Raw genomic sequence first — 72,089 nt, forward strand, 5'->3', positions numbered from 1 at the left:
ACTCGGGTTGACTGAAAATAAAGCTCTATTTTTTTTCCCAGTTTTGTTTTTGTTTTTGTTTTGACAAGGTTTCTCTGTGGAGACCTGGCTGTTCGGGAACTCACTCTGTAGACAGGTTGGCCTTGAACTCAGAGATGTGTCTGTCTTTGTCTTCTGGGTGCTGGTATTAAAGGTGTGTGCCCCCACACCCAGTGGCAAATTTCTAAACTGAAAGGAGGCTGTGACTTACATTCTGGGCAGACAAGTCCACTGAATGTACTTATGTTTTTATTCCAAGGCAGAAGAAATGTATCTTGCACTAAATGGAACTTCAGGAGTTCCAAGGAGAGAGAAGCAAAACTCATTTTAATAACCTCTTGAATCATTTGTTCAATCAGTGTTATGAAGCCCTGAGAATTTAACAGTATTTTAAGGCTGACATCTTGACATGCATGCATAATAGGACCAGAGGATGAGATTTTTTTGCTAACAAGATCATTTTCTTTTTCAGTTGAATTTAGACAAAATGTTCACCTTCCCCTTCAGTCTCAAGTGGCTCACTGTTCCTCCCACCTCCCACCTGGGTCACTTATCTCGTCCTTGCCTAGTAGGTGGCGGCATTTGAATTTAAAGGGGAAAGAAGGCTTTTATACTACAGCCATCGAGGTGTATTCAATTTGGATTCAAACAACTATGTCAAAATCCAGACACCAGTACTTTCTGGTCTTGTTGAAATTGGGAGAAGCAGGAGACTTGGAGGTTAATGAAAGCCTTCTCTCTCACCTCAGGTAGGCTTAACCTCCGCAGTTTGGGAAGCAGAAGCTCACAACCACAAAGCATTTCCACCGAGTTGAGTGACTCTGGCTTCTTGTCTGACTGATTCAAAGAAGGAATGGCACAAGCCACTCAGTGTGAGTTTTGGAAGACAGTTTCTAAAGCAGAAGTAAGCTACACACCTGAACAATAAGGATGGGCCCAAAGGAACGAGGTTCTGTGGACTCACCAATTTTAGGACCTTCTTAAGACTGATGGTGAAAATCTCCTAACATATAGTTTCCAGGCAGGACTGCGTATGTAGGAGTAGAAAGAAAAGAAGCAAATCTCCCTTCTGGCCCCTTGGCCTATGGACAGGGCAGAAACAGTGACCTCTGGGCGTAAACATTCAAGCATCCTTGGCGTTCAGCAAAGACATACATGTTAGCAGGACTCATTACATGTCAAGTTTTTAGAGAGGAAAAACTGCTTTGGGCAGGGGGCTCTCTATAGTAACACTGCCTGGACTGCTTCTGTCTCATGTCATCTTAATAATAGCAGCATCAATCATATAATATTTCTGGAACTCAGAAAGGTTCAGAGGGTGTGGTGTATTAAAGGTCTGCTTTACCAGGTAACTTAAAAATTAAATAAGATAATTTCTGCAAGACACCTCATACAGAGTCGTGCCCTGGTGAATGCTAGTGCCCTTCCTCCCTTTGATTTTCTTATTGCAAAGTTCACTAGATGAGGAAATTGAGTTGTATAAATAACCATTCAATTGTCTATACTGATGGCTTTTCGTTTAGATGTTTTTGAAGCCTTCGACAAAATTACATTAAGGGAAAATTCTACCTAATTACAAATAATAACCAAAAATTGAGTTGGCCTCAATTAAAACAATTTCATCCAAGACTCTTCAACACGTTAAAGTTAAAATATGTGGCAACAGTATAATTAAAAAGTCAAAAGTCTGATAATTGCCTTGTTTTGCAGTGAGTAAAGATAAGCCTCTGAAATTTTTTAATTCTCTCCAAAGGTCTGTGTTTACCTTTCACTTGGCCTCATCAATTTTTATTTGCTTTTTACTGTCATATTATGGTCCTTTTCAATGACTACTTCAATAACCAGAGTTTCGGGGTGATTAAGCTTTTGTCTTTGAATGAGTGGTTTTAATGGCTGACTTTTCAAGTTCTGATTGCAAGTTCTGATTGCATTGACAACTCAGCAAGTGAAGAGTTGGAATACCTTACCGGTAGAACAACTTCAGATGATGTCATGGGTACAGAGGCAAGACTAGGAATTAAAGACACAGCTGGAACATCTCAGAAAGAGGTGGAATCTAAACATTACCTAGCCTAGCCCGTCAGCCTACGTATGAACCCCTCAGCCGCATCCTACTTAACAACTACCTACATCTAACCACCAACAAACAGAACCACCACCAATAAACAGACCACCAATAAAACAGAACTTACCTTGGCTGTGAGCATCTAATTAGAGTTTCATATGAATAATTTATTTCTTTGTTTTTAAATCCTCAGTTTCCCTCTGTCCTCCTCCCAGTCCCTCTCCCACACCTGCTCCCACCATCTCCTCCTCCTCCCTCATCTTCAGAAAGGGACAGGCCTCCCACAGATATCAGCCAGCCATAACATATCAAGTGGCAATGAGACTAGGTGTCTCCTCTCCTATTAAGGCTGGACGAGGCAACCCGGTAGGAGGAAAGGGTCCCAAAAGCAGGTTACAGAGTTGGAGACAGCCCCTGTTCCTAAAACTCAAGCGGCACAATAATAACATGTATTCAGAGAATCTAGGTTTGTTACATGCAGGCTCCCTGGTTGTTGGTTTTGTCTCTGTGCACCCGTATGAGTCCAGGTTAGTTGATTCTGTGTATTTCCTTGTGGTGTCCTTGACCCTCTGGCTCTTACAATCCTTGCTCCCCCAGGGGAAAAAAAAGAGGGAATTTTAATGCAATGATTCTTCATATTGGAATGAAACCAACTGGTTCATTAGCAGAGTCACTTCCAATCTGGGCCCTCTCAGAGGTAATAGTTCAAAAGGTGTGTGTGTGTGTGTGTGTGTGTGTGTGAGAGAGAGAGAGAGAGAGAGAGAGAGAGAGAGAGGAGGTGGAGAAAAAAGGTGAGAACCTTGCACCCACGCCCACGTGGAGGTCAGAGGACAGCTTTTGAGTTGGTTCACTCCTCTCACAGTGGTTTCAGGGATCAAACTCAGACCTCTGGGCTTGTGCGGCAATGACTTTTACCCACCAAGCCTCCTGCATCAGTTACTTAGATGTCGTTGTGATAAAACACCATGACCGCATCAAGGTACAGAAGAGAGTTTGTTGTCTTCCTGTTCCAGAGGGCCAGGAGCACCCTATGGAAGGGAAGTACAGCCAGGAGTAGTAAGCTCGGCTGCAGGAACAGGAAGCTGAGAAATTTCATCTTGAACTGCAAGTAGGAAGCAAAAGCCTCCACCCCTAGTGATATACTTCCTTTACCAAGGCCACATGCCCCCCCCCAAAAAAAACCTGCCTCTAATAGTGCTGCCAACCAGAAACCAGGTACTCAAACACCTGAGATTACAGGAGACATTTCTCATACAAACCTCCACACTGCTTCTCCAGCCCCAGTAAAGAGGATTTTATTTCTCTCATGATGTAAATCGAATTTCTCTTTTAGTTTTGACTCTAACAAGAGAAACATTGACAGGTAGCTTCCTTCAGAAATATTCCTCAGCATCTAGGTAAGCAACCAGCTAATCTGAGGCATATAATAGTCGGGACTTACAGGTCTGGCTAGGCGCATGCTAATTCACAGGTCTCTCTAAGCATGGGCCACAGGGATACTCCTAATTAGAGAGGATCATTGTTGCCTGTGAGTCTATTGAAGCTACTCAGAGCCTCCATTTTAAGGAGTGCTCCCTGGAACTGCAGAAAGTGAATAACACCCAGAAATAATCATCATTACACGCCAAGAACAATACCTAATATCAACACGAAGTGTGAAGTTACAAGAAAAACAGAAAATGATTGGCTTACACCATTCTGTATAGTTGCACACTGTCTAAACACTCCGTCAAAAATACTGCGTTTAAGCTTTTCTAAGTTTAAGCCAGAATTCCATAACTAAGTTGAACTTACAAGTTGGTGCTTCAGACAGAACTATATTTACATTCCCATTGCAAAAGCTGATTTATGCTTTTCCCACATGCAGGGAAAATGACTACTTCTGTCACCTGGAGTGGAAATCCTAGCCATACACCACCTGAACGTGCAGGGTAAAAACGGGAGTAAGGAACGCACGCTGTTCAACCAAACAAAACATGAAGTGTGTCAGCAACATAGCAATTATACACATCCATACTGCAAAACACTCATCAGCCCCCTGCCAATTGCGTCCCTCTATTTAGTGCACAATGGGTCTCTCAGATCCTGACTGAGCAGCTACATGGGTACCTCTAAATTATTATCGTTTGAATTTGAATTTCTCCCACAACAATTTCACTCCATCAGGCACTTCAGGTCATTGCTATGTATCTACTCTGAATGCTAACTCCGCTCGTGGAGCCTGAAAGGAAATCATAGAAATAACATTTCTCTTGAAACACAGCATTCCTTAATAGCCTCCGATCACAATACTGAGAAGTATTTAGTTGATCTGCTAAAGCTATTTTATACACAGGAATACATTTGTACTTCATGGTGTACTATATTAGTTGATCAACACATGCTACTTTCCCATAATCACAGCTCAAGAGGCGGAAGCAAGAGAATCGAAACTTCAAGATCTATCTAGGCTACAGAGCGAGTTTAAAGCCACACTTGTGACTTTATGTGACCTTGTACCCCAAAAGACATTTCAAGGAGAAAGAGAGCTGCGAATGTAGCTCAATGATAGAGTGCTGGCAATCACAAAGCCATAGGTTCAATCTCCAGTACTGGAAAAAGAAATCTGTTCGATAGTTAACAGAATATAAATTCTATACAATTAGAATCCTACACTACTTAAGGACTAATGATAAGAAAGACAAATATGCCTGACTGACACCATGAATGGGCAATACAGAGGGCTGGGGGTGTGTCCCTGCTCCATCAAGACTTATCTATATGACTCATTTAGGGAATGGTACTTGAGCAACTACAATTCTGTGCTTTCAGAGGCTTTGCAAGTTTCTGTCATCCACTTGAGATAGTCGATTTGACAGCTTTTTCTTCTACTTGAATCCAAGAATAAAAGAACATGTGGAACAGACTAGAACCCACTCCATTTCCTGGAGCCAAATCCAAAACAAGCAAGAGAAAACAAGTAAAACCACAACCAACCTGTGAACACGTGAGCAAAAGGCAAACACGTGTCCGCTTGTCAACCATCAAATATTTAGGGTTGCCTGTCATGCAGAAGAGGTTGATGAGTATTTACCTAAATGCTTCTGACAGGCATATAAGGGGATGCAATAAATCTCACCTCAACCGGGATTCTGACAGCCAAAGTTATTTGACTAAAAGATAGTTCACTGGAAGCTCAAAAAGCCATTTTGACTCTTTAATAAGACTTTTTTTTTGTCTATCTGATTCTTCTTGGTAAAGCTGAAGGTCCTGAAACTGTTGTGTCTTTGAACACTTGCGTAGGAATGGGAAAACAATATTTAAAAGTTTAGAAACCTATCTTCACCAAGAGTGACAAGTTGTGCCCTGAATAAAAGTGTGCACCCCTTATTATTTATTTTTTTGATTTTGGGGTGAGCTCCTTCCATTTTAGATCACCTCTTAGCTTCTCTCGCCTTAATGCAATTCGAGTGTGATGCTCCTACATTCTGTTACAGGCATCTTTGAGGATAGAGACTCCTGTCATATTCACCTCGGTTTGAATACCCCGAGAGCTCATTAAATACAGAATGGTGAAGACAGAGAAAGGGAGGAAAAGTGGGAAAGAGGGACAGAGAAAAGGAGGAGGAGAGACTAGGGACGGCAGCCAGCAGTAGAGGACTTTAGCTACGACTTTTTCTGAAGGATCTACTTTACTGGATCCTCAACAAATGCCCTCCAGTGTAGTATGAGGGGGCCGGCTTGTTGGGGTTTCCATTCCTGCCCAGTACCACACAGCCGGCAACTCCCAAGGAAAATCACACACAGGACTCCATAAGGTTATAAACTGATTGGCCCATTAGGTCAGGCTACTTATTAGTTCTTATAACTTATCTTCACCCATTATTCTGATCTATGTTAGCCACATGGGCTCAGTACCTTTCTCAGTGTGACATCTTACATGTTGCCTCTTCGGTGGTCTGCGCAGGAGTGGCTGAGAGAGCTTCTGCTTCCAGAATACTCCCAGTCTCTTTGCTCCACCCCTACTTCCTGTCTGGCTTTCCCGCCTATACTGCCTGCCTGGCCAATCAGCGTTTTATTAAAATATGATTGACAGAATACAGATAATTCTCCCGCACCACTTCAGATACATCAGTCACTTTCCACTCTAGTCTCTAAATTTGCCAACCTCTTTCCAAAGTCTCAAACGCTCTCTGTAGGATCCCCTTCTGGAAATGGCTTTCCTTATATTCTCACATGGCAAGTGTTTGGTGGGTCTTTCCAAGACACAGCTTAATGTCAGCTCCTTTCTTTCCCACAAAGCTGCCAGTCCCATGCACATAAAAAGACATTCATTTTTCTTGTTCAAGGTTGTATCCAAAGCATCTAGCATGGCGTCTGGTATAAGGCAGTTCCTCAATAAGTACTTCATAAGTGGGTAACTAAATGAATGTAAAAGTTTCTTTAATTCAAACAAGTTGCTCTCAGTCCCTCTTCTGCTCTATTCTAATTAATAAGTAATTTGATTCATTTAAAAAGTTCCATGAGTCCCGGAAGAGAGCACAGCCCCCCACCTCAGCTTCTGCGGCAGGGTCTTCGGTGTTCCATGGGACTCCTCCCTGCCCCCACTGCTGCCCTTAAGTCTCCTGACTCCTTAGAATACCAGCTGTCCCTGTTTCAGTGCCGAGGAGTTCTATCCAGAGAGGTGAGTGGATGCTCGCCAGGGCAGTCTGTCCAGGAAGAAAGCACAGCCCCCCACCTCAGCTTCTGCAGCAAGGTCTTTGGTGTTCCACTGGTCGCTTCCCTGCCCCCACTGTCGTCCTTTGGTCTCCTGTGTCCTAGAGTACCGATGTCCCTGCTTCAGTGCTGAGGAGTTCCATCCAGAGAGGAGGAGATGGGCAGGCGCCAATGCAAGAATTTCTCCAACAACCTGAAAGGCAACATGATATCACCACAATCCAGGGATCACGAAACTAGAAGAATTGAACATCCTACTCCTGAAGAAATAGAAGAAATCGACTCTAAGCGGATCTTTATGAAAATAATAGAGGAACTTAAACAGGAGATGAAAATCTGCTGTAAAGAAATGGAAGATAAGTATAACAAAAAGATTGAAGAAATGAGTAAAGAAATGGAAGAGAATTATAACAAAAAGTTTGAAGAAATGAGTAAATCCATAAATGAAATTCTGGGAAACCAAGAAAAAACAATCAAACTGGTAATGGAAACAGTTCAAGATTTGAAAACTGAAATGGAGGCAAAGAAGAAAACACAAACCGAGGGCTGCCTGGCCATAGAAAATCTAGGTAAACAAACAGAGACTTCAGAAACAAGCATAACTAACAGAATACAAGAGATAGAAGAACGACTCTCAGACTCTGAAGACACCATAGAGAAAATAAACGCTCTGATCAAAGAAAACAGCAAATCCAACAAATTCTCATCACAAAACATTCAGGAAATGTGCACACAATAAAAAAAACCCAAATCTAAGAATAATAGGGGTAGAAGAAGGAGAAGAATTGCAGATCAAAGGCCCAGAAAATATATTCAACAAAAAATTATAGAAGAAAACTTCCCCAACCTAAAGAACGATATCCCTATGAAGGTTCAAGAAGCATACAAAACGCCGAATAGACTGGATCAAAAAAAAAATCCCCTCGCCATATAATAATCAAAACACAAAACATTCAGATTAAAGAAAGAATATTAAGAGCTGCAAAGGAAAAAGGTCAAGTAACTTATAAAGGTAAACCAATCAGACTTACAGCAGACTTCTCTATGGAAACCATGAAAGCCAGAAGGTCGTGGATAGAGGTACTGCAGAAACTAAGAGACCATGGATGCAAGCCCAGACTACTATACCCAGCCAAGCTATCATTCACTATCAACGGAGAAAGCAAAATATTCCAGGATAAAAACAAATTTAAACAATATGTAGCCACAAATCCAGCCTTACAGAAAGTATTAGAAGGAAAATCACAACCCAAGGAATCCAACATTGCCAATACTTCCTACAATAACTCAGACAACTAGCGACCCTTCACAAGCACAACTCAAAGAAGGGAAACACACACTCTACTACACCCTCCCAAAAAACGAAAATATCCGGAGTCAACAACCACTGGTCATTAATATCACTTAATATCAAAGGACTCAATTCACCTATAAAAAGACACAGACTTAGAGATTGGATACGAAAACAGGATCCAACATTCTGCTGTTTACAAGAAACACACCTCAACCACAAAGACAGACACCTACTCAGAGTAAAGGGTTGGGAAGAGGTTTTCCAAGCAAACAGACCTAAGAAACAAGCAAGTGTGGCCATTTTAATATCTAACAAAATCAACTTCAAACTAAAATCAATCAGAAGAGATGGAGATGGACATTTCATACTCATAACAGAAACAATTCATCAGGAGGAAGTCTCAATCCTGAATATCTATTCCCCTAATATAAAGGCACCCACTTATGTAAAAGAAACTCTTCTAGAACTCAAGGCAGTCATCAAACCACACACACTAATAGTAGGAGACTTCAACACACCTCTCTCACCAATGGACAGGTCAATCAGACAGAAACCTAACAGAGAAAGAAGAGAATGATTGGAGGTATTGAATCAAATGGACTTAACAGACATCTATAGAACATCCACCCAAATAGGAAAGAATATACCTTCTTCTCTGCAGCTCATGGAACCTTCTCGAAAATTGACCACATACTCAGTAACAAAGCAAACTTCCAGAGATACAAAAAAATATTAGTAACCACCTGTGTCTTTTCAGATCACCATGGATTAAAGTTAGAATTCAATAACAATGCTACCCCCAGGAAACCAAGAAACTCATGGAAGTTGAACAGTCAACTACTGAATCACCTCTGGGTCAAGGAAGAAATAAAGAAAGAAATTAAAGTCTTCCTTGAATTTAATGAAAATAAAGACACAACATACTCAAACCTATGGGACACTATGAAAGCAGTGCTAAGAGGAAAGTTCATAGCACTAAGTGCCCAGTTAAAGAAAACAGAGAAAGCACACACTGAAGACTTAACCGCATACCTGAAAACTCTAGAAAAAAAAAAAGAAGCAGATTCACCCAGGAGGAGTAGAAGACTGGAAATAATCAAACTGAGGGCTGATATGATAGTGTACATAAGAGACCCCAAAAACTCTACCAAAGACAACTACAGCTGATAAATACCTTTAGTAATGTGGCAGGATACAAGATCAACTCCAAAAAATCGGTAGCCCTACTATACACAAAGGATAAAGAAGCAGAGAGGGAAATCAGAGAAACATCACCTTTCACAATAGCCACGAATAGCATAAAATATCTTGGGGTAACTCTAACCAAGGAAGTGAAGGACCTATTTCACAAGAACTTTAAGTCTTTGAAGAAAGAAATTGAGGAGGATACCAGAAAATGGAAAGATCTCCCTTGCTCTTGGATTGGGAGGATTAACATAGTAAAAATGGCAATTCTACCAAAAGCAATTTATAGATTCAATGAAATCCTCATCAAAATCCCATCAAACTTCTTCACAGAACTTGAGAGAACAATAATCAAGTTTATATGGCAAAAAAAAAACCCAGGATAGCCAAAACAATCTTATATAATAAAGGAACCTCTGGAGGCATTACCATCCCTGACTTCAAACTCTATTACAGAGCTACAGTATTGAAAACAGCTTGGTATTGGCATAAGAACAGAGAAGTCGACCTACGGAATCGAATAGAAGACCCGGATATTAACCCACAAACCTATGAACACCTGATTTTCGACAAAGGAGCTAAAGGTATACAATGGAAGAAGGAAAGCATCTTTAACAATGGTGCTGGCATAACTGGATGTCAACCTGTAGAAGAATGAAAGTAGATCCATATCTATCACCATGCACAAAACTCAAGTCCAAATGGATTAAAGACATCAACATTAATCTGTCCACTTTGAACCTGATAGAAGAGAAAGTGGGAAGTAGTCTACAAGATATAGGCACAGGAGACCACTTCCTAAGTAGAACCCCCAGTAGCATAGACAATAAGAGAATCAATGAATAAATGGGACCTCCTGAAACTGAGAAGCTTCTGTAAAGCAAAGGACACTGTCAGTAAGACAAAAAGGCTACCTTCTGACTGGGAGAAGATCTTCACCAACCCCTCATCAGACAAAGGTCTGATCTCCAAAATATACAAAGAACTCAAGAAACTAGACACTAAAACTCAAATTAACCCAATTAAAAAATGGGGTACAGAACTGAACAGAGAATTCACAACAGATGAACTTCGAATGGCCAAAAGACACTTAAGGTCATGCTCAACCTCCTTAGTGATCAGGGAAATGCAAATCAAAACAACTTTGAGATACCATCTTACACCTGTCAGAATAGCTAAACTCAAAAACACCAATGATAGCCTATGCTGGAGAGGATGTGGAGTGAGCGGAACACTCATCCATTGTTGGTGGGAATGCAAACTTGTGCAGCCACTGTGGAAATCAGTGTGGCGGTTCCTCCGGAAACTGGAAGTCAACCTCCCTCAGGACCCAGCAATTCCACTCTTTGGAATATACCCAAGAGATGTCCTATCATACTACAAAAGCATATGTTCAATTATGTTCATAGTTGCACTATTTGTAATAGCCAGAACCTGGAAACAACCTAGGTGCCCCTCAATAGAAGAATATAAAGAAGGTGTGGAACATATGCACATTAGAGTTTTACTCAGCGGTAAAAAACAATGACATCTTGAATTTTGCATGCAAATGGATGGAAATAGAAAACGCTTTACTGAGTGAGGTAACCCAGACCCAAAAAGAGGAATATGGTATGTACTCACTCATAAGTGGATTCTAGCCTTAATTAAAGGTCTTTGAGCCTATAATTCGTTATCCTAGAGAAGTTAAATAAGAAGGTGAACCTGAAGAAAATCATATAGTTATCCTCCTGGATATTGGAATTAGACAAGATTGCCATGCAAATTTGGGTGCACGGGGCGTGGGGGGGTGGAAGTAAGGGGAGATGGTTGGAGAGAAGGCAGAGGGGGAGGATTGGGGATGACTTGGGGGAATGGGATGGGGGGAGGGAGGAAGGATGGATGTGAGAGCGGGGAGGTGTGTATCTCAACTAAGGGAGCCATTTTGGGGTTTGCAAGAGACTTGATTCCAGAGGGGTTCCCAAGCCCAAGGAGAGGTTCCCAGATTGTTCCCTGGGCAGCGGAGGAGAGGGTGCCTGAACTGGCCTTAGCCCATAACCATACTGATGAATATTTTGCATGTCACCATAGAACCTTCATCTGGCGATGGATGGAGATAGAGACAGAGACACACATTGGAAAACTGGACTTAACTCCCTAGGTCCAAATGAGAAGCAGATGGAGGGAGAGCGTGAGCAAGGAAGGCAGGATCGGAGGGAACCTTCATCCGACGGTGGATGGAGACAGAGACGGAGACCCACACTGGAGCATGGGACTGAGCCCCCAAGGTCCAAATGAGGAGCGGAAGGAGGGAGAACAAGAAAAAGGAAGTCAGAACCTCGAGGGGTGCGTTCACCCACTGATACAAGGGCACTGGTCTGGTGGGAGCTCACCAGGGCCAGCTGGACTGGGACTGTGATCGGGCCGGATTATCTGAATGTCACTGACATGGGGGCTGACTGAGAAGCCATTAACAATGGCGCTGGGTCTTGTTTCGTCTGCATGTGCTGGCTTTCTGGGATCCTGGTCTGTTTGGATGCTCACCTTCCTGGACCTGAAGGGAGTGGGGAGGAACTTGGACTTCCCACAGGGCAGGAAACCCTGACTGCTCTTAGGACTGGAGAGAGAGAAGGGGAGAGAGTGGGGGAAGTGGGAGGGTATTGGGGAGAGGGGAGAAAGTGGAAATTTTTTATAAATAAATGAAAAATTAAATAAATAAAACAAAAAAAATGTTCCATGATGGTTGTCTGTCCCAGAACGTGATCAATGAAAGCGAACAATAATGGAGTCGATGTAAAGAGCTTTAATAGCAGAAAAATGAATGAAGACTGAGAAATCTGTGGACTGACTGTTTAGGGAGCTCAGATAATCCACTCCTCCGCTTAGGCTGGGCATCTCAAAATTGTGTTTTATTTCTCGGGTTCAGCATCAGCTTATAGAGATGTACCGGACACTTTCTAATCAGGATGGGGATATGTTCTTCTCGCCTTTTCAATAATGAGGCCTTCGTTTTCCTCACCACACACATGGGCTGCTTTGTTTTCTCTCAGTGCCTTGGTCTTGACAGTATTTTCAAGGGTACCCTAAGTCATTCCACCTGTAGGTGTAAGGCTTTGCTTCCCCGTTTCAGATTGTCCACTGACTTCTGGAACATGCCCTGTCTCCCACATAATGATTTTTGCAGTGTCAGTAGCAGTTCCTAGGGTGAAACCCCCACTAGAACATCGTAGGCTAGAACTCTCAGGCTGGCGGTGAGCCCCCGCTGTCAGTCATCTGAAATGTTCTGAAGTAAGATGTCCACATGTAGGTAGAAGTAGCCTCCGTCCCATCGGTCGCCGAACCTGTTCTCTGCTCACACGTTCCCAAAGCCGCTTATGAAATAACCACTCTGAGGCTTAATATTAACTACATACTCTTTGGCCTATTTCCTTGGGTTTCTTATTAACTAACTCTTACATCTTAAATTAACCCATTTCTGTTATTTTATATTTTGCCACGAGGCTCATAGTTTGGTACCACACATTTTGTTTCCATGGTGGCTGCTGGTGTCTTCCTGACTCTGCCTTCTTTCTCCCTGCATTTAGTTTAGTTTTCCTGCCTAGCTATATCCTGCCCTGCCATAGGCCAAAGCAGCTTCTATATTAACCAATGGTAGTAAAGCATATTCACAGCATACAGAGGGAAATCCCACATCATCTACCTGTTGCCTTACACTCCCCAATCTTTACTTTTTGTAAATGAGGCAATCACTTATTGATGAATACATTTCTTTCCTAGTCCAATATCTACCAAAGTTTTGTTCCAAATTCAAGGGGGAAAATAAGAAATAATGATACAGTTGAGTTTCACAAAAGTAAAAAAAAAAAGTACTTTTTATTGGCCATTCTTTTTGTTCTTTATTGTTTGGGTATAAGTTTATGTATATGCCAATTTGATTGGGGAATGTGTGCATATGTGTGTGAGTGCATGTGTACATGTGTATGTATGAGTTGAGGTGTACACCTATACTCACATGTAGAGGCCAGAGGAAAACACTGGGTGTCCTGCTCTATCACACATGCCTAATTCCCTTGAAACAGTCTCTCATTGTACTGGAGCTAAACAGCCAGCCAGCAAGCCCTAGTGTTTCTCCCATCTCCACACTGAAGCTCCCACAGCTTTGCTGTGGCAGACACGAATGACCATGCCTAGATATGGGTCCTGTGGATTAGAAGTCTGTGGATTTGAACTCAGATCCTCGCATTTGCACAGCAGATGCTCTTATGCACTGAGCCATCTCCCTAGACCACTAATTGGCCCTTCTTGACAGGTTATTTCACAATAAAACTCTTCTCCTTCACTTTTTAATTCCCCAAATTCCACCATTAGATGCCCCATTGCTCTTTTTAAAAGACAAGACAGAGAAGAGTCAGTCTAACGAAGGGATCTCAGTTGGGTAGCATTCACTTCTGTGAAGACAAATTTTAGTCCAACAAAGCCAAGAAGCCAACAGGAAAGATGAAGATGGAGGGTTTGGGACATCTAAGATCTAAGAGAAGGGAATGAAAGAGAAGGCTCAGAAAGCAAGAGAACTATCTGGAGAGAAAAATAGGAACACAGGAGATTAAAGCTTCAGAGTCTTGTATGCAGACAGTCTAAAGAAGTCTTATAAGCTAATAAAAAAAAGCAGCAGATGGCCAGGCGTGAGGCTCATGCCTTTAATTCAGCATCTGGGAGACAGTGGCAGGTGGATCTCTATGAGTTCCAGGCCAGCCAAGGGCTACATAGTGAGATATTGTCTCAAAAATACAAGGAAAAAGAAAAGAAAGAAAAGGAAAAAAACAGTAGATCATACAAAAAAAATTGAGAAAAACAAACAAGCAAAAAGCACCCACAGCCACTTCACAGAAGAGGGTATGCAAAGAGGGAATCCCCAAAGCCAGTCAGATGTTCAGATTTGAAGGACAAGCAATGCTGAACAGAAGGACTGGTTTCCTAGGCAGAATATCAAGGAAAGAAAACAGACATGAAAGGCTACAGCTTCGTGATCCCATTTGTGCAAAGCTTGGGTTCATAGGAAATTAATCTGTTGCAACAAATAAGAGCAGTGGCTGAACTGATTTGAACTGACCATGTCCTAAGGAAGTTTCTGAGCAGTAAAATATCCCACATCACAGTAAGCTTACAAGCAGGAGGACCTGTCTTATAACCCCAGCACCCACATAAAAAAGCCAGGAGTGTGTGTGTAATTCTAGCACTGGGGAGACAGAGGCAGACTGATCACCTCTTAGAGCTCAATAGTCTGACAGCTTTGCCTACTTGCTGAGCTACAGGCTAATGAGATACCTCATCTCAGAAAATCAAAGTAGGCGTCACATGCAGAATAGAAGCTGAGACTGACAACTGGCCTCCACATGTGCACACACATCATAACATACACACACAGAATACACACACACACATACACCAAAAGAGAAATCTGAAAATCTGCATATGCAGTATTTGTATGCTTTTCCTATCAGAGCACCATATTCTGATAAGTTTTATAAATCGATAACCTTTATTGGAATGTAAGTATAGTAGTGTGGCTGTGGGGGCCACTCCACACTGCTGAGCACAAGGGGTCTGAATTCATTCTCTCTTTAGGATCTGGTGAGATGACTCTCAGCATCTTTCTGGGCTCAGGTGAGAGCAGCTCTAACGGCTCCTCTCTTTGCTCTTGATTCACTCAATGCTCAACTTCTGATTTCCCTCTAGAGCTCCATAGTCTCCTCTCTCCTTATCAATCCCTGGTCTCAGAAACAAGATTTAAGGTCCCACAAGGTAATAGCCAATTGTAAAAATGTTGTTCTTGGATTTTTTTGTTTAAGATTTTCCTCTTGCTGAGACTCAACCTTTTGAAATCAATTGCTCACCTAGTACTCTTTGGGGTAGTTAATAAGAACATCAATCAGCCAGCCTTCTGGATTAAGTCTTTTCTTAGTTTGTCCAATAATAACCGTGGGGCTTAGGTCTTTGGCAACTGCAGACACACACGCACACACACACACACGCACGCACACACACACACACACACAAAGAGTGGAAGAACCACTGTTTCCATTTAGCTGAGTCTTCCATTTGACTGTGACTTCCTTGAGGACAAGAAATTATCTCATTCATCTTTGTGTCCCTGGCATTGGGCCTCGTGCCTGGTACGTAGTAGGTGCTCATTAATTTCTCTTGAATTAAAATAAATGAGTAAGACCTTCACAAAACCTTTCACCAGAAGCGATTTTCACTTGCATTCTGCATCCAAGGAGAGTGGGCGTGCTGCTTTGGTGACAGCCGTGGCATTGAATAATCTGGATGTTCCAGATTTCTTGGTGCTCATTTATCCTCTGGGGGTGGGGGGAGATGCACGGGAGGGATCGTGTTTGCAGGGGAGGCAGACATAGCTCACCCTCATCACACAGAGAGATGGATCCGATGAGGCAGCAGCAGGACCAAGGCCACCTGCCCTGCTCCTCTCTTCCAACTGCTGATGTTGCCGTAATCACCCAGCCGATGCAATTTCCCACGGCTAACCCTCGCTATGGTCCACTGGGAGGTCCCATTTGTCACTGTCATTACCTTTCAGATCAGCAAAACATCCATCTCGGGGTGGGCCCTCATCCAGTGTTTTGCCCAGGTGTATAAGTAACGCATTGTCAGTGTGGCAATCAAAGACAGGGACCCTGGGGAACTAAAAATGAAGCTGAAGTCATGCACTTTGATACAGTGACTCTAGGCTAAAGATTTTGAAGGGTGAGTGGCGTCTCATTGCAGAAGAGTACCGTTTTCTGTGCCTGCTACAAGCCACACTGTACCAGATTTCGACATTCAGTAGAGAAGTCAAGATCAAAGGCACAGCCCCAACTCCCCCAATGCCACTATCTCTGCCCTACACCGAGCTTAATCCTGCCCTGGTTTTACCTCCTCATCTTCACAGAAAGCCAGCAGCTGCTAGTGAAATGGGGTCTTATCCACACACAAAACACAACCTCCATCCTATGTGAATCATTTACGGCCAGCTTTCTCATTTATCAAACAAACACCTGTTTAGCACTTCTGATGCATCGGATAAAGTTCTAAGAGTTTTGCAAACACAAACTCATTTACAGCACTGAAATTATTTTGCGGAGGAAGATCACGAGGCACAGACAGACAGACGGATCTTGTTTTCACGAGGTAAGATCTAAGTAAGGGAAGCTGGAAGCCAGACTTTGGGCTCCTGACTGTGGTCTTAATGACCACAGCTACACAACACCAGTTCCTCAAGTCCAACACTCAGGCCAGAATCTCCAGTAGGGTCCTTATCTCATCTTTCTCCTATGTCTATCCTTTGGGTGTCATCCCAGAGCAAAGGGAAAGCAGGGGGTGACAGAGTCAGCAAGCAGCCCACAAACCTGCTCCATTTCTTACTTTTCCTCACTTCTGGATCTCCGTGTTACCCGTTGGGTCTCCAGAAGCAGATGTGAAAACAGGGTGTTCAGTCAGGATACATCACTGTGAGAGAGAATGGGAGCGAAGCTAGGCTTAGGCAGAGAGTGGTATGGCTGCAAGAAGGCCCTACAAAGCTGTGGCCCACGGGTGAAGGTGCTGCCTGTCGCCTGAGTGCTGCCCGTATGAGTGACCTCTCAAGACCAGAATGGCCAGACCTGTATACGTAGCTTGCTGAGCTACTACTAGATTTCACCTTCTCCAGGAAGGACATCGCCTCAAGAGCAGCTCTGTAACTGTGGTAAGTGCTGAAAGAATAAATGATGTCAATGTAATGGTCTCCATGATAGGGCATGTGCTTCCCACCAAAGGGGTGAGGGAGCACATTACATAGCTGCAAACTCGGTCTGAAATTTTGCCACAAGAGCCCAAAAGGCCAACAGTCTGCCACTTTGTTGCCTTTTAGACCTCACCCACTTCCGATGACTTTCTCCACATTGCCACCATAGACTAACTGGCCTCGTTGCTAGGCAGGCGCCTCCATCAGGAATACTGTCTTTATATTCATCCTGTGTTCCCAAGTTGATGCTTGACTTGTTCTCCTGCCTTTTTCACAGTTAGCTCAAATACTACCTTCTCGATGAAGCCTTTTCAAAGCCCCCCCCCCTTACTAACACCTCTTCGGAATCCCTCTCACCACTCATTTTCCTTCCCCCAAAATCTGTATCATTCTCCAAGGATGCTAGGCAACCAAACATTTACAGCACTTCTTAATTTACTGGCATTTCTTTCCTTCTGGAGCTCTATGACAATAGAGAGGTTTTCCTTCATCTGTGTTGTTATAGGATCCATCCTCAGTACCAAAAACTAGCTTATGTTGACTACAAATAAATTAATAAATACTCAGAGGGCAAAAAACTCAGAGTCCAAAGTCCTTAACATCTTTCTCAAGCTCAAGATAAGTGAGATGCCGTCAATCACTGCAACTACAGAGATCTGCCCACGTCCTGGAGAAGGAAGGCGTGTGGCGTTCGAAACACAATCAGCTATAAACCAGGTCCTTAATAGTAAGGCCTCAGTCATCATTTTATCTGCTTTACAAGATGTCTGTTTGGAGGTTGAAGGAGTCGGGGGATTTTTTTCTTTATAAAGATTTTTATCTTTATAAAGATTATCTAAGCAAAGATAATCTGCGAGCGCCACCTTGTGGGCAGATCTCCTACTGCCTTGCAGGTTTAAACTTCAGCCTTCATTCACTCTCTGGTCATATTTTAATATGCGGACCCTAAAGATAAAACAGCAAAGAGGGAAAAAAGGAAAAAATGCAACACACACACACACCATAAAAATGCAAAATCAAAAGCCATAATAGATAAGCAAAAGGTAGAAAATGTCCAAACAAAGCATTATGAGACAAAAAAAATCTCAAAAACATACCGTTGAGTTCATTTGTATTGACCCATCTACTGCCCAGCATGGGGCCTGCCCTTAAGTGTGGTTTGTGTACCCACAGAGACTTCACGTGAGAAAACTGGTTTTTCCTTTGCAAGTTGTTGACACTTGGAGATAGCTTATGCTTAGGGATGGGAGCTACTGTCCACTTCTCCTTCTCAGGGCTGGGACCCCGTTTGGTTTGTACCTGGGAAGTCCCTGCAAGCGTATCTGGAAGGTGCTGTTTTCTTGGTGTTATCCAGCCCTACCATCTCTGACAACCTTTCTGTCTTCTCTTCCACAGAGTGTCCTGACGGGAAGGCTCTGAGGAAGACATTCCATTTAGGACTGAGTGTTCCAAGGTCTCTCACTCTCTGCCCACTGCGTAGTTATGGATCTCTGTGTTAATTCCCATCTTCTGCAGGAGGAAGCTTCTCTGATGACGACTGAGCAAGGCGCTGATCTACGCTAGGAGTCATTCTATTGCTTCATGCCTTTAGCAGAATAATAGTATTTGGTTTTTCCTGAAGTCCATGAACTCTCCAATCTAAGGTTCTTGGCTACCCAAGCAGTGTCAGGCATGGACTTCATCTCAGAGAGAGTGCCCAGTCTTAAACCCTATCAGATATTGGTTGTTTACTCCCACAACATCTGTGCCCCTGTGGCACCAGTGTATCGTGGTCAGATCACCAGTATACACCGATGTTTACCTTTCTCCTCTGGCAGCGTGAAGAGTACTTTCCAGTTCCAGGACCACTGGTAATAAAGGGAGAAGGCTCTAGTTAGGCACCAGTATGACTTTCCTGTGTTCATTGACAGATGTAGATATTGTCTTCTGCAGTAGGGCTTTGCCATCCGTTTGCAGAGAGCAACCAAGAGTCTTGACAATAGCCTGAGAGGTTTGGGGGGTTCCGTGCAGCCCCTTTGGCTAACAGCTAATTATATAGAACTCCTTCCTGGCACTGGAGGTTTTACTTGCTGTTAAAGATGTCTAGTTGGGGCCTTTTTTTCTAGCTCAGTGCTGTTTGGGGACTCTACTTAGATTACTTTTATATATATTTTTATTCTATATATTACATTTTATATAATATATTATATATATATATATATTAAAGAAACTTCTACTGTAGTAGGTTTTCATATGACCCTCCCCCAACTGGCTTCTAGTGTTATCTGCCCATCCCCAAATTCCCTCCCTTACACCCCTCTTCCCTACCCCTCTGTATCTAACCCCATTTCCTCCACCATTCTCATCACTATATATTCCATTCCCCTTCCTTGGGAAACATGGTTTTATAGATTGTATAAGGCTTATTGAAGTCTTAAAAGCTAACATCCACGTATTAGAGAATGCAATACCTACCATATTTGGCTTTTTGGATCTGGATTAGTTCATCCCATACATATTGGGGAATTTTTGGTTGATTGGTTTTGGTTTTAGTTTTGGGTTTTTTTTTTTTTTTTTGAGTTCTATCCATTTACCTACGAAGTCCATGATTTCATTTCTCAAAGCTGAATAATATTCCACTGTGTAAATGTACCACATTTTCTTTATCCATTTTTCTGTTGGTGGGAATCTAGGCTATTTCCAATTTCTGAATATTATGAATTAGGGAAGCAGTGAACATGGTTGAATAAGTGTCTCTATAGTAGAATGTAGAATCCTTTGAGTATATGTCTAAGAGTTATGTAGCTGGATCTTGAGATACAGATGTTCCCAGCTTTGGGCAGAACCACCACATTGATTTCCATAATGGCTGTACAAGTCTGTACGTTCACCAGCAATGGGTGGAAGTTCACCTTACCCTACATCCTCACCAGCATGAGCTGTCTGTTTTATTATTTTCTTGGCCATTCTGACTGATGTGAGATGGAATTTTAAAGCAGTTTGCGCTTGCATTGCTGACTGAGGATGCTGAACATTTCCTTAAGTGTCACGCAGCCATTGGAGTTTCATGTCTGGAGAATTCTGTTTAGTCCTGTGTCCCATTGGGTTATTTGTTTTCTTCGTGTCCATTTTTCTTTATTCTTAATATGTTTCAGGCATTAGTCCTCTGTCAAATGTAATTGATAAACATCTTTCCCATTCTGTAGCCTGCTGCTTTGTCCGACTAACAGTTGTTCTTTGCTTGGTACAGAAGCTTCTCACTTTCATGAGGTCCATTTATTAATTGTTGTTCTTCGTGCCTAAGTCCTTTTTTGTGCCAGCAAGTTCAAGGATATCCTACTTTCTCATCTATCAGATTCTGTGCATCTGGCCTTATATTGAGGTCTTGAATCCATTTGAAGCTGAGTTTGTGCAGCATAATAAGTACAAATCTCGTATGTGCAGCCATCCAGTTTGACCAGCATCATTTGTTGAAGATACTATATTATTTTTTCCAGTGAATGTTTCTGGCTTCTTTCTCAAAAATCAGGTGTCCATAGATATGAAGTCATAAGTCTGGGTCTTTGGTTTGATTCTATTGATTGACGTATCTGTTGTTACGCCAATATCATACTGTTTTTACTAATACAGCACTTCAATACAATTTATGATTGAACTGTTGGTATAAATAACATTTATTTTATTATTCAAGATTGTTTTAGCTATCCTGTGTGTGTGTGTGTGTGTGTGTGTGTTTCCACATGAAGCTGAACATTGTTCTTTCAATTTATGTGTAGAATTGTCCTGGAATTTTGATAGGGATTGCACTGAATCTGTTGTTTGCTTTTAGTAATACGACAATCTAATTAACTGTATATAATTATGAATAATTACATAATTATTAATATAGCTATATTAAATATCCATTAAATATGTGTTTTATTAATTATATTAAATATACCTATATTAATCCTATCAATATGTGATCTTGGGAGATCTTTCCACCTTCTGATATCTTCAATTTCTTTCTTCAATGTCTTAAAGATCTTATCATACATTTTTTTTCTTCACTCACTCAACTAGTGTTACCCTAACATACTGTTTCTGAGGCTATTGTGAAATATATTTTTCCGTACGTTTCTTTCCCAGTTGTTTATTGTTATTTGTATATATGAAGGCTACTAAGTTTTCTGGTTAGTTTTCTATCCTGCTACCTGACTGAAACTGTTTATCAGCTGTAGAAGTTCCTTGGTAGATGTTTTAGGGTTATATATAAAGCGATATCATCTACAAAGCACAACACTCTGACTTCTCCCTTTCCCATTTGTATTCCCTTGGTCTACCTTGGTTGTCTTATTGCTCTAGCTAAGACTTGAACCAATAAATTGAATAGGTATGGAAAGAGTGAACATCCTTGCTTTGTTTCTGTTTTGGTGAAAACGCCTTGAGCTTCTCTCTGTTTACGCTGACGTTGGTTGTGGGCTTGCTGTAAATTGTCCTTGTTGTGCTGAGATTCGCCTCTTGTACTCCAGGTCTCTCCATAACTTTTACAATGAAGGGATGTTGATTTTTATCAATGATCTTTTCTTCAGCTGATAATCTTGTGGTTTCTGTCTTTGAGTCTGTTTATATGGTAGATTACATTTATGGACTTTTGTTTATTGAAATTTATTGAACCATCCCAGCATCTCTGGAATGAAGCCTACTTGATCATTCAGTTTGCAAGTATTTTGTTGAGAATTTTTGCATCTACGCTCATAAGAGAAACTGGTCTACAATTTTCGTTTTGTTGTTGTTGTTGTTGGGTTATTCTGTGCTTTAGGTATCAGGGTAATTGAAATTTCCTTCAAAAGTGGCAATGATCCTATTTTTTCTATTTTGCAGAATACTTTGAGGAACATTGGCACTAATTTTCTATGGATGTCTGGTAGAATTCTGCATTGACTCGGTCAGTCAGTCCTTGGCCTTTTTTTGGTTGGGAAACTTTTAATTACTACTTTTATTTAAGTAGGGGTTATATGTCTGTTCAAGTTGTTTACCTGATCTTGTTTTATTTGCCTTTTTACTTTCTAAAGATAGAGAGAAAAATGGTATGAGGTTAGACAGGTGGATATGTGAAAGGGATCTGGGAGGGGAGAAGGGAGGGGAGACCAAAATCACAATATATTGTCTGAAAACAATTTAATAAAAAAGAAGAAACAGTTGGAAATCTTTGGCTTCATAAGCTTACTTTTTGGGATAATATAGAAAATAAGAAAACCCATATACCACACAGAGAATGAAGAGAGGAGTTAGGACCTGAGTTGCAACTAAAGATTGAATGGCTCAAGAAAGATTCACCGAAAAGATGGTATCTGAAAAAGGGTGAAAGGAGAGAAGAAAGCAGGCATGTGGTCAACTGGGACATCTTACAAGATGATCACTGTCACTGACATTAAGGTATGGCTACTGGTAGTCCTGAGGGTATGAGTAGGGTGGACACAGAATCCAAGTTGTTAGGACAGAAGAGAGCCATCCATGAGTCTATTTAATAAGATAGCACATGTGACGTATTGAAAGGCGGGACCACTTGTACCATTTTTCTGCCCTCCCAATGTGAAGGAACACAAGGAATGTAGAACGCACCCTGCAAAGCAATTTCCACAAGCAGCAGCCACTTTGGTTTGGACACCTTGTAGAGTGTTCATAATTATCATCAATTATCATCAAATAGTAACCATGAACGTTTTAGACTTCCTAGAAAATGCCCATCACAAACAGATGGAAGGTACTGTCAGGGACCATAGAACTTAAAGCCGGATGGCTTCCTTGCTGGCTCTCTGCCTGGTTGTCTTCATCTCTAATACCTTGATGTACTTGTGTGTATTTTTGATTTTTTATTACTTTATCTTCCTGCGCTACTTAGTTCACAGCCTCCTCAAACTCAGTGTGAGACACGATATAAAGAACAGGAAAAGGGGCTGGTGAGATGGTTTCCGCTGTTAAGAGCACTCAGTGCTCTTCCAGAGGACCCAAGTTTGAGTCCCAGCACCAACATGACAGCCCCCAACTGTCTGTACCTCCTATCCCAGGGGATCTAATGTTGTCTTCTGGCTTTCTCAGGTACTAAGCACAAATATGGTGCACAAACATATGTGTGGTAAATCACTCATCCACACAAAATAAAATAACATAAATTTAAGGGGAAAAAAACATAGGAATCAAAACACAGGAGATAAAACTCTATGTTCCTGAATCACTTCACTATTTAATAGCCAAATTAGGGAAGACAGGTTTCCAATGAGGTGTGACTTATTTCAATCACTTGCAAGTTATCTCATTCTTTCTCTACAAAAATACAGCCATGGTCATAACAAAAGCCACATTCTGGTCTGCACAGAAGAGAATCATTAGATAAGAAACTAATGCTACATTTCCAAAATTAACATCCTGAAGAACATTGCTCATGAAATGAATTCAAAACCAACAATAATGTCAGGGTCATTGAGCAAAACAATATAACACTAATTTATTTCCTATGCAATTTTCAGAGACTACCTCAATGGCTTTATGACTCCTTACATGCTATATATGTATGTATACATATATAGAGATCATAGCTCATCCAGCATTTGTTTAACATGAAAGCTACTTTTTTTTTTCCCTAGAGATTCGCAATAGCATCTAGAAGTGGTGCTCCTCGAACTGTTTGGGAAACACTCTGGTAGTATACATATGGATGAGGATCTCAAAAGTGAGCGCCTGCCCAAGCTGGCAGAACGGAGCCAGAAAATTCCCAGGCACCCATTTCTTGGCGTGGCGCACAAAGATTAGCAAGTCTGTATAACTTAGACCTCTGCAAAAATCTGTGTAACTACTCAGATTTGCAAATCTGTATAACTATCCATTTGGATTCAATAAATTTCACTTTTTTAAAAGAGCAAAACTGCTGAATTATCCAATATTCACAGTTACTAAATATTCACTTTGCAAATGAATTTCCTACCCCCACCTGTTCCCAAAACGTTATCACTGAATAACTGGAATTAATTATTATTGAGATGATGACAATGATGCCAAGAATGTATCCGAATTAAATGTTCCATCATGAAGAAAAGCCTGAAATTTTGATCAATACTGATTTAACTTTGTTCTTGAGTCCTTTCGGGACATTCAGTTCTATGCACAATAATTTGACGCATAGTTAAGTGAGTGACGTCTTTATCAATTTTCTTCTTTACATTTAACCTTAGTCCACACAATATAGGCTTGTGTACAAACCCTTACATGTGAATAAGTTTTAAAGCCATGTTTCCAATTCTTTGCCACACTGCCTGTGTGTGTTTTTTTTTTCTGAATTAAAACTGAAAGAGAATGCCTCTATTGCATTGAAAGGCAGCCCTGCCAAGAGAATCAGGGACTTTGCGAAAGAGCTGCCATCGTGGTCTGCCAGATGGTGGCCTCACATTCGCACAGAGCAGAGTGATGTGTCGTTATATGAGATAAAAAAAAAGTACTGAGAAGGATATTGTCTTAGTGTTCCATTGATATGAAGAGACGCCACGACCAAGACAGCTCTCATAATAGAAAGTATTTAATTTGGGGCTGATGGTTCCAGGGGGTAGTAGAGTACATGGCCATCACAGTGGGAAGCAGACAGGCGTGATGCTGGAACAATAGCGGAGAGCTTGGGTATCCTGACCTGCTGACAGCAGGCAGAAAGAGACAGACACTGGGCTTTCGACACCTCAAAGCCCACCCCTAGTGACCCACTTCCTCCAACAAGGCCGTACCTCTTAATTCTTTCAAACAGTTTCACTTCCTGCGACCAAGCATTCATTCATATGGGAGACATTCAAACCATCACTTAAATATTTATTAATTATAAATCTCATTCATAGCTTTGAGCGTTGCCATTATTAATTCCTTAAATGGCTTCAGTAATATCATTACCTTATTAAATGAAAAATGTTAGCTACAAACTTAATAAACATATCCTCAAAGACATAAATATTTCAAAGGAGATGCTTTGATATCAGAGTAGTTTTTAAATGTTTCTGTGTTGCATTTATAATCATGAAAAAAAAAACCAAAGTTTTTAAGAGCTGTGCTCAAGATTAATAGACTAAATCAAAAGTGCAGTGTCCAAAACCCGAATTTATGGTGACTTTCCATGAGTTTCTTCCGGGTACAGGAGGAAGCCACTAAAAATACTGTCATCCTCAGGGCCGACGTACAGCCCGTTCCAGTCCTTTGACACTTCCAGCCACACCTGATCTCCTGCACTCAGTTTCAGAATGAGCAGGAGGGAGGCCTGGTCTCCTTGCTGACCATAGAGCGTCTCTCTGGACTTGAACTGCTTCTTGTTGCGGGCCACGAGGCTGATTCGAGCAGGTCGGCCCCTGACCGTGACGTGGTAGGAGAAGACATAAGTCCCTGGAGTACTGCAGTTAAACTTCCCAGTGGTGGGGCTGTAATCGCCCTGGTCATTGGAGAGAACCTTGTCGAATTTGATGGGAATGTTTGGGGCAGGAAAAGGCTTGGACAACAGGGCACTAAAAGCCGACTGTGGAACCTGAGAGGCCTCGCCCTTGGAACCCTTGACCCCCCGGGAGCCCTTCTTCCCAGTAGGCCCTCGAACTCCTTTGCTCCCCAGCTCGCCCTTTGGCCCGGCAGGTCCAGTTAAACCAGGAGGACCTGAATCTCCTTTTTCTCCCTTAGGGCCAGGATCACCTCTGGGTCCAGGTAGACCATCTGAGCCGCCTTTGCCTTCTGCCCCAGCTTCTCCCCTGCTTCCTTTTTCTCCCTTCACGCCTGCCTCACCCTTCTGCCCCTTCTCTCCCCTCTCCCCAGAATTTCCATGATAGCCTTTCTCCCCAGCATCCCCCTTCTCGCCCTTGGCCCCAGGCTCTCCAATGAAGCCATGGGCACCAGAGGCCCCAGGGTCCCCTTTCTCTCCTTTGGTACCATTCCCACACAGGTCTCCCTTGGAGCCTTTTTGTCCTTTTATTCCTGCCGGACCATTGCTTCCTTTGTCTCCCTTGGGACCAAAACCACCTGAAATGAAAAAGTAAAATAATGCTTCAGAATCATATAAGCTACGACAGGATGTTATTACCTAAAATATTAAAATAATTCCCACCAATAGGACCTGTAAACCTGGTTCTTGCCTCGGTAATGTCTATTTCAAAGAGTCATTAAATGTAGTGAGCAATAATTACCGTGTTATGTTCTCAGAATAGCTAAGGCTTCCAAGAAAGAGTAATGTTTCGGGTTTTTTTTTTTCTTTTGCTTTGCTTTTAAAATAATACAGAGCTGTTTTATTCCAGTAGCTTTTGCACTTAACCCAACTTGTGTAACCGCCCCAACCTCTGTTTCACCCATCCACACCCAAAGTCTCACAGGCACAGAAGAGGAAAGGCAGATTCCGTTTCTGATAACAGCTCATGAAAGGGAGCAGAGCACAGACATATTTGCCCAATGTCTCAACTCCTGGATTCAACTCACGCAATGAGCACACCGAGTTATTAAAATAGTGAGAACTGGAGTTCTCACTATGCCAATTCGATATTTCCTAGCAGGAAGAGACAGGGCCATCCTGCACTCGGGTCCTCACGTGGTAGATCGATTGAACTTTACCTTGCTCTCCGGGCTTTCCTGGGTATCCTGGAATGCCACCTGCTCCTTGGTCTCCCCGTTCTCCCTTTAGTCCTAAAATAGTACAGGGATTAATTCCAGCGCAACTATGCCATTTGGGATAAATCTAGCCTGTGGTTCAGAGCTTCGCCACATTCCAACGTTTCTTAACAAAAGTTGTTTAAAGGTAAAGCAGTACGAGAAAAGAAAGTGTTGAAGGGCATCTGGGGTTGTGAGTTCTGGTTGATAGTAAGCCACTTAGAGGGGATTAACAGCTGATCCCTTGAGCAGAACTCCTTCTTGAAGCCTTCACATGATTCTTGAAATTCCTCATGAAATTTCAAACAACCGGCAAGTGGTGTGTACATGTGAGCTGGTGTTTTTCCTATTGTAAATTCTGAACGGTAGTCAAATCTCTTCTTTGCCACCCACCGTAGATGTTTAGGCAGAGAGAGAGCAGCATATTCTTCCACCAGCTAAAACTACCAAAAACCGAACCCAGGAAAGAAAAACCACCCTTAGGAGACACTCAAAATGGGTCATTTTCATTACGTGGTAGAATAATTTCTGTACACTCTTATAGAGCTACAGGAGCCATTATGATAATAAAAGATTTAAACATTCAGATATCTGCCATAATACAACCCAGAGAAATCCAGTGTGGGTCACTCTTGTTTCCTAAGGAGTTGATTTCTCTATTTATTACTCTAGACAAAGTCAAATGTACAAATTTAACCTATGGGGTACCAGGAAAATATCCAAACGTATTCTGACAGGGTTCTGATGCTGAATGAAAGAGAAGGACCAAGCCTAGTCCCTCCTTGTCAGTAATGGAATGTTGGCCAATTTCATTCAGCATTACTGGTATGATATATATATATATATATATATATATATATATATATATATATATATATACAGATTCTCTGTGTGACCCTGGTGTTCTGTAATTCACTACCCAGTTCACTACCCAGGCTGGCCTTGAACTCAGAGAGATCTGCCTGCCTCTGCTTCCCAAGTGCTAGGATTAAAGGTGTGTACTACCATACCCAGCATTAGTGGCATTTAAGTTTATTTAAGAGGATTAATGGCCTTAATTGAAAGTATTCAGTTAGACAATGATGGACTAGCATGCAGCCATTCAAGCAAGGTTTTGGAAACGTTAAAACTTTTATTCTTAACCAGGAGTTCACGCCAACTCTGGAAGTAAAAGAAAGTGGAGTTGCCACTTTATAAAGACTGGCTGAATGAAATTATACTTTGATCATTCATCAAAGCCTTGTCTTAAGAACCGTGTCTTACGGTACCGCCCCGGATTTTCTTCCACTTCCAGAAGTCTAGCTTCCAAAACGTACGAAGCGCCGAGGAGGTTCATTACTCACCCTTATTTCACAGGCTCCCTGCTAATATAATTCAGACACAAAAGGATTTAATGTTTCCAAGAAGGAGAATCGTATAACTGACAAGTGCGAAGTAGCACTCTCTCGCCTAAGCATATTTTTTGAGTAATTGCTTCACTGACTGTTCCAGCAAGAATGAGTTAGGCAGTTCCCGAGCCGTGCGGAGGGTGATGTATATGTGACATTAGGCCTTCTAACATCTGACAACACTGAACTTGATGGACAGACGGTATCTCTATAGGGTACCAGTATTCACTATCCCAGGGAATCTGTAACTACCTTAGTACCAAAAGAACCAGTCATTTCTGGGACAGAAAGGCTTCTGTGCTAATGTTTTCAGAGTTATAGACTTCTTGGGCAGGGAAAGATCAATGGGAGTGTTCATAGCTACAAATCTTCTTTGAGAAACAGGTTGTAAGTCAATAAAAATCCACTTCTGCCAGGGTCCAGCCAGCAGGAAAATCATTGCTGTGTTTTAATTATTTCTTGATTTTTTGAGCTTATAATAGTTCATTTATTCTGTTGCCCCATCATTGATAACACCTCTGATTTCAGAGGGAGCCTCTGATTTCAGAGTACAGGATTACCTACTCTGGTACTTAATTAATTACTCTGGTAATTAATGTTAACTTAATTGCATTAAAGAAAAATATCCCCACTTAGTTGGGTGTGTATAGCTCAGTGGAGGAGCCTTAGCTAGCATGCATGGCCTCACTCCCCAGTACTAGAGCGAGAAAAAGAAAGAATAAAAAAATCTCACACTAGAAGAAAAGACCCTTCCCTAGAGTCCAGACTTGGTAACTTCTAGTCTCTGGGTCACACTGGGAGTCAGTAAGTGGTGGGAAGGCTGTTTAAGAGTTTCTCTTGGCAAAATATTCATCAGTATGGTTGTGGGCCAAGGCCGGTTCAGGCACCCTCTCCTCTGTCCAGAGAACCATCTGGGGATCTCTCCTTGGACCGGGGATCCCCTTTATAATCAAGTCTCTTGTAAACCCTAAAATGATTCCCTTAGTTGAGGTATATACTTGCCTGATCCCATATCCATCCTTCCTCCCTCCCCCCCATCCCAGTCCCCCGATCTTTCCCCAATCCTCCCCTACTCCCTTCTCTCTAACCCTCTCCCTTTCTGACAACCCTCCCAACCCCCCATGCACCCGAGGTTACCTGGGACTCTTGTCTATTTCCTACCTCCTGGCGGATAGCTAAATAATCTTCATCAGGTTCATCTTCTTATTTAGCTTCTCTAGGATCACGAATAATAGGCTCAAAGACCTTTAATTATGGTTAGAATCCACTTATGAGTGAATACATACCATGTTCCTCTTTTTGGGTCTGGCTTACCTCACTCAGTAAAGCGTTTTCTATTTCCATCCATTTGCATGCAAAATTCAAGATGTCATTGTTTTTTACCGCTGAGTAAAACTCTAATGTGTATATGTTCCACACCTTTTTTAACCATTCTTCTATTGAGGGGCACCTAGGCTGTTTCCAGGTTCTGGCTATTACAAATAGTGCTGCTATGAACATAGTAGAACATTTTGCATGTCACCATAGAACCCTCATCTGGAGATGGATGGAGATGGAGGCGGAGAACCACGTTGGAACACTGGACCTAGCTCCCTAGGTCCAAATAAGAGGCAGAAGGAAAGAGAACGTGAGCAAAGAAGGCAAGGGCAGAGGAAACCTTCATCCGACGTTGGATGGCGATACAGATGGAGACCCATATTGGAACACCGAACTGAGCACTCCACGGTCCAAATGAGGAACAGAAAGATGAAGAAAATAAAAAAAGTAATCAGGACTGCGAGGGATGCGATCACCCACTGATACAAGGGAACTGATATAATGAGAGTTCACCAAGGCCTGTTGGACTGGGACTGAACGAGGTCGTGATCCAACCAGATTCTCTGAATGTGGCTGGCCCAGAGCCTTTTTGAAAAGCCATTGACAATGACACTGGGACTTGCTTCCTCTGCATATACTGGATTTTGGCGCTCCAGTCTGTTTGGACTCTCACCTTTCCTGGACCTGGAGGGACGGGGGAGGAAGTTGAACTTCCCACAGGGCAGGAAACCCTGACTGCTCTAGGGGATGGAGAGGGAGGAGGAGAGGGCGTGGGGGGATTGGGAGGGTGTTGGGAGGAGGGGCTGAAATGGAAACTTTTATAATTTAATAAAAAAAAAGGAAAAAAAAAGAGTTTCTCTTGGCATTTTTTCTTATAATTTGGTTGTTTGTTTGTTTTGATTTCTGTTCTTTGTTTTGGTTTTTGTTTGGGGGAAGCATGGAGAGAGAGAGAGAGAGAGAGAGAGAGAGAGAGAGAGAACATGAAGTTGAATGGGTAAAGAGGTGGCAGAGATCTGGGAGGAGTTGGGAGAGGGAAAAACATAATTAAAACGTGTTGCCAAAAAAATGAAAACTAGTATAACTTAAGAAAATAGTCTCCCCTACTGGTGTGTGTGTATATGTCATTGTGTGTGCATGTGTGTGTGTGTGTATGTGTGTGTGCAACTGTGTGCATGTGAGAGAGAGAAGGAAAGGGGGGCGGGATGGTTCGCATATACCTGAAAGTTTTTCAAGTGTCAGGTAGAAAGTTAATATTTCATGCCAAATTAATATATGAGATGACTTATCAAATATTTGCACTTTTGAAAACCCTCTTTCAATAATCGAGTCTTTGTTTCAGAGTCTCCCTGAGTTTAATCCAAATAGGAAATGTACCCACCCTTCTCTCCTTTCTGGCCTTTGGGGCCTTGGAGTCCAGTGATTCCTGGGGGCCCTGGGCTGCCAACGTCACCAGTCTCCCCTTTAGGACCTAGGAAGGAAGTTTCAAAATCATCACATTAGAAAAATCATATTTTGAAATTCATTAGTTCAGGGGAAAAGGTCGTAATTTTATTGAGACCAAAAACTGTCAGTGTCCTAATGATAAAATCTGGCAAGAATAAGCCACTACAGAGTTCTGAGAGCAGTGTTTTTGTCTGATTTGCCATTTTGTACTACCTGAATAGATACATTGAGCCCATTAGTACCTGTCACTAAATTCATGGCAGTGATCAAATGATTCAGGGAAGCGGCACTGTATCAAATGACAAAAACAAAGTCATTATCTGATGCTTCACCTCATAGGACCACACTTTTAAATTGAAAATTAAAAAAAAAAATACCAAACACTTTGAGATTCCCATTCATCCACTTACTCATTGATTAGGAACGATTTGTGATGTTTTCTGTACACTGAATCCTCTTGCTAGATTCTAGAAATTCAACAATCTCCCCCCACCCAGGGATGAGAATCTGTGCAAGATGAACATTAAAGATATAACATAAGGGGAAATGGGAATTGTCTCACTCTAGTTGATACAAAGTAAATAGGAAGGTCCCATTGTAAGTTACACTTAGAAATAAAATGAACTACATTTATGGGGTCAGAAGACCGTTCCCTGAGAAAACAGTATTAAGCAAAGACGCAACAAAGGAATTAGAATTTTCTGAAGTGTCAAAAAAAAAAAAAAACCAGTGTCTTTAAGCAACTGAAAAAAATAGCATTGTGCATGGAAGTCATGACCAAAAAAGGGGGTGGGGGTTGAGAGGCAGGCACGGTAGAGATCATGCAAGTCTCTGACCTCACTAGACACTGTCTCAGTTACTATTCTACTGCTGTGAAGAGATGCCTTCACCAAGACCACCCACAGTAAAGAAATCATTTAATCTGAGGATCACACTCCCAGAGGGCACCACTATCATGGTGGGAAGCAGACAGGCATGGCATTGGAGCAGTAGCGGAGAGCCCTGCCTCCTCATCCACAGGCAGCAGGGAGAGAGAGACAGGCTGGCCGGACCTAGGCTTTTTAACCCTCCAAGCCCACCCCCAGTGACAGTCCTCCTACAACACGACCACACCTCCTATCCTTCCTATACAGTTATCAAACTTGGAATTAAGCTGTTGTAGACTATTACTGTAAATAGGTAAAGATGCATTACGTTTGTTTATGCTTTTGTTTAACTATGTAAAGATGTGTTACAGTTGTTTATACTGCATTTGTTTAAAGATGAAAAGATGTGCTGCTACTTCACCTTGCCTGAGAAAGGCATCTGATTGGTGTACTAAAAAGCTGAACGGCCAATGGCTGAGCAGTAGAGGGACAGGTGAGGCTGGCAGGCACAGAGGTTAACTGGGAGGAGGAGAGAACAGGGAGAAAGAGAAGGAGATGCCCAGGACCAGTCAGCCAGGTAGACTTGGACCAGACATACAGAATGAAAGAAACGTAAAAGGTTCCAAAGCAAAATGCAGATGAAGAGAAATAAGTGACACTAAGTTATAAGAGCTAATGAGACAAGCATTCATAACTAATAATAAGTCTCCATGTCATGATTTGCGAGCTGGTTGGTGGCCAAAAAGAAAGCCTGCTACACTAAGCATACAAATATAAACTTTTGGGGGCCTTCGTCATTCAAATCACTACAGATACACTTACTCATCCAGGCAGTCACTTACCTAGAACACACCTAACTCAATTCATTAATTTTTTTTTTTTTTTGGTTTTTTTCAAGACGGTTTCTCTGTAGCTTTGGAACCTGTCCTATAACTTGCTCTTGTAGACCAGGCTGACCTCGAACTCACAGAGATCCGCCTGCCTCTGCCTCCCAAGTGCTGGGATTAAAGGCGTGCACCACCACCGCCCGGCCAATTCATTATTCTTTCTGCAAGTTCAATCCTATTTGCAGAGTAAAAATTGTTTCTTACTTAAAATAATTCAAGGCTAATTTCTCCAAAAGTTTACCATATAGATAATCTCACCTAATGAAGTTACAAAATGGCGTTTTAATTATAATTAAGGATAATGGGATAGAATGAAATAGAAATTAAAAAATGTTTTTAAATTCAATGAAATGAAAAATCATATTCAGTAGAATTCATCTTTGGAAGAAACTACAAATTTGTAAAAGGAAACCACTGATAAATTGCTTGCGGTAGAGGTTAGGGCTGAAGGCAGTCCCTGCCATTTGAAGGAGAATTGCATGGAGAAGAGGAATAGAGACAGACTAAGCAGAGGAGGTGAGAGTAAACAAGAAAGCCACTGTCTTTTTTCCCTGTGCATTGTCCCCCAAGGATTGGTGGGGCTCTGCTGTTGAAGGAAACAACAAACCACACCCCTGAGTTGGCACAGGAGCATCATGTGACTGCACACATGTAACTGCACATCATGTAACTCTATCACATCTACAGGAGATGGACACCTAGGGAGTATTCTCATAAACACCGTAAGATTGAACTCAAGGTGAACCAATTGATTTTGCCTCCTGTCTCTGTGCAGGCAGGTGCTGCAACCTCTAAGTTGACCAAATGCTCACTGAACTGGAACACATCACCAGGTGCAATGTAAAAATATCTTTATAAAGTTTTAGAAATGATGTAAAATTCCCCAGTTTTCTTAACGTAAGAAGCCCACAAGCAACTGAACCAAAAACAGAAGCAAGAGACGGAGAGCTGCCTTCTGGCCATTAAATATATCTGCGTATTTTCATGATGTTTTTCATCCATAAATAGGATCTAAGTGGACTTTTAAAAGTAGATAATGCACCGTGTGATGCCTGCAATATGTGTGTTCACGTGACCAAAGACAGAGAGTTGAGGAAAAAAAGTTGAGATGCTTGGATTTGTGTAGGTTTTTTCTTTTTCTCTGAATTTGTTCAATGCTGTTCTTATATTGATTTCTAATGAAAGGAACACAGAAAGAAAAGGAAAAGTCGCTGAGCAGATCTATGTATATACTCAGAAATATGTGTGTGTATATATACACACATATGTAAACACATAGAAGTATGTAACAGCAATTAAAGGGGGGGAAAAGGCCATGAATTTGAAAGACAGCAAAGCAGGGTGCTTGGGAGGGTTTGGAGAAAGACTGAGAACTGGGAAATGATTTATATTATAATCTCAAAAAAAATAAATTTCGGGATTCTAAAGCTAGAATAACTGAATCTCAAAAAAAGAGGATGCTGTTCTATCAGACCCAGAGAATGTCACAAGCTAGAACCACACTCCATGTTAACTGAGTGATAAAAGCAATTTGTAGACTATTTATTCTATTTCGGGCATCACATATTCATACTGATCATGGTTTCATTTAACCCTGTTTCCCATTGTTGAAACTGAGTCCTCAGGAAGTAACGAAGTCTTTTTAGAAAGGGCTGTGATAGAGTCCTCCTTCTGAGCCAGGTCTGTAACTGCAACTACTTGGAAGGCTGAGGCAGGAGATAGGCAAGTTCCTGATTTGCCTGGCCTTCAGAGTGATTAAAGACCACCATGGGCCACTTTGTGAGATGGTCTCAAAATAAAAAGTGGACGAGCAATAGCCTAGCATGTACAAAGCCCCGTGTTAATCCACAGCAGAAATAAATACAGAACATTCTAAGTCAGATGACACAGGCAGCTAGTTTATGACATGTGAGTTACACAGACAGGCTAGAAACTGGGCACACCTCCAAAATATATGTCACAAAGATTAGAAAAAAAAGCTGAAGGCCAAGGACAATCTAATCTCATCTGTCATCAGGTGAGACAACAGCCCTGGTGCTATGGAGCTCACTGTCTCCTTAGGAGGCGGTGTTGCCAGTCAAGTAAGATATGAAGAGTTCTGATAAATATGATTTTTCCTCAGCCTCGTTGCATTTCCAATATTGCGTCGTCGGCCGGAGAATCGGGTCCTAATCTCACTCTCTTTACCTCTTAATCCAGCTCAGTATAAAGAGCACATCTCTCTAAAACCCACTACCATGAGATGAAATTAATTAAAACCTCAGTGGTGATGCATAACAACTGATTTTACAGCTTTCTCTTCCTCAGGTTAGATACCACAAACACTATATGAATTCGTTTTCAGGGAATAGTGACTTTAAAATTGGCATTCTGATCTTTAATTTTGTCTCAAGTTGTCTACACTACCTAGCACCTAAAAGCCAGAATGCATTACGGTAAAACTGAGAGCATATTCATTGCGTATATATTGGAGACATCTGAGATTTCAAAATAGTAACCACAGTGTTCGACACAGAAAATTGCTGGGCAATGGCAGCGTTGCTTCCGCATCTCAATGAGGACCACGCTGAATTTTACATTTCATTTTCCACTCAAAGCCCTTCCACTTCTAATCCTAACTACAAATAGCATTCACAAAGTCCAACAGTTGCCGCACTTTCTCGCCAGGCAATAGAATTTTCATTTACCATTTTTCAAGCCGACAAAAAAAGAAAAAAAAAATACCTCCACTGATCATACCCTGAACCTCCCAGAAAAACCTCGGCTTCAAGGCTGAAGCTGGGAGTCCTTGACTCAGTTGGAACCAGCGCTGTTAATACAGCAGGCATTACCCGATAGAGTAGGCATAGGCCATGTGTGGTTAATAAGGAAAGATCTTGAAATAAATCCGCCTGTGATTGAGGCGGAAAAGTGTGCTCTGTGGTTAAGAGCACTAGCGGCTCTTCTACAGCACCTGGGTTCAATTCCTAACATCCACATGGTGACTCACAGTCCTCAATAACCCCAGTGGCAGAGGACCTGACACCTTCTTCTGACTTCTATGGGCACTGGGCACACGCATGGCCCACAGACATCCATGTAGGCAAAATACCCATAATCATACAATAAGGATAAATCTCTTTTTTTTAAATAAATATAGCTGTGGTTACTGAGCTGCATTTTCATCCCAATTTGAATTATGTATCAATAACCCTGCTTCCACTTGGATTCGTCACGTTTCCACGGGCAAGTAGCGCAGAAGCCCTCAGATCAATTCTTCACCCTAAGCCCTCCTCTCTGGGGACATTCGGTGGGGCACTTGCGAGTACCTTGCTTTCCCATCTTTCCAGGTTCTCCTTTCTCCCCGGTGACAGGTGAACAGCAATGGCAGCAATTCAAAAAGAAACGAGTCGCGTCCAGAGAGAAGCTTTCAAAAGGGAACAGACCGGCCGTGGCAGAAGTAGAGGGGTCCGTGGTGGGCTCGGCCGTGGCTGATAGAGATGGGCTAGTGGTGGGCTCTGCCACGGCAGCCATTTCTGGAAGGAGGGTTTCTTCTTCATCCAGAGGAAAGCCACTGGATGGCTTTTGGCCCTTGAGCATCTCCTTCCCGTCAGATTTCTTTGTAAATTTGGGGTACGGTGTGGTCTTCCCTACTGTGTCCACATCAGCCACAGCCAAAATAATTAAGAGAACACAAAGCCAAGAAAATATCCACATGTTTGAGGCTGGAAGAAAGACATAAAAAACACACATAAATTATAAATGGTCCAAATAAAAGCACTGGTACCATCTGTCCTTATATGAGAAAAATAAAATATATCTCTGGGACATAAGGAGAATAGCATATGTGACTTAGAATGATGTACAGCTGGTATATTCTATATGTAAGTGTGTAGAGCCGCCACGGAGCATTTTATTTAATTTATTATGAGGAGTACTTTGCGTTCAGTTTTCTCTCCTGGTTGTTCCTTGGTGTTACGTGTTCTCAAACGGTGTTCTCCATTATTCAAATTATCTTGGCGAATAGCAAATATGATCTATAATAAGTGTAGCACGCCTTAATAGCTCCTGTACCCTGTGGAAAACAAATCTGTGTGATTTCCTCCCTGACCTCACTCAGATTTATAGGAATCAAATACATTTGTATTAGAGGGAGATGAAAAATATTGAGCTGAATAGTTTATTCCCGCAAACTCAATTATTTCAGGGGAAAAAAGTACTGGTAAAATAGTCTTTAAATCTACTAGGGATAAAGGTGCTGTCGTGAGAGCACTCTGAGGGAACCTATTATAATAAATGGAGGAGACAATTTGAAAAATCATAACTTTGAAATTATGCTATGTCCTTATCTTTTCACATGCCACTTGGCTGGCAGAATCTTTGTGGTCGACTTTGGGGAGTTTTTCTAAAAACTCACATTTATCTTTGGGTAATTTTAGTTAGGCAAATGTGGTTATTCTTATTAAGCTTTTTTTTAACCATATCCAAAGAAACATGGTATAATGTTCCCAGTGAAGCAAAATTGTGATAGCTCACCATTCCGTTCCCCATTGACTCCAAACAGGTTGCTAACAGACAGCCCAGGGTACACATGCATTTTCTCTGATATGAGACAGAAAAAAAAGCAGTAGAGACAAATAGTAAGAGAATTTAAATTAAGAGGGAGAAAGGCACCTACTATGTGGAGAGTCCCTATACCTAGCTCCATACCACCAATCCAACCAGCTCTCCAAACACGTCTGTAAGGCAGGTGTCATGTGATTATTCTCCATCACAAACGAGGAAGCCAGCACCAAGTAGTTGCATACCTTGTCCAAGGTCATAAAACCAGTAAATCTTGGATTTAAGATACAATGCAGTTTGGTTTAATTTCAAAACCTAAACTCATTTCCACAAATCATGTGGACTTTATAAGGATGGGATTAAAGAACAATAAATCCAAGGTCAGCCCAATTGAGTGGAGCTATAGAGACAGACATAAATCAAAGCAGAGGAAGAGATAATGATGGGACGCTCCATTTTCAAAACTGGGTAAAAGTCCAAAAAATTCTAACTTTCCATCTGGTTGTCTTTGCTGCTGTGTCCATTGACCTGACTACTTTGTAGCCCACGTAGGGCACCATTCTGTATCATAAGGGGGGCCGGCTTGTTGGGGATTTTGTCCTGCCCAGTTCCCCCAGCTGTTTAGTCCCAGAGAAAAATCACACAAGAGATCTCTATAAGTTAAAATGCTGATTGGCCCATTAGGTCAGGCTTCTTACTGGCTAACTCTCTTATCTTGATTAACCCATTTTTCTGATCTATTTTAGTCATGTGGCACAGTACCTTTTCAGTGGGGCAGCTCACATCCTACTGCTTCAGTGATCTGGACAGGAGTGCGAGGAATCAGCTTCCTCCTTCCCAGAATTCTCCTGCTCTCTTTGCATCATTTCCACTTCCTGTCTGGCTTTCCGGCCTACACCTCCTGCCTGGCCAATCAGCATTTTATTTAAAACATGATTAACAGAATACAGACAATTCTCCCTCACCATTAGTTGACCTTGGTAATGTCACAAGGAACAAGGAATTAGTTTTAATGACACCAGACATAAGTTAAGTCATGATCCCATCCTCTAGGAGGTTTAGTAAGGAGAGATGGGAGACAAGGAAAGTAAAAACGTGGACAGCATTTAGGTCGTCATGCATGTGATTGCAGATGCATGCACGCACCACACACATCCCACCCACAAGACAAACATACACACATGACTGGCATGCATCAGCCGTTTACACGCATCCCCCTCAAATGCCACAGTCAAGCTTCCTAAACTGTGGCTCAGAGGACCCCTGACGACGTCACAGGTGGTGGACATCATAAAAATTTGGTAACAGTAATAAGTTTTGAAACACACAGGAACCAAAATTTAACTCAAACTCAGGCTTCCAGTGAATCTGAAGAGCGTCAAGCCATGCTCACCTGTGTTGTGTCACGTGACTTCATTCAAGCCTTGTCTCTAAGCACACAATGTGTAAACTGCGCACTGCGTGTACCACCGAGCCACCCAGGGCCCTATGAAAATGGCCTGCAACAAGTCAACTCAGGTTCCGGATGAGTGTGTGTTAGGAACTGCAGCGTTTTTACTGTGCACACTGCACTTACAGGAGCATAATTGCTTAATTATGGAAAACGAAGACAATTGCCTCCTGCTGTCACGTTAATCATCAGATTAGTGTGTCTTTGAATCAGATTGTGCTAGAATGTTTGATTTTTTTTTAATGCTATTTGATTTGCTGTCTTAAGTTTCGTTTAAAGAAAAACATTCAATACATTTTGGCTTGGTGGTAAGACAGAATTTCCACCCATTTCTAAACTAAACATACTTCTTCCATTTTGTCCTTTGTATTTAACTAAAGCAGCACTCTTAGTGTTGACAATTAGGATATTGGAATGCCACTCAACTCTGAAAAATGTTCAAGATCCTCTATGTCCAGCCATATCAGACATTCAGCCAAGACTTAACTCTCAATACTATTGATGTAAAAAAAAGATAGACCCTGCTCATTAACACACTCATTTGTTTCCGTTTCTGGTAAATGGTAAAAATCACGTGTGAAGCAAAAAATTACTTTAAAATTAATTTTGTTGTGATTTATTACCAGTGAATATTTGATCTGTATACCTGCTATATATACCTATATGTTAAGTGTGCAGCAAAAGTTTCTCAGGTAAAAAGAGGTCAAAGGTGAAAGAGGTCTCCACATTTAACAACAAGATTTTTCTTTTTAAAGCGGGATTTCTTTGTGTAACATCTCCAGCTTGTCCTGGAACCTGCTGTATAGATCAGGTTGTCCTCAAACTCACAGAGATCCACCTGCTTCTGCCTCCCAAGTTCTGGGATTAAAGGCATGTGCCAACACACCAGTTTAACAACAAGATATTATTGACTATAAAGCAATTAAACTTCCTTTTTCCTTACTGGGACACATCTGCTACTCCTCCTTATGTACATGGTAATTTTTTTATCCTGTAAGAATTTTGCAAAAGGATCTTAGGAAACTAGTCATGGGGGGGGGGGGGTGAACAAGGAAGAGAAAGCTGAGGGGTCCTGTGCAGGAGAAGGGGTCAAGCATCTATCTGGCAATCTGTCTGACACTGTTTTAAGCACTTTTTAACTATTATGTTGACTATACCACAAAAGAACCACACAGGTAAGACCCACTGTGCTCATTTAACAGGTTATAAAATGGAGGCACACGAAGACTAGTGTAAAGGGAGGGGGAAGTGATGTAACTTTATTTCACCCAAAAACAAAACCCTCCAAAAAAATAAATTCATAAAAACATAGCCCCCAAACAAAACCAGCCACAAGTGAGGACTTTAGATAAAATTTCAAGTCACCAAAGACAATAAAAAAAAAGAAGTCTTAGGTCTGAAGTTTAATGAAGGTTAAATCCTAACAAGGATTTAAAATAAAGATTGGAGGAAGAGGATGAGGTCCTGCGGAGACGGCTCAATCAGTAAAATACTTGCCCCGCAAGCTTGAAGCCTGGAGCTTCAGTATCCAGCTTGAGATACTTGGATACCCAAGGCAGCAGCATACCCTTGTCAGTCCAATCCTGGAGAGGGGAAGACGCACGGGTCCCTGGAACTCAGTGGCCAAGAGCCAAGAGCCAAGGCTTGTGGGAGACACCATCGTCAAAATAACCTGGAAAGTGACTGAGGTTGGTATCTGACATTGAACTCTGGCTGACACATGTATGTATGTCCATTCTCATGCACATACAACAGAGACAGAGAGATACAGAGACAGAGAGAGAGAGGCAGAGAGACAGAGAGAGGGGATGAGATTTCCAAATAGAAATTTAAATACCCTGAGGCTTTTACTTCTCCTGAATATTGTCTATTCCATAAAAACTTTTTTAGAGAGAGTGTAAAATTAGATCTCCTCTATTTCTGTATTCCCAGGGTCAAGCTCAAGGACTGACAGATGATAACTGTTGTATAAATGTTTTCTGGACTGCAAGAAAAACAAGAACGAGCAAGGGGTAAATATGATAAAGTACAGTCCTATACACATTTGAAAATACCATAATGAAACTCATCATTTTCTATGCTAACTTAACAAATGTTTGCAGATGAAGTAAATATCACATTAAATATAGATATTGCGTTGATGCCCTCGGCATTCTCCCCTCCTGGACTCACACCCTTTGCAGTGTGAGTTTGCACTTAAAAAGAAGAAGCCCCTCTCTCCTGACCCCGGTGTGACTCCTGGAGTCATGTGACTCCAGCCAGTGATATGAAGGAGGAGTGAAAGGGACCCAGCCTCAAGCCAACTATCGAGGACACACATGTGTCTCCATATTTCCTATTTTGTTTTTGTTTTGTTTTGTTTCGTTTGCCCTCTTGTTGGAATGTGAACAGCCTAGCTTAATGGTCACAGGGGGAAGAGGAGGGACGTCCAGAGTCGCACTCTCCCAGCCACACACGACCTGGACTGGAGTCCCCAGCTAATCTGAGTACATATGGATGATCCCAGTTAACAGCAGCTGGAGCCAACTGAGATCATATGACTACCTCCCGCCCTACACACATGCCCCTGCTAGCTACTGCTGTGGAACAAAGTACTCCCACCTCCGCAGCTTAAAACAGCAGCTGTCTCATCAGCAAAAGACCTTTTAGCAAGATTCTAAACCTTCAGATAAGTCATCTACACCAACATTATTTTCCAGCTGGATTCTTGGTGTTGTTGAATATAAAGCAATTGAAGAATTTCAGTTGCAAAGATATGTGTACGTATGCTTCAAGGGCTGCAGCAATGGTGACCTTTTTGACTTTATATAGGATGTTCTTCCCCCTCTAACCCTAGGTAACTATGTAAAATTATATGGCGAACTTGTATGCCTATGACATAATATTCCTGTCTGAATTTTAATGTCTCACAATGTTTCATTTAGGCCATTATCTCATAATCTGCTCCTGATGCCTTGTGCTTCCTTGCTTTTCCTTCCCTCTCCCCTGCCCTGCCCCATCCTTTATTCTTTCCTTCTTTCCTTTTATTCAGTTCACACAGTCACTAACGGGCTCCTCTTCCAGGAACTATATCAAACACAGGAGTCAGAGGACAACACATTTGTAGAGATCCTATTCCAGCAGAAACAACAAATATCAGACGGCGAGCATTTCAGTGGGTGGCGGACACTGTGCAGGAAATAAGTAGGGGTGTTTGAGAAGCAGTGGCCAGGACAGTCTGCGGAAGGAAGGAAGCATCACTTAGCGTATAGGAAAGACCCAAAAAGGGTCACTGATGGAAGGGCAGAGAAAGGAGCCTGGAACCTTTCAGACAGCAGGAACCAGATTCCCTTCTCAGGAGTAGGAAATGAGACCAGCACACCTTGCCTGTGTGGCCACCTAGGGCACATCACATCAGGTGACCACCATGAAGACTTGACATGCATTCTACAAGCAATAAGAAGTCCCTGAAAGTTAAACTCAGGAGAAACTTGGTGACACGTAGCTTTAAGATCCACCTGGGAAAGGACGGAGGGCACAGACTCAGAAGAAAAGCACAGTTGCAGGTTTAACTTTATATTTGATTCTAGGAGGATTCTCAGAATTGTGATTCTACTTCCTATCGTCTTGAGAACCTGAGGATGGCATGAAAAGCCCCATCCCATCAAACCTGTATGTGGGGAAATTTCCTGAAGCAAATGGCTATATATTTTTTTTTCTTTTGGAAATAAAGGTTAGGGTTTAGATAGCATCTGAGTTTCTGTGTAAAATACAGAATGAACCAGAGATAATTGTAGTAAGTATGACAATATAGACATGGCAGTGTTCAAATCAAAACAACACTGCTGAAAGTATCCATCGAACACCAGGGATCGTAGAATCTCTGTATGAATTTCCGATAAAGCAGATTCAGTAGGAAGAGCCTGGTTGCCTCTGTGTTGAGACATGGAGAGAACGGGCAAGCGCTCCTAGAAGCCTGAGTCCCCAGGGAGAAATGTGATGACCTAGGGCTTGGGCTAAGGATGGTAGCACGCTTCTCTGGTTTCTCATTCAAATAATAAATCAACAGTGATGTGAGCAGCTGCCCCAAGGATCATTACATTATTAACCTCACTTCCATTTCAGGTGTGAGCTCGCTAGGGGAGAAGGCCCCATAGGAGCATATGCCAAGAGAAGGAAAATGGGAAGGAGCGAATGCAGCCACTGCTTTCTTTGATTAATTCATGTGGGGTGTGTGTGTGTGTGTGTGTGTGTGTGTGCATGCGTGTGTGTGTTTGCATGCAAACATGCATGCACGTGTGCCCTAAGGTCAGCAGAAGGCATCAGATTCCCAGGAGTTGCAGTCTGCAATTGCAAGCTGTTGGGAGTCACCCCAAACGGGTGCTAGGAACTGGCCTCAGGTCCTCCGGAAGAGCAATAAACATTCTTAACTCCTGAACCATCTCTCCCTGGCCTGTCACTTTCATCTCTTTTCTCCTATGGGCTATGGGTCCTCTTTCCTTCTTGGGGTTCCTGGTGTTGTGCTCTCAGGTCTTTGAAAATACAATAAACAGTTTCTGGTAAGCTGTTTCCTCGTGCCTCAATTCTTTTAGTGCAAAGAAGCTTCTAGCTCTCAGATCTCAAGTTTATGCTCAAATACACGGAGTATCAAAAGGAAGGAAAAGAGATATCGTCAGCACAGATTCCTGTTTCCTGGTTCATTTTTTAAGGGCAATTCCAGAGTGATTATAATCAGCTCTGACAGGCTCTGCACATCCCATTGTGTTGATAGAGGCAGCAAAAGCACTGTAATTTCTATTGTCCAGGGGGAGCCTGGTTCTTCCAGTGTCTAAATAAATGAACCCATTATAAGTTTATTAAGCACATTGAATGTAACATCACACTCTACCAAGTTAAATGTTTTTTTTTGCCTTATAAGTATGCAGTGAAATGGAAACATATTCTCAGCATTTTTCTGTCAAATGCGAAGAGACTGGCTTTGGTTCAGAATATGACATCACACAGAGTCCAGCTGCAGATGGGGATATTGCTTTCCCTCTCTGCATGCTGCCTTTTCGGTTCCCACTCTTCCCACCCTGCTCTGAATCAAGGTATACATTCTGGAGCCCTGCAAGTCGAGACACACAGACTAGAGCTGCTAGAGAAAGAGCGGCCAAGCTCGGGCAAGACCAAGAGGTGCCTGGTTGATGAAGAAATGAAGTCACCTCTAGGGTTGGCACACTGATAAAAATGTAGAATAACTGTAGGAACAAAAAAAAATAAGCCCCAGCCCCACATTGCCAAAACTGAGAAATAGAACCTTTTTTAAAAGAGAAACTTTTCAAAGGGAAGAATAAATTATTATTGCTTGATTGCATGAGCTTTCACTCACGGTGATTCTGGCCACGTCGGCCGTAGCGGTTTTATTCTTCATTTGTTCTACAAATAGGAAGTTGGAGAGAGGGACAGTGTGAACCTGTAATTGGATGGCTAGATAATGAAAAAGAAGTCAAATTTCCCGGCAGATAATTCTCTGATTGTAAAAACTAAGGGTGTGGGTGGAGGGAACGCGGGAACTCTGTGTTCTGTTCTTGACTCTTCTGGAGACTTACGGCTGTTCCCAAACACAGAGCTCACTGATTTCAGAAACTCAGGGACGGAACTAGATCATAGCACCTGCTCTGTACCTTTGTCTATCAATTGATCTAAGTATTTGTTAGCAATCTATCAAAGTTGTCGTTGCACACTTAAATTTAGTATCCACAGTATATCTTTATCGAATCGGCATATTCACGGAAAAACCATGATAAAGACAGGGACCCACATGAGAGACTTTCTCTATGAGGTCAATTTCATTGACTCTTTTCTATGCCTTCGGTCAGAAATATTCTCACACTCATTAAAGTGAGTCTGGCTACGTCCGAGCAGACCGCTTCCCCTTTCTGAAGATTGAGCAGAACGCCTGATTTTGCAGTGCTCCTCACTAGGGATGTTATAGGAAAGACATGAAGATTTGCAAAAGGGGATCCTCTGGGGAAAGTTAAGGATGCAGAAGTTTGAAAATGAATACACCTTTTTGTCTTTGAAGCTGCAGGTGGTGCTAGGACATGGTGGTAGGTTGTAGTTTTGACTACCAACAACTTAGTGGCCTAGCTTCTGAGTGTGGGACACTCTGTATTCACTTCTTTTATACGCTTACCACAAGCCCAGGTGTAAGCATCACAAATGCAAAGTGTAACTACTAAAAAAGATGTCCTGCAATAAATGTTTTGTTTTATACAGATTCCTGTTACCAAACTTCTGTTTTCCAGAGAGAGAGAGAGAGAGAGAGAGAGAAACAGACACACAGAGAGATAAACACACACCTTTATTATTTTAACCCATAATAATCTAAAACTATTCTAGTCGTCAGAAACATTAACATTAGGATAGTCAGAAGTTTACCAATGGCAACAGAGTAGCTGTGTATGCATAATATGTAAAAATATATAATTGATAGCCCAAACTCTACCAGCGTCTTCCACACCCATTGGTCTTTCATACCCATTGGAACCTGGTGGTCACTTGAGGGCCCTTCACGCATGTAGAAGCATGCATGTAAAAACACATGAGTGTGAAGTTGAGAAGAGCAGTCCACCTAGGCTTGTAAGCAGGCCTGAGTGTCTTCCTGGTCTCTAGGTCTCAACATGGGCTTTAGAAGCCTCTGGTAGTCACGGCAGCTCACAGGGCTATTTATTTCCCTGACCAACGTCATCCTCATGCAGGTGGGAATCGTGGAAGACTCACACAGCGATCCTCTGCACTGCCCTAGCACGCTCCTCCTCACCCTCGCCTCTTTTGCTCTCCTCCAGAACTGGCGATTGCAAGACCTCATAGTGGATATGAGTTCTTAAGGGAACCTTGAGCCTAGGTCACCACCCACCTCGTGAACCTGGCATTCGTTCCCACTCCCCAGGACTGAGTGACTTATTCAAAACAAAGAATTGGAGCTACACGAGCTGGCTCTGTGCCTTTTTTAATTCTAAAGTATTAAGAGACCTTTCCCAATAAATCCTGGCTAATCTCAGTGGGTGCTGGGGAATTAAACACTCTCAGGTCTCATTTTGTCACTTCGCTTGGGCCTATTCCGGGACCTCAGAGTCAACTCCTAGAAACCTCTGCTTGAGTCTCCAGTTTGAGAAGCCCTTGAGAGGTCAAGGGCTCTCCTGAAGGGAGTTGAGAATCCCAGACTAGCGAAGACCTGGTAAGTATCAGATTTGGTATCAGCCCCAAGAAGAACAGAAGGGAGCCTGTCCCTGAAACACTACCAAGAGGCTAATGCATCACATGAAAAACAGCACCTCTTCCTCTCCAGGACAGCCGTGCTATTTAATACCCCCAAAGACCAAGGACAAAGAATGGCATTGTATAAGCACTGTAACTCAAGCAATTAACCAGGTAATGGTCTGTGGGTTCATTATAGCAGAATGTCAATTAAAACAGTTGGAAGGAGATTATGCACAGCACTTAGATTGCAAATCTTATAGGCTACCCCAGTAGGATTAAATTATAATAAATGTCATATCACTACGATAGGTAAATGAAAATAAAGTTTCTTCTCTAATATGGACCTCTGCCTAATGTCTCATAAATCCCAGGAATTGAGAAGAGCAGCCAAGTGTCTAGGCTTTATTCCACACTAAAGAAAATGGGATAAATTGTGTCAAGTATTTTCTTAGCCCCCTTTAACCTAATTAATTAATGCCTGTGTATTTCTAGCTAATTGTTTTTTAAACATTCTAAAATATACATGTTAGTTTTATCTTGGACTCCTGCCAGGAGACTTGAAGACTAATGGGGAATAAGGCATAAAATATGAATTTCAGAAGGAAAAATATTTCTTAGAATAATTTTTAGATGGGCGTTTTTCTGTTAATGACTTTCCGGGTCTATTCCCAGGGACACCGAGTGTTCGCTTTGTCAGTGCAGAGACGACCGCATTAGGAAAACTGACTTTGTCAGCCTGTAAAATGAATGCCAGTGTCCTTTACGAACTTTCAAAATGCGACTTGAGCATCCAAAAAAAGGACCCTAGTGGTTTTTCCTGAATAGTGGATGGTAGAAGAACACGACAAATAAAAATTGGTTTCTGTCTTAACAATATTCACCTAAAGTTACATCACAGTTCATTTTTATTCATGAATTATAAATCCCTTGCAAGATATAATGAAAATAAATGATAAATATGTCCACAAATATAACATCCCACTAATTCTATCATAGATAATAATGCATATTAAGCTTTTGGAACTATTCATAATTTTTTTGTAAAACGCCACAAATAAAACATTTTTAAAGCAAAATATTTTTCGTCACTAGATAATTGTTATGAAGGAAACCACACTTTTATTGCAGCTCTGTACTGATCTATGCTGCTGTAAATGAAGCTGATCTAAACTACTATGACCTAAATGAAATTTGATTATTAAGATCTTCACTATACAAGATCTCCGAAAGAAAAATAACCATTACATGCTACCAAGACAATATGTGTCCGCTGTTCTTCCTTTAGAATTTGCTTTGTCTACTTTCCTCACAGACATTTACAAAGTCAGTAACTCTAGAGTTAAGAATGATTCTATATTCTAATCCACAGACTTCTGCATTTCAAAAATCAATACGAAAAATAGACTTAATACCGAAGAGCAGAAGTACCTGTTATTAATTGCATGCTTTACCATTTCTATTCATATTTTTATTTCCTTGAGGCAAGTAATATTAATGGAAACTTTTTAAGCCTGGGATCTCATTTCAGAGGGCCTGATGGAAGATAAAATAAATCAATATTTGTAATCATCCCATACCTTATAGGTGTCCCCTTATCGGCAATCCTTCTCCTGGATAGCACCCTGGCAATTTCAATTTCGTTTGTCATCAGACAGGGGTCTGATTTCTTTTTTCCAAGGTTTGTCCTTACCCAATGAGAGGGGAGTGCCTGTGTGAGAAGGGGGATAGTAACTTCCTCTGAATCTGGAGAAAGGCTCTGAAATCTGATAAAATGCAAATGTCTTGAGATTTATTGGAGTCTTAGCTCTAATTTTGTTGACCATTCTTCTTGGCTTACTATTTCATCCAAAAAACTCTGTTGCATATGAAGTGTACTTGCTGTGTGTTATAACTTTTATCTGGCTACTTGTGTTACATATGGCTATTCTGAGACATCTTTTTCCCCTGCTCAAGGAGACTCTATTTTAGGAGAGCAGCCATGTAGAAGACATGCACATACTTGAATGTGATCCCCCTCCACCCCAGTGCTGGGTCAGCCTATCACCCACTGAGAATCAGCAGTTCGTGGCCAAGTTCATTGCATTTTTTATTGATGTATGTATTTTTGACAATTTCATATATGTAAAGAATATATTCTAGTCACGGTCTTTCCCCTCCCCCACTTATGCCCCTCCTACCCTCAGTAAGCCGCCACCACCTCCTCCTACCGTGTCACCATTTAACTCTTACATCTTTTTGGTCTTGTTTTTGCTTTTTGACCCACCCTGGGCATAAGCAGAGCCTGCCCTCATAGGCTTCGGTGTGGTGTTATCTACTGCTCAGCAGTGGCTGCACCACTAATATCAATGGATTTTTCTCCCTCAGCAGACTCAGCAGACTGAGTCTTCCAGTAGCTTCCCTGGGTGGTGCTGGGCCCCACACGCCCCTCCCTAATCTCTGACTTGCTATTTACTGGTTTAGTTTATGAGAAATCTGTGCCAGCAACTGCAGCTTCTATGTGTTCATGAATGCCACAGCCACATCATACCCATAAGACAGTGTTTAGCAACTTCCCATTGTCCAGCTCTCGCATCCTTTCTTCCACTCCTTCTTCTACAATATCCCCCTGAGTCTTGGAGGGGGTGGTGTGGGTGTGACCTTTAAGGCTGAGTACTCAACAGTCACTTGTTTTCAATAGTTGGACCAACCATAAGTCTCTGCGTTAACTGCCATTACTGCAGAGAGAAACTTCTTTGGTAAAAGCTGAGTCTATGGGTTTAAGCATAAATAATTGCTATTTGACAGCAAGCCAGTTCAGCAAAACAAATGTCTTAGGTGCATCCCTGTTGCCTGTGACTTCCCCGGTCATGGGACTTCGACCAGGTTCTAGCACTGGTCATAAATTCCCACCCTTCTGTGAAGTGGGACTCAGATCCAATCAGAAATCAGTTGGCTTTCCTGATAACAGCTGTGCCACTCCTGCACCCGTGGGAACATCTGGTCCCGTGGGTTGGTGCTGTTGTGTTCAAAGTCAGAAGCTGAGAAAGTTCCCCGCTAACTTTTCTCCCCAGCTTCCGGCATATAGCAGTTTCCGCCACTATGCAAGCTAAGGACCACAGAGGAGGCTTTGGTGCAGCGCCTGTACAATTTCTGTGTTCTGCAATCAAGGTGTGTGTGTTATTCAGTGACAGGATCTTATCGTCTAGTTCTGGTGGAGCAGGGACAATGCCTGAAACCTGTGCAGTTTGGGGAATGGGACTCTGCTGTCTTTCTTGGCCAAATTCATTCCCAAAATCATATCTTTGCCCTTATTTGAGAGCAACCATGTGACATTCCCAAGGACTTAAAAATTTTAAAAATGCTATTGGCCTCTGACAGGTCATTCATTCATAGTATGCCTTTCTTATGCATTTTGATGGTATTTATGAGACCCGCCCAAGCCCTAAAGTCTATTCTAGGGTTGGTCATAAAGCAGAAGGAAAATCTACATGGTTCCTGTTTCCATGGAGTTTACATCCTCATGAGAAATACAAACAAGAAGGAAAGAACAAATATGAAACGTTGAAGATCAGATACTAAGAGGCTTATAAGCATCACACCCACACTAAACTAAGGCGAACAGAGACTGAGCGGCTGTTGGAGGCTGTGTGTTGGGAGGAAGCCTTTATGAAAGGTTCCCCTTTAAACTATTGCCATTTAGATAACAAAGAACCCAACAGTGGGGGAAGAAATTGATGGAATAAGGGATCCAGAAAAAAATAAATCCCAGACCATTAACTATGGATTAACACATCTGATATTTGAACAAAAGAAGAGAGTGAAGCAGTCGTCAAAAACAGAAAAGGACATGAGGCAGGACAGAATAATGACTCCTCCATGCAGTCCAAAGAGCCTGAACCAAAGGGACTTAAACTCTAGCCCCATTGGTAAGTGACTCCTGATGGATGCAGCCAGCTAGTTTAACCAGACGCCATGATCCATTCTGACTTATGTAAACTCTCTCTTTATTCCATACTCACGAACACGTTCCAATTACGTTCTTTGAGAAACTGTGCCCTTCCTAAGACTTGCACTAACTTGATAGACTGATTACTCACTGGTGAGTTACAAAGCGCATTGCTGATTATCACGTGACTTCCCTGACAGCTCATCCACGGGGAGGGAGTTTGTGATTGTGCTGAGTAACTCAGCAGCACCTCTGGTTAGACTGCATTAGTGAATATCGTGAAGGTGATCTATCTCTTTCCTGCTTCGATGGTTCAGGAAAGCCAATCACTCACTCACGCCTAAACACAGACAAGCTCAAGATTGATCAAGCTACCTACAACAGCCCTGCCTCACCCAGCTGGCTTATTTCTCTTTAGCTCCTCCTCCCTCCTGGTACTGAAGGTAGGGACAATTACCACCACAACTTCATTTAAAAGGCCTCATCGGGTGCCCAGAGAAAAGCAATCAGGTCCAAAAGGTCCTCCTTGCAGTCTGAGACTCTTGGCAGGTGAATGTTAATTTCTTCACCTATAAAAGGGGTGACTTGAGCTAGATCTTTTCTCGTTTTTAAATACAGGTAATGTGAAGTTGTATGTTAGTTTACCTTCTGAGAACACATAAACTCTTGCAAGAGTGTTTCAATCGCGGTTTCCTTTCTCCACTCAAAATGAACACTGTTACACATGAATCCTTCCAATCCCCTTTCATGTATTTATACCCATGTCTCCACACCTACAATTTGATAAATAATTCACTGGCCATCTGGTCCTGGAACTTGCTTTCACTGAGCTACTTGTCTTTGAGACTTTTCCACAACAGAACATTAAGCCTTGGAAAATGCAAATAGAACATCTGCCTGCGTCTCTTTAATTGTTGCACAGAAGAATTCGATTAAAGGATTGTGTTATACGTTTGTTGACTGTCCATCAAGTGAGGGCTATTTAAACTCATTCCAATTTTTAACCTCACTCAAATGTTGATTGATGTGACTATTTTCCTGCATTCATTGTTGTGCATGTGAAAAGCTTCCCTGGAATAGGTTTGCTCTATCTGGGTCTAAGCTCACGTGTAATGCGGTAGTAAGATTGCTTAAATCAGAATCATGGAAGTGTTGTTAAAAAAAAGGACAAGGGGTTGGAGCGGTGGTTCTGCGGCTGACAGCACTCTTAACTCTTGCAGAAGGTTGGTTCCTACCACCCACGTGTGGGAACATAACTGTTTGTAATTCCAGTTGCAGGGGATTTTGGTTTGGTTGGTTTGGTTGGTTTGGTTGGTTGGTTGGTTGGTTGGTTGATTAAATGGTTGGTTGGTGGTTTTTTTGTTTGTTTGGTTGGTTGGTTGGTGGTTTTTTGTTTGTTTGATTGGTTGGTTGGTTTGTTGGTTGGTGGTTTTTTGTTTGTTTGATTGGTTGGTTGGTTTGTTGGTTGGTGGTTTTTTGTTTGTTTGGTTGGTTGTTTGGTGGTTTTTTGTTTGTTTGGTTGGTTGGTTGGTTTGTTGGTTGGTGGTTTTTTGTTTGTTTGGTTGGTTGTTTGGTGGTTTTTTGTTTGTTTGGTTGGTTGGTTGGTTGGTCGGTCGGTGGTTTTTTGGTTGGTTGGTTGGTTGGTTGATTGGTTGGTTGGGTTTGGTTTTTGTTTGTTCACCTTGTTGTTTAGTTTTGGTTTGGTTTTGTCTCCGTGGGGATCAGGCAGGCACACATGTGGTACATATACATACATACATATATACATACATACCTGCAAGCAAAAATTCCTACACATAGAATAAAAATAAATCTTTTATTTAAAAGAAAGAAGAACAGAAGAATAAAGAAAGGGCAGCTTCATTGGTCTCAACTTGGAATCGGAGCCAGTATCCACGGACGTGGCAGCTCCAAGCTCCTCCAGTGTTTCCCAAACTTAATGCAATAGAACCACTGCCCTCGGCAGCTCTAAAGACTTTGTCTCTTAAAAATGTACTAATGTGCAAGATGCTGCCCTGAGACCTGTGCCTATGGAACTATCGTTTTTGAGGTCCAGAACCAGAGCAGGTCTCCCATTCAGCCTGGATTCCAACCCAACTTGTGCTTCTCAAGATACAAAACCAGCGCTCACTCCCAGAAGAGGCCCCTTTTACCCTGACACCCCAATCTCATCCGCTCTCATCAGCTCTCTGCTGGGACCTGCTCCTGGTGGGCTGTCTCCCTAGTGCATGCCGTTCCCTGCCGGAGGGAAATTGACTCACAGTCCTTTCCCTTATGTTGCTTGGACCAACCTTTGTGCTCAAAGAGGAAAAGAGAAGCTAAATGAGCAAAGGTCCACGTCTGTTGTAGATCTGAAAGATAGCATGGGACTATTAAATATAAACACATTAATACCCACATCAAATTAATAGTTGCCTAATTAATGAAACCATGTGAGACAAATGTTGTCAGCCCCACTTTGTAAGATAGCAGAACATATTCCTTGATGTTCCTGAGGGGCCTGCTGCTTTCTGAAAGGAAATGAAGAGGTGGATGGGGGCTAAGGAGAAGGGCGAGGCTGGGGGTGACTGGGAGGAGTGGAGGGAAGGGAGCCTATGATCAGGATGCATTGTGTGAGAGAATGTATGTATGTATGTATGATGCATCTCAGAACATAGAAGTGATTATTTTTTTTCTCAAGCTAACTGGTGAGGGAGTATTAGATGCAACACCCAAACTCAGATGCAGCCGATGCCAAAGCTGAACTTGCGTTGCCTCCTTCTCTTTCCAAGGTGTCTGTGGTTTCTTTACCCTGTTCTTCTTCCTGAGTGTTTCCGTGCCGAGCATGTGCTTTTGGCTGAGGTACAAGCAGCAACCCTGAGCAGCAGTTAAAAGGTGTGTAGCCCACAGGAATCTTCATCAATTCACTTGAGAGCGCTTAGCGAGTGATGTGCGAGCTATGCTGAGTCATATTAGGAATTCTCGCCAGCCTGCACTTCCTTATGCTCCCTGGCCTGCTGGCACCAGGTGGATTTATGTCCCACTCAACTTAGATGGCTTAAAACACCTCACTGTCGGAGCCTTTGGTAATGCTGATAAAATATATGTGGCTATCCTGACAAATCATTGTCTTTACTTACATTTAATGAAATTGAAAACAACGTTTTCCAATAAGTTGCTAGACAATTTCACCACACTGAAACTCGTTGCCAGTGTTTTGGTTTTGGCACCCTGTGTCTCCGCCCTGTGATAATGCTTGGTGAGAGAGATTGCTTTGTTCGGGTCATTTTTGTGTGTTTCTTTAAAGGTGACATTTTTAGCACTAGTAAGTCTGTTCAAATTTAGTTGTATGAAAAACGGCCTTTCTGTGGGTGCGCTGTGTCCCCAGTGTCTCATACACCAAAATCTTCATTTCCTGTGCAACTGTATTTGGAGAGAGCTTCTAGGCCTATGGACCCAGTGAGGATACAGCTCCTGTGGGTGGGATTGGTGCCCTTAAAAGACATAAGAGAAAGATGAGTTCTCTGTGTGGGTCTCTCTGTCTCTGTGTGTGTCTCTCTGTCTCTCTCTGTGTAAGTCTCTCTCTCTAGCTCTGTCTCTATCACACTCTCCCTTGGTGAGTGATTTTAATAAGACGTTACTTCCTTGAATACCAAGTTTTCCAGGCCGCTCAAGGTCTCAGACAGCTTTACCCTCTATCCCCATCTTGAGATTTGTAGCAGGGACTCCAGAACCAAGGTCAGCCCTGAGCTGGGCATCCAGCTGACTTACAGTTTTCTTATGACAAGCTAGCCGCTCCTGTGCTGGGAAATCTTCGGCCAATGTTACAGAAACGATCTCTACACGCTGTGCTTTCTCAAACCCTCATGACAGTGATTACTCAAGAGACTTCTGTGTTTGGTACTTTATTTTGGGGGAGGGGAACGGGGCTGTTGTTTGGGGAAATGGATGTTGTTTTCCATGCTAGAGACTAAATAAGAGCCAGGCACAGACTAGACAAGTACTGAACCCCTAAACTACATCCGCAGCCCTGTATGAATTAAATTTTAAGACAGAAAATGTATCAGGAGCTGGAGAGATGGCTCAGGGTTAAGAGCACACGCCATGCAGGTTCAGTTCCCAGCGCTCAGAGGAAATGGCTCACAGCACCTGTGACTCCAGCCCCAGGGATCTGACACCCATTTCTGGTCTCCTCGGGCACCCAAGTGCACATGCACACACTCACATGCATGCCAGACACACACACACACACACACACACACACACACACACAAATAAATAAATAAAAATAAAACTACTCTTCAGAAAAAGAAAATGCATCAGGGTGAGATTAAATTTTCGAGCAGGAAAAGATCTTATATATAACATATATACATTGTTTCCAAATGACTTTGTACAATGTCTTGTGTTCCTCTCAATTCAATAGAATTGAGTCTATTGAGTATGATTAGAAAGGGAACAATGACAGCCTATAAGAAAGCTCCTTCAGAAAGCCCTGCACCCCCAAGCAGATCGTATTCCTGACCCTGAACCAAAGGAGCTTGTCCGCTTTCTTTCCTCCCAGCAATGCGGTCATTCAGGGCTGCAGCCCAGACAGCCTGTCAGATCTTGTTCGCTCTGTCTTTCCCTGACCTTTTCCCCCTGGATATGTATCTCACGTAACAGGTGTGCACACCTGACCCTGACCGCTTTGTTCAAACTCAAAAGAAAAAGGAATTAGAGGAGAAAGCTTCCTCGCTCAGTGTAAAACAGGGGGCCTTGTGTTTTGAAGACCGTGATTGTCGCTATAGCTGCCTCTTTAAAAGTTGGTAACACGGAGTTCTGAAACGGTTTGAAATTAGTTTTACTCTGGATCAGATTTTAATTGCTATGAAATTGTTTCATTCTCCCTCCTATTAAGAATCATATGGCAGAAATATTCATTTGTTTCCAACTCTGAGAAGCCTGTAAGGCATAGAATGGAAATTTTAAATGGCAACATGCTTCCTTATACTTTGCAAATGAATGCGTAAATAAAGTCAGCCTGTAACCACTAACCACTTCTGCAGACCTGTTCATCCTTCAAGCCGACTGCCCAAAGAGAAGGATTGTCTTCTTGGCGGCTTCAGGCCTTTTCTTAAAACCATTTAGTTCTATTCCCATTGATCCAAGCAATAAGAGACCCAATGTTCCTTGAACCACTTATATTTGAAAATGCTCTTTGCTTCCTAAAAATATTCAACCTTTATAACAGCGAGGGGTTTTATTTTCAATAATGTGCAGTTCCAGAATATAGGCAAATCTCCCACCAGAGACCTTTGAAATATTGCAATATAGTAGTGTTTCAATTTGAACACTAAAAATAGTTTCCTTTATATCATATATTCTTCTAAAGTCTGACAGATTTACACATCATTCTATAAAATCAATTAATATTTGCTAATGTGCATCCATAACTAATATACATTGATACCTTAGCATTTAAAATCCAAGATAAAGTCATAATTAAACCTGAAGCCTTTTTTAATTCAACCAGAGACTGACATTTGGAAATTGTACATATGGAAATTTTCCTATGTTACTATGTTACTGGAGAGATAACCCAGAGGTTAAGAACACCCAGAGGACTAGAGTTCAGTTCCAGCACCCATGTTGGGCAGTTCACAAGCTGGTGGCCTCTTCTGGCTTCCAAGGGCAACTGTACACACATGGCCTACACACACACACACACACACACACACACACACACACACACACACTCATAAAAATGACATAGAATGTGTGTATAGACTGATTTATTTTCCAGGACCTGGGTAACCTTAAGAGTAACCCCTTAAGTATTGCTTGCTTTTACCTCTCTCTCTCTTCTAAGACCCCTTCCTAGTGCATCTGACCAAGTGACTCCAAGGTTCTGTGTGGCCCCCTGTGCTCCATCCCTCCCCAACTCTCCCCCTTTGCCTCCCCAGCAGTCGAGGATAAGGTGTGTCACAAACTGCAGAGATACGTCTGTCTTTCATTTAGACTTTGAAGGACCTTAAGTATAAAACGTTCGTTGTCTTATTGTTTAAAAAAAAATAAGTATTTTCAGTTTCGTTCCAGTTTCTGTTCTATGCAGACCTCAGACATGAAGTGAAAGGAGCCAGTTAGCCTGTGGGGTGCATTTGAACAAGGCATCGTTGGGAGCAAGCTGTATTAGAGGTACCCTTTCTAGTGAGCAACCCAGAGCCCAAAGATGAATCCTTTTGCAGACTGTTCCAGGCCTGGTGCTTCACAGCTTCATTTTCCCTAATGCCGTTTTCACACGATGGAGCTCAGGACACAGCATTCAAAAATATGACTGAAGGAGTACAAAACACGGCATGTCAAAATGTGCCTATCCTTAGTTTAGACTCATTATTTTTAAAATTAAAAAAAAAATGCTATGGTTTTTAAATAGCCCAGTTTTCATTGCCATATATATGTGAATATATTTTCCTTGAATATATGTGTGGTATGTATATATGTGTATGAGATATATATATATATATATATATATATATATTTAAGGGAGATAATGTAGTCGGTAAAGTTCTTCTCTAGTACAAGGACCTGAGTTCAACCCCTGAACTCCTATAAGCATGCCAGGATTAGTGGCACATACCTATCCATTACTGTGGAGGTGAAGTTCACTGGTCAGCCAGCCAGCCGAGCTTACATGACAAGTTCCAGGTCAATGAGAGACTCTGGTGGGGGGGGAGAAAAAAAAAGACTACACTAAGGAATGACACCCGAGGCTGCTGTCCTCCCGAGTAACAATAAAGCCCCACTAGAAAAAAAAAAAAAAACTTCCAGTAAGAGAACAGAATCCCTGGCCTGCGTAGAGACCTAGCATTCCAGATGGGCCAGGTCCACCCCCTGGCTAAGAGACCACTCCTGCTGAGTAGGCTTACCTTTAGTCAAACAAGATAAAGAGAAGGCATGACTTTAATGAGATGCTGTGCTTTTCCTTCCCAGGATGCCATGCTTCCCCTGAGCCACCTTAAGGGTCAGCTGGGTCTGCCTACCCTCGGAGGCCTAAATCAGAAAAGTACAAAGTTTTCTCTTTTTCTTTCCTGTCTCTTTTTTTTCAGATGCTTGGCAGAACCTGCATTTATTTTTCTGCAGACTTACCTGTTCTTTCTGTAGAGCTCCCCTCCCCACCACATGCCGTTTGCCCACCATGCATGTGTCTGACCTCCGTTCCAGGTTAAACGCCTCCTCCACTCTTTCTCTGTACAACTGTTGAAGTTTACAGCTTTTTCTTGCCCTGGGTTTCTTCATTTAAACTCTAATGAAATTGTCCATTTGAGCCCATTCTTTGATTCTTGCATTAACGAGACTAAGAGTCTCTCACACAGGCTACTCTCATACCAGAAGGTGTTTTCTCCTGATTTCCCATAGGTCAGGCCTCCACATACACACAGAAACACAGGTTAACCTAGACACAAATATGCACATACATAATTCATATGTGTGTGTGTCCCTGTTCCTTTTATGCTCTTCTGCCTTGCTCATTGTAGAACACAAATAAGGTCCTTACCAGATGTGAACCCTGGATCTTGAATTTCCAGAACTATGAGAAATATTAATAAATGTCTGTGATTTATAATTTACACAGCCTTGCTATTCTGTTATAAGAACACATATGCTAAGGCAGAATTTGGGACCAAGACATCGGGCTGTTGCTATAGCAAATACCTGAGACTGTGAAGGCAGCGTTGGAACTCAGCCATGAGTAGAAACTGCAAGGATTTGAAGGAATTTGCTTGATAATAATAATAATGAAAGAAACATAGTTTGCTTAAAATAGAGGATTAAGGTCAGTTCTCATAAGGACTCAAGAGTATAGGATTGTAGGAAAAATGTAAAGCATTTTAATTTTAAGTGATTATAACAAGAATGTTGGTGGAAACGTGGATAAAAAAGTGAACTGGATTAAGTCTCTCAGACAGAACTGAGGAACAAAGTTTTACAAACTAGAGTAAGTGGCAAAGATTATGGCTGGATTATATCTGCAACCAGAGCTTCAAGGGAAATAGAATTTTTTAATATATTTTATGTATATGTTTGTTTTGCCCGCTTGCATGTGTGTGCCCCATGTGCATGCCCATCGGATCCCTTGAAACAGGAATTATGGATGTGTGTGTCCCATAATGGGAACCAAAGCCGGGGCTGCTACAAGAGCAACAGTGCTCTAACCACTGAACAATCCCTCCAACTTCTGCAACAGAGAACTGAAGGGCAGTGAGCTAGGCTATCCGGAAGAAGAAATATCTGGGGAAAATAGTGGAGGAGAGGCATGGCCTCTTTTAAGCACATCTAGTGTAATGTGGACAAAAAGAAATTGTTTTGAAAAAAGAATTTGCCACACTGATTTCCACAGTGGCTGCACAAGTTTGCATTCCCACCAACAATGAATGAGAGTTCCCCTCTCTCCACATCCTCTCCAGCATAGGTTATCATTGGTGTTTTTGACTTTAGCTAATCTGACCGGTGTAAAATGGTATCTCATAGTTGTTTTGATTTGCATTTCCCTGATCGCTAAGGATGTTGAGCATGACCTTAAGTGTCTTTTGGCCATTCGAAGTTCTTCTGTTGAGAATTCTCTGTTCAGATCAGCACCCCATTTTTTAATTGGGTTAATTAGAGTTTTAGTGTCTAGTTTCACTGGGAGTCAACCTCCCTCAAGACCCAGCAATTCCACTCTTGGGAATATACCCAAGAGATGCCCTATCATACCACAAAAGCATTTGTTCAACTATGTTTATAGCAGCACTATTTGTAATAGCCAGAACCTGGAAACAACCTAGGTGCCCCTCAATAGAAGAATGGTTTAAAAAAAGGTGTGGAACATATATACATTAGAGTTTTACTCAGCGGTAAAAAACAATGACATCTTGAATTTTGCATGCAAATGGATGGACATAGAAAACGCTTTATTGAGTGAGGTAAGCCAGACCCAAAAAGAGGAATATGGTATGTATTCACTCATAAGTGGATTCTAGCCATAATTAAAGGTCTTTGAGCCTATTATCCGTGATCCTAGAGAAGCTAAATAAGAAAGTGAACCTGAAGAAAATCATGTAGTTATCCGCCTGGAGATTAGAAATAGACAAGAGTGCCAGGTAACCTCGGGTGCATGGTGGGGGGTGGCGGGTTGTTAGAAGGGGAGAGGGTTAGAGAGAAGGGAGTAGGGGAGGAATGGGGAAAGCTCGGGGGACTGGGATGGGGGGGAGGGAGGAAGGATGGATATGGGATCAGGGAAGTATATATCTCAACTAAGGGAGTCATTTTAGGGTTTACAAGAGACTTGATTATAAATGGGATCCCAGGTCCAAGGAGAGATCCCCAGATTGTTCTCTGGACAGAGGAGAGGGTGCCTGAACCGACCTTGGCCCACAACCATACTGATGAATATTTTGCATTTCACCATAGAACCCTCATCTGGCGATGGGTGGAGATAGAGACAGAGACCCACATTGGAACACTGGACTTAACTCCCTAGGTCCAAACGAGAAGCAGAAGGAAAGAGAACGTGAGCAAAGAAGGCAAGACCAGAGGGAACCTTCATCTGACGATGGATGGCGATACAGATGGAGACCCACATTGGAACACCGGACTGAGTCCCCCGAGGTCCAAATGAGGAGCAGAAGGAGGAAGAAAATGAAAAATGAAATCAGCCCGCGAGGGGTGCCATCACCCACTGAAACAAGGGGACGGATCTAATGAGAGTTCACCAAGGCCAGTTGGACTGGGACTGAACGAGCACGTGATCCAACCAGATTCTCTGAATGTGGCCGGATTCTCGGAATGTGGCTGGCCCGGAGTCTTTCTGAAAAGCCATTGACAATGACACTGGGACTTGTTTCCTCTACATATACTGGATTTTTGGGATCCAGTCTGTTTGGATACTCACCTTCCTGGACCTGGAGGGAGGGGGGAGGAACTTGAACTTCCCACAGGGCAGGAAATCTTGACTGCTCTTTAGGATGGAGAGAAAGGAGGAGAGGGAGTGGGGGGAGTGGGAGGGTGTTGGGAGGGGGGGGCGGAAATGGAAACTTTTATAATTTAATAAACTTTGAATTTAAAAAAAAAAGAAAAAGAAAAAAGAATTTGCAACTCTAAGAAAAGCATGCAGGCAGAAAGATTTGAAAATCCCACAGCGGGGCCGTGAATAGAGGAAAAGGTGTTTAGGAAAGGAAAGGTGACCATCAATATTGACAAACGGCGGTGGGAGATCACCCTTGGGTCAATGGAAGAAAGACCCTAAGGCGCTCAGAGCTCTCAAGTTGCCCCTCATTTGACAGGCTCAGTGTGGGGCTTTGCGAGCAAAATTTTCACTCAGGATCCCTGTATTCTGGCACAGGGTGTCTCCTTGTATGCCCTGTTAGTACTGGGTAGTGCCCGAAAAACACCAAAGATGAATTCAGGAACTACATCCCAGGAAGACCTTGTCTCACCAAAGTAACTACCAGACTTTGTTCTTTTTATTCCTTGTCCTTCCTACTTTATACCTCGGAACTTTACTGAGGAGGGAAAGGGGAAGAGGTTCCCCACTAGCAGTTTTTCCTGAGAGTCCTTGCTCTTGACCCATCAACCAATCAGAATCCCCGTATCCACTCAAATTAACCAACCAGGTTCACCCCAACTTGTTTCAGAGTGCAACTTATTTTCAAGACCACGCCCTGGCACAGGCAGCTGTCACTCCACTTCTCAATCCACTTGCTCGCCTTTCTTTCAAAAGGTTTTGTAGTGGGACAGTAGACTCAACTCTGGATCAAGACAGGCAACAAGAAGGACAAGAGTCTAATAGCGCCAGCATCAGAATGCCATAGCTTGAATGTGTTCCCCTAAATTCATATGTTAGAAACATAATCCCGGGACTGGAGAGATGGCTCAGTGGTTAAGAGCATAGCCTGCTCTTCAATGATCCTGAGTTCAATTCCCAGCAACCACATGGTGGGTGACAACCATCTGTAATGATGTCTGGTGCCCTCTTCTGTCCTGCAGGCATACATGTAGACATAATATTGTATACATAATAAATAAATAAGTAAATAAATAAATATTTTAAAAATCACTTCAAAGTTTTAATTTTATACTTTTTAAAATATATATTATCTGCTGGTTGGCCCAAAATTCAAAGTGGCTCAAAAAGATCCCACCCTCACCCCATTCTCTGGAGCGACCTCCCGTAATTACGGCTTGCTCTTTCAAGAGATGGAAGCATCCAGGACAGCAGAGTCTTTGGAAGATTCTACATCAACTTCTTCCCCTGAAGACTAAGGTTAACTCCTCACGTTAGGACTCTGCTGTCTTCTGATTTCTATTTTCCCCTTCACACCCTGTGCTCATTACTGGGACCTGCCATCTCATTACCAACCATGATTCTTCCACATCTCCCATGCTGCCAGACGGGGCCTACCTCACCTCTAAACTGGAGCTCTGTTCCACAGAATGGGGTTTTTTTTATTAGATTTTATTGGTGTTCCTTGTCCAGTATCTTTGGGCCATTTATTCTGATTTTGAAAGTTTTGCAGAGATGTTGCTCTTTACACAAAAGGCATGCACAGAGGCTCGAGAACTGTGAAGAATATGAGATCTTCACCTACTTGCACAGCAACACATTGGCCTCCCACAGTCTAATGGGTTCTGGCAGAAGAAACGAGACCCCTGGGTCAAAGACAAAGCACAATTTATCGCTCAGAGCAGCAGCAGTAATCAGGGCATCCGTGTTTGTGCCGCTTTCCCAAGCACAGCTCCCTACAGCGTGGCATCAAAGGGTAAAGGATACTTCTCCTGTGGCCCAGTGTTCAGGGGCCTGCAGCTCGGGATCCCCAGGCCTCTGTGCAGTGAAGTGAACTTACACGGACTTCACCTGAAAAGAAAAATCTCTTATCCTCGTGAGTAGTAAACAGGCTTGCCCATTACTCTGTTCATCTTCTGACGCTGCTTACATAAACGTTCCTGAAAATCTAGTTCATGCCACAGAAGGTCCATTCCTCAATTTATAAGAGTTCAGAAATGTTCCTCCTGCCCCAGTCCCACCCACCCCATGTTAGTCCATACCTATCTATTCTTCTCCCCTTTGCAAGGAAGATCTATCTGCCTCACCCCAACCCCACTCCTTACTCTATCTCTGTGGGTCTACAGATTGTAACTTGGTTATCACTGACTTAACACTGAGTATCCACATACAAGTGAATACATGCTATATTTGTCTTTCTAGGTCTGGGTTACCTCACTCTTAATGATTTTTTTTTCAAGTTCCATCCACTTACCTGCAAATTTCATGATTTCATCACTTCTAGTGGGTAAGTAAGACTTCATTGTATAAATACACTACATTTTCTTTAAATACACTACATTTTCTTTATCCATTTTTCTTTTGAGGGACATCTATGTTGTTTCCTAGATTTTGGGCAGCAATGAACATGGTTGAACAAGTGTTCTTGTGGTAGGGCAAAGTGTCAAATGAAAAAGAACCTGAGATTAGATAGCCAAGGGACCTAAGGCAAAACCAAATAATACTTATCTTAAAAAATCACTTTTAATATACTAATAAAACGGCCCCTAATGTCATTCTTTTGTACTTGTAGATCAGGACCTTGCTCAACCATCATCAGAAAAGATTCTTCCCACAACAAATGAGAACAAATACAGAAACGCATAGCCAGACTTTAGGCAAAGACGGAGAGACCTTGAACAACTCAGCCATAAATAGAATGTCTCCATCAAATCCCTCCTATCAGGCACAGGGAATACTTTAGAAGACAGAAAGAGTGTAAGAGCCAGAAAGGAAGGAGAACACCAAGAAAACAAGGTCCTCCAAATTAACAGTTTGAACTGACAGAAACCGTGGCAGCACGCACAGAGCCCGCATGGGTCTACACCATGTGGATCCTAGAACTGAAAGGAGATGTGGACATGTATCCCCATTCCTAACCAAAAAGCTATCTCTATAACCATTGGCAAATAAAAGTGGAGTTTCCTCCAAGGGAGTCTCACTGAGGAAACAAACCACTCTTAAGGGAAGGTCACATGCCCTGCAGTAGATGACCAACAGAAAATGAACTCAACAGCTACTTTAGAGGTTTCTCATCTCAAGATGTCATGTGAGGGTCCCCCCCCTTTTTAATCTTATTTTCTATTTTCAGTTTTATTTTATTTAATTTTTTTTCTTCTCTCTGTTTTTATCCTGCAGACTTCTTATAGCCTCCATTTTAGTGTGTTTATGAGATCCCTGAGTGTGCAAACAAGTGGGTCTCTGTTTCTTGTGCCTTCTCTTGAGCTGCTTTCCTTCTGTTACTTTTGTCCTGTTGCAGTATGATACTTTTTGTTATACCTATTATATTTTATTTTATTATTGTCCCTTAAAAGCCTGTTTGTTTTGTAGTGGAAGACAGAAAGGGAGTGGATCCAGATGTGAGGGAGTGGATGGGAACCGGGAAGAGTAGAGGGAAGGGAAACCACAATCAGGATATATTATGTAAGAAAAAAGTCTATTTTCAAAAATTAAAATAAAATAAAAAAAACAATTTTAGAAAGGTGAGACACCAAAGGAGCAGGATTGTGTCCAAAAATGAAGTGCTTACAATGTACTAAACCCTGGTAAAAATGTCAAAAATCTTCATTTGAGTACCTACTTCGTTCCAGACACCATATCAGGTGCTCATGCACAAAAGGAAACAGGGTACGTGGAGGAATGATTGTGTCATGGAAAGACAAACATTAGCTACTTTTCTTATTTCAATAGTTGACCCATGTGCTACATCAACCTATTTTAACTTGACACAAGCTAGAGTGATCTGAGAAAAAAGAACCTCAATTGAGAAAATTCCTCTATAAGAATTGGCTGCAGGCAAGACTGTAAGGCATTTTCTTAATTAGTGACTGATATGGGAGGGCCCAGTCCATAGTGGGTAGGATTATGCTGGACTGGTGGTCCTGTGGGTTCTACAAGAAATCAATTTGAGCAATTCATAATGAGAAAACCAATAAGCAGCACCTGTCAATGGACTCTGCAACAGCTTTTGTCTCCAGTTCCTGCCTTGTCTGAGTTCTTGTCCTTGCTTCCTCCAATGATGTTCTACAAAGTGGAAGTATAAGCCAAAACCCCACCTCAACCAACTTGTTTTCAGCCATAGTGGGGTTTTTTTTGTTTTTCTTTTTTGTTTTTTGAGACAAAGTATCTCTGCAGCTTTGAGTCTGTCCTGGAACTAGATCTTGTAGACTAGCCTGGCCTCGAACTCACAGAGATCTGCCTGCCTCTGCTCCCAAGTGCTGGGTTTAAAGGCATGCACCACCACTGCCTGATGTGGGAGGTCCTTCTGTCTATGTATTGCTTTTATTGGTTAATGAATAAAGAAACTGCTTTGACCTACAGCAAAGCAGAACTTAGCCAGGCAGGGAAAACTAAACTGAATACTGGGAGAAAGAAGGTGGGGTCAGAGAGAAGCCATGTAGCCCTGCTAGAGACAGAGATGGCAGAACTTTATCCAGTAAGCTACAGCCTTGTGGTCATGCACAGATTAATGGAGATGGGTTAATTTAAGATATGAGTTAGCCAGAAATATGCTTAAGCTATTGGCCAAACAGGATTGGAAATAATATGGTTTCTGTGTGATTATTCAGGGCTGAGCAGTCAGAAACAAACAAGCAGCCTCATATAACAACCACCGGGTTCCAGTCATGGTGTTTTATCAGAGCAACAGAAACTATAACCAAGACAACTCATCTTGTTAATTTTTGCCACCAACAGATACCTTGTCAGTTTCCAATAACTGAGATATTCCATATCTGTCATCTAATAACTGAAATGATCTTTTACTGGTATAACTATGTATTTGAAGAGTCAATGTACTTCACACAGAACAGACTAATTCACTCCCTATAATCAGCTTCCTGGGGCTCTCTTTTCACAATGGGAAAAGAGAGAAATTGGTTGGTTGAAATTCAGAACTGTAAAAACTCAGTTATGAAATTAAATAATGTTTAATGACATTAAAAATGATAAACTAAAGATTTATCCATTTGATTGCATTCTAATTTAAAGTAAACCCATTTGCTTATGCAAATTTTGATGTGGTGTGTATTCAACAATGGTGTGTTGTATAATAAATTACAGGTAGCTAAATATTTTTACCACTGTGCAATAAAATTTTTAAGATGAAGAAAACAACTACCCTGCAAACTCATATATAATGCATAAACACGTTATATAATACCAAATTTTTAAAAGTACTTTAGGCAAGACAATATAAAATTTTAATTCTCATTGTTTATTTTCTCTTGTTTTACATGGCTTTGAAATATGTAGTAACTGTACATACCTAAAGCGTACTATTTGAGAAATTTTAATATGCAGATATATTCATAAAGCCAGCACCAAAATAAAGATGATGGATGTTCACCCCCTAAAGTTTTCAAGAACCTACCTGTAACCATTTCTTCCTCCACTCATACCCAGTGATTTGCATCATATCGTCTTATATACACTTTCATTTTTAAAAAATTATAATTAAGTAGACTATACAGCATGTATTGTTTCTAATCTGACTTATTTCAGAAGAATAGCATTTCCATATGTATTTATGTTGATGCCTGTACCAATAATCCATCACTATTTGGCCTGACTAGTATACCACTGAATATGTACTCCACAGCATATTTATCTGTTATTTGCTTGGATTTTGGTGCACAAGCCACCGCTCCAGGTGTCCCCACAGCTGGGCCACAATATACCAATTAAAGAGACCACAGTGGTGCAAGGTGGAGAAAAGACATTTAATGAACACAGTCACGTAAGAAAGAACCTATTAAAGAGTTCAGAGCTGGTAAGCTTTTCTTTGTGGGTATTAACATAAGTTTGAATAGAAGAAGAATTGGGACACCAGGCAACAGGTATGCATAGTTAAGCAATCCCTCTCAAAGTGTGATCTAGTTACGAGAATTTTTATCATAAAACCCTGAGCTCCAGCCGCCCCAAGAATCTAGGCTCAGCCACCTGTCCCTGTAGACCAATTTAAAGGGTGAATAACAATAAAAAAAAAAATAGAGAAGAGAGATTTCTTCAGTATGGCTGCCTGTGGAAGAGGAACAAAGAAAGGAGCCCAGCGACCATGAATCCATCTTTGCGGTATGGACACGGGGTTGGGTTTAAACACGGACAATGGGTATTCATAACCAAGCAGCTCCAATCAGGGTGTGATTCCACTCACCACTGAGCCACCGCTGTCTCAGCTCAAGCCCCACAAGATCGTCCTGCAGAGTGGACTGTAAATTTTTAGTCTAATAATCACTGTCATCAATACAGAGGATCAGTATGATTTCACATCATGCATCCTGATCCCACTCATCTCCCCATCCCCTCGCTTCTGCCCTCTGCCCTTGCAACCTCACCCCACAAAACAAGATTTAAAATTAAAACCAAAAATACAAAAAGAAAAAAACCTCAGCATGGAAGCTGCAGTGTGGCCCAGTGAGTCACACAGTGGACCCTTTAGTCCATACATCTTTACTTGTAAGTGTTCATTGCAATGATCACTGGTCTGGTTCCAGGCCTCTTACTTCTGCTACACCCTCGATACTGGGCCCTGACAGGGACTCCTCTTAAATATCCTATTGTTTCCTTGTATCATGGAGCCCCTGCAGCTTTAGATTTGCAGGTCCAGCCCATGCTCCAGCCAGATGGCAAGGATGTTGGGGTGGGCTACCGCACAGTCCTAGTTCTGGGCCTGGGTCATAGCTGGGTTGGTCAGCCTGCCAGTTTCCCCCTCATCATTACCACCCAGACGAGCTCTCCAACACTGCCCTGGCTAGCTCACCCAGTGTAGCAGACAGCAAAGAGAAGGGCCAATTATCCTGCTCTCACAGCCTTGAGTCCAGTTAACCCACACTCTCACTACGAGGCCCAGCTTTACCATTCTACCCATATGAGGTATCATGTCCCCTCTCCCGGGAGGGGAGTCTGTCTTGAAAGGTTTTACTTTCCCAGGAATTCAAGGTAACTTAGGAAGAAAGGCAAGAAGAAAAGATGGCAGCTGGCGGGCTCTCTGGTTGATAAATAAGATAGTGTGGGAGCTGCTCTCCTGAGAAGTAAGGGCATAAAAATATTAGTTTCAATAACAAAGAGAGAAAAGTTGGCAGAGAAGACAGAATCCATTTCAGATGTCTTAGTAGTATAAGCAAATGTAGCCACAGAGGATCAAAACCATGCAGGGTGAGCCTCAGAAAATTGGCAGTTTTTAATGGCAGATTATGAGAGAGAGAAGAGAAGAGAAGAGGAGAGAGAGAGAGAGAGAGAGAGAGAGAGAGAGAGGATATGCAAAGACAAAACAACCTACACTGGCAGATGAACTGAAGGTGCTGGAAGGTCCCCCTTTCTCTGCACTGGGACATCTAGAGCACCAACAAGAAGCCATCCTACAAAAGAGCTCTGTTGAGTCAACAGATCAGTGGTGCTCTGAGAACCTACAATAAGTGTTGAGGGCCTAAAGTCTGAGTGAGATCTGACCTGCATCATATCTCTAGATAGAGAGAAAGAACTGAATCCAAAATGTGCCGCATACTGCAGAGAGGAAAAGTGATCCGTATCCATTGGCAAGGAGATAACAAAGAAATAGTGTGAGCAACCACACCTACGAAAGTACACAGAGGCATGGCTAGTATTGTGCCCCCCCCCACATTCGGAGGCAAAGAGGCAAGGCCTGTGTGGTAGTTTGAATAAGAATGATTCCATAGGCGCTTAGATTTTGAATGCTTCTCTTAATTTAAGAGAATTAGGAGTTATGGCTTTGTGGACTTGTCAGAGGGAGTGTGTCACTGAGAATGGGCTTTGAAGTTCCAAGAGCACAAGCCAGGCCCAGCAGCTGTCTCTTCCTGCTGCCTGCAGAACTGAATGAAGAACACTCAGCTAACTCTCCAGCCCCATGTCTGCCTGCATGCTGCCATGCCCTCTACCATGATAACAACGGACTAAATCGCTGAAGCTGTAAGCCAACTCCAATGAAATGCTTTCCTTTATAAGAGTTATCACGGTCATCGTGTGTCCTCTCAGCAATAGAACACCAACTAAGACAACTTTGCCCCTGTACCTCATGTCTATGGGGCAGACGGAGAGCAAGGGACATCTGTTCCACACCCTACACCCACACCCACCGTCTTAAGAGCCTCTAAAAGCTCACACAGAGACAAGAGCTGCACCCATTTTGCAGACTGTCCCTTCCCTCAGTTCATTATTTGCTTTGGTGAGCAGAAACCATTTTTATGAGCTGTGATCTTGCCCCACGCTACCGTCTCGCCCGCAAGAACGACGGGACACTTAGGATCCTTTTGTAGCAAAGCTTTAATGCGTCTTGAGAGGGAGAGCATAAGCTTACATTGCGGAGACCCAGAATGAGGGGAACCCAGCCCTTATAAAGGAAACAGTCCTTGCTTTTGATGTGTCACTCTTGGATTGGTCTGCTGCCCATTATCCCAGATGATGCCTCGGAAGTAGGCAGGGACGCAGCAGTAGAGAGTTACCAAGCACATGCGCTGGGATTAAAGGCGTGTGCTACAACACCTTGAACTCACAGAGATCTGTCTGTCTCTGCCTCCCAGGCATTGGGACCAAAGGCGTGTACTACCACACCTTGAGGTCACAGAGGTCAATCTGCCTCTGCCTCCCAGGCATCAGGACTAAAGGCGTGTACCACCACACCTTGAGGTCACAGAGGTCAATCTCTACCTTTGTCCCTTGAAGCAATGGAGAATGTGGTTGTGGCCCTCCACATGATCTTATTTAGGAATCTACTATTTTGCCTGGGATTTTAGGTTGCATTCAAAAATCTTTGTCCAAATAAGCGCCCTTCTTTTTTGTTTTGTGTTTTCTTCTACTAGTTTCATAGTTTAGAATATTACATTTGAGAGTTTGATCGATTCTGGGTTGAGTTTTATGTACCGAGAGATCCAACAGTCTGGTTCCTTCATTCTCCACATAGAACTTTGACCAGTTTTCTCAGCATTAGTTTTTGAAGGTACTTTCCATTCTCTGGTATATACTGTGTCTGCCTTTGTGAATAATTGGTTAACTATAAATACAGAGATTTATTTCTCAATTTATTCCACTTTTTCAATGTGTGTTTTATACCAGTACCTGTTGCCCTAGCTTTATAGAATATTTTGAATCTGGTATTCTAATGTTTCCAAATTTGTCATTTCTGTTCAAGATTTTTTTTTTTGACTAATTGGAACTTTCTGTTAACTCCATGTAAGTTTCGTGATTGCTTTTATAGTTATGGAAACAAAGTTACTGATGTTTTTATAGGAAATGTACTGACTCTATAGACCCACTCCCAACAATGTCTTCCTCCAATAAGTCTCCAGGCCCTAGAGGTTCTACAACCTTCCCAAATAGTATCTTCAGCTGGGGAATAAGTGTTAAACACATAAGCCCATGGAGACACTGCACAGTCAACCACAACATGAGCTAAACTGAAGATACGGGGAATTTTTATCACTACCTGGGATGCTTACATAGTACTGGTTTCCATTTCTAGTGTGCTAAATCGAGTAGACACTGTGCCTGTGGGTGTATGGGAGTCATATCAGTGTGTGGTCACCTTGATGGATGCATTGGAGCTTCACAGGGGTCCTTGTCACTGTCTGAGAATCACACAAGATTATGTCAGCAGGTGCAGGTGAGGCGCTTATCAGTGCCAAGCACTTAAGAGTTGTAGGGCCCAGGTTTTCCCTTACTCCCTGGGGTGTGTCTGGAGGACTGTTTTGGTCAGCCAGCTAAGCTTCTGCTAGTTTCTGTTATCTCTGCCATAGCCTGGTGATTTAGCTGTAGGGCTTTGTCCTATCTTTGGTATGGTAATTTCCCACCTGCCCCGGAAAATTACACAACACCAAGGTCTCTCTTGCTGCTGTTGCTGCTCTCCACCCCCTGTCTGGGAAGGAATTCCCTACTGCGCCAGTTTCCCTACTGCGTGAGTTTCCCCTCTGGTTGGGAGGGAGTTCCCTTGCTGGGGCCAAGGTATTGGCCTTGCATTCTGCTAAATAAAGTGGCATTCGGCTATCTCTTGATGAATGACCCAGGTCTCTTGTGTGTGTATCTTTTATTTCAATCTCCAGGCCTTTGCCCAAATTCGCGTAAGATATGGAAGGCGGGCGACCCGTACTGAGAAGGGTAATGCAGAACCGGGTGATACAAAGAATGACTTCACTCGGCCTCTTAGGGCTGACTTGCTGAGCAAGGTATACCAGCTGTTTCCTGAGGGTGCTTGAGAAAACAGGTCTGTTCATCTGTTTCTTTGACCGCTCAACAACTTCGTATGACCAAAAAAGGACAGGCCTGTCAACTTGCTTTCTGAAGATCATGGTGGCTAAGCTAAGCTTCCCAGAAAGGGTTGCATAAACACTTCTCTGAACCTTTGTGTTCCAAGCCACTAAAGATGCACGGGTGAACTTTGGAGTGTCTCTTGAAGCTGAGGGTGAATAAGCAAGTCATCTGGCTGATTCACAGTAATCAGGAGAGCACAGAACTGCCCAGCTGCCTTCTGGAATCCTTAAATGCTGACACACATACAAGCCCCCGTCGCCCAACCTCCCTCACCCACCACCACCCACTCACTTTCTTTGAATGCTTCCAGGATCCCAAATGTTTATCCAGCAAGAAGATCCTTGATGGAGGAGGGTTATCTGTCTATTGTGTTATTTTCATTGGTCAATAAAGAGACTGCCTTGGCCCCTTGATAGGACAGAAAATTAGGTAGGCGGAGTAAACAGAACAGAATGCTGGGAAGAGGGCTATGAGGCAGACGCCATGGAGCCAGCCACCAGGTCAGACATGGTGACTCTTTCCTGGTAAGCCACCACCTCATGGTGCTATACAGATTATTAGAAATGGGTTAATCAAGATGTGAGAGTTAGCCAGTAACTAACTCTCTAGAGATAATGGGCCAGGCAGTATTTAAATGAATACAACTTATGTGTTATTATTTCTGGGGCTAAGCTAGCCGTGCGGGAGCTGGGCAGGATGAAAAGCAGGCCTGCCCTCAACTCCTTACTACAGATCCTAGTCGGCAAATTCTCTGCATTAGCTCTCTCCTGGGTACTCTACTTCTCCATGGTAATGCACAGGCCTCCAACTGTGTTTCCTCTTGTAAGGTCTGTTTGCATTCCCCTTTCCGAGTTCTGACTCTTGCCCACTCTGAGCCCTGGAAGCTTGGGAAGTAAATAATAAAGTGAGCTTATCTGTCCCTTTTTCTTAGAAATTCCCAAATGTCTTAAAAATATTTTTCCAAATATTTTATATGATTATTAAGCTGCTTAAGATAAATGTTGTCTCTATTAGCTGAGAACCAACAAAAATGGAGGCTGATTATAATTTTAATGCTTATATAAAATTAAATGTTGATTTAAGCCCATCATCTTCCTACAACTTATGCTGGTTAGTGACATGAACCACATTAATAAAATATATTCTTAGGACAGCTTTTTATTGTGAATATGTACAATTTTAAATAGCTATGAAATGGCAAACTTTTTATTTTGATATTTCCTGAGAATAAGAAAGCTATTAAAATTATCATTATCGGGTAATTACATTTTAATTTTTAAAAAAAAAATAGAAAATTTAAATCAGTGTTAGGTATAAGAAAAATATATTAAATATGCCTTACCTAGTTATTATAATTAGAGAATACTCAAATTTACTTAAGCATCTTAAATGCAACTTCGCCATCAAATTTGATAAGTAGACCTCATTTAACAACTTGGATTTTAGGAAGGAATTTAAAATTTTAACTACCTTAAAAACCAGGACAGCAATTTTAGCATTATATTAGACATATGAAGTAAATAAATTCAAGGTGTACAGGTCTTTCAGGAACCATTAGTTAATTACTTTGAAAACCTCTAATGACTTCTTTCAGATGTTGATTAGAATGCCACTTATTCCAAATGACATGTTCGCTATAATTTGGCCTTCCTCTATTTTAAAATTATTTTCATTTATGATAAGATTGCTTTCTAGCAATTAAGCTAAAAATGTGTCTTAAATATTCAACACTAGAACCTAAATTATATGAACAATGGCACTTCATCCATGAAATTTCACACATACACACACACAAAAAAAAAACACTTTTAGAATTTAATAGAATAAACTTGCTTGTATTAAATGAAATAATGATAACACTCCTGATAAGAGAATCCATTAAAATTCTGGGGCTGGCAAGAGTCTCAGTGAATAAAGCATTTGTCATACAATTGCAAGGACCTGTGTTTCTATGGCATTCTAATACCCACATAAAACTGGACACAGCAATACATGTCTGTAATCCCAGAATTCCCTGTGGTAAGATAGGAGGTGAAAACAGGAGAATCCCTGAAACCCACAAGTCAGACAGCCTGTCATATTCATCGACAAACAGGGGACCCTGTCTAAAACAAGAT

The 72,089-nt window shown here is 42.0% G+C and overlaps 1 protein-coding gene across 1 annotated transcript; it reads right to left on the reverse strand.

Moving 5' to 3' along the window:
* Positions 1-24,576: 24,576 nt before the first annotated feature.
* Otol1 (otolin 1) lies at positions 24,577-36,228 on the reverse strand. The gene is made up of 4 exons (XM_048424455.3): positions 35,838-36,228; positions 30,712-30,801; positions 26,593-26,664; positions 24,577-26,010 (listed from the first exon to the last, which is right to left on the reverse strand). Exons 1-4 carry the CDS (start codon positions 36,223-36,225, stop codon positions 25,112-25,114), a joined length of 1,449 nt encoding a protein of 482 aa, XP_048280412.2. The 5' UTR covers positions 36,226-36,228; the 3' UTR covers positions 24,577-25,111.
* Between the last annotated feature and the right edge of the window lie 35,861 nt (positions 36,229-72,089).

Source organism: Myodes glareolus, chromosome 20 (genome assembly GCF_982192425.1).
Source record: "Myodes glareolus chromosome 20, mMyoGla1.1, whole genome shotgun sequence".
In the NCBI taxonomy this organism is placed as follows: domain Eukaryota; kingdom Metazoa; phylum Chordata; class Mammalia; order Rodentia; family Cricetidae; genus Myodes; species Myodes glareolus.

What these genes read in the sequence shown, in the direction of transcription:
- Otol1 (XM_048424455.3), bottom strand. Translation starts at nt 36,225, where the DNA reads ATGTGGATATTTTCTTGGCTTTGTGTTCTCTTAATTATTTTGGCTGTG. An exon ending in AGGCCAGAAAGGAGAGAAGG is followed by an intron (nt 26,665 to 30,711) that starts GTGGGTACATTT and finishes GTACTATTTTAG; the next exon opens with GACTAAAGGGAGAACGGGGA. An exon ending in AGGAAAGCCCGGAGAGCAAG is followed by an intron (nt 26,011 to 26,592) that starts GTAAAGTTCAAT and finishes TTTTCATTTCAG; the next exon opens with GTGGTTTTGGTCCCAAGGGA.